Source organism: Staurois parvus, unplaced genomic scaffold (genome assembly GCF_062004578.1).
Source record: "Staurois parvus isolate SC_StPar_1 unplaced genomic scaffold, SC_StPar_1.0 ptg001630l, whole genome shotgun sequence".
In the NCBI taxonomy this organism is placed as follows: Eukaryota; Metazoa; Chordata; class Amphibia; order Anura; family Ranidae; genus Staurois; species Staurois parvus.
The window spans coordinates 50,080-122,168 of record NW_028319426.1 but is presented as its reverse complement, the minus strand read 5'-3'; the positions used below and the strand labels follow the sequence as shown (position 1 = coordinate 122,168).

The 72,089-nt window shown below is 47.5% G+C and overlaps 1 protein-coding gene across 1 annotated transcript; it reads right to left on the bottom strand.

Moving 5' to 3' along the window:
* Positions 1 to 16,611: 16,611 nt before the first annotated feature.
* TBX22 (T-box transcription factor 22) lies at positions 16,612 to 52,590 on the bottom strand. The gene is made up of 8 exons (XM_089663122.1): positions 52,493 to 52,590; positions 52,199 to 52,330; positions 30,275 to 30,376; positions 26,619 to 26,793; positions 19,919 to 20,083; positions 19,435 to 19,499; positions 19,285 to 19,367; positions 16,612 to 17,724 (listed from the first exon to the last, which is right to left on the bottom strand). Exons 1-8 carry the CDS (start codon positions 52,582 to 52,584, stop codon positions 17,159 to 17,161), a joined length of 1,380 nt encoding a protein of 459 aa, XP_089519248.1. The 5' UTR covers positions 52,585 to 52,590; the 3' UTR covers positions 16,612 to 17,158.
* Between the last annotated feature and the right edge of the window lie 19,499 nt (positions 52,591 to 72,089).

The window sequence follows — 72,089 nt, the reverse complement described above, 5'->3', positions numbered from 1 at the left end:
TTGGCATTTTTTTTATTAGCCAGGAGATAAAAATATCATCTGTTTCATCATTTGCTGTTGTTCAGTTTTCTCACCCGCTGCGTCTTCTTCCCGCCGTTCTCTGCCTTGTTCTCCGCAGACACGAGTGACGAGGATACGGCGCGTTTTGTAGCAGCAGCCGCCATTACGTCATATTTCCTTCGGGAAAACAAAAGAGTTCGGTGCGGAGATACTGCATCCGTCGGATCATCTCCTACTGAGAGAAGAAAGGCTACTTATGGGTCATGTACAGTGACCTACGGCCCATGAAGACACATTTCGGGATGTCCATAAAAAGTTAGTTCAAATTCTAATATTTTTAAATAATATTGTTATTATTATTTTTTTATTGTTTTCTTATCATGGCCACTAATTCCCCCTTTTATTTGCACAGTTTTATTTATTTATTAATATTATTTCTTTATTATGTATTTATTCTGAATTTTTTTATTTAGTTAATATTTATATATTTATTATTATAATTTGTTTTTTTTATTATTATTATTATTTCAGGTATTTATATAGTGCCATCAATTTATGCAGCGCTTTGCACATATATATTGTACATTCACATCAGTCCCTGACCCTCAAGGGGCGTACAATCTAAGGTCCCTAACTCACATTCATATACATATTAGGGCCAATTTAGACAGGAACCACTTCACCTCCCAGCATGTCTCTGGAGTGTGGGAGGAAACCGGAGTTCCCGGAGGAAACCCATGCAGGCACAGGGAGAACATGCAAACTCCAGGCAGGTGGTGCCGTGGCTGGGATTCGAACCAACGACCCGAGTACTGCCAGGGGGAAGTGCTAACCATTTAGCAACTGTGCTGCCCATTTAAATATTTTGTTATTATTATTATTTATTTTTAGAATAATAATTATTATTATTATTATTACTATTATTATTAATATTTAGATTTGTTTATTTTATTTATTATGAATATTTATTATTTTTCTTTATTATTAATTATTATTTGTATTATAATTAATATTCAAATTTATTATTATTATTTAGATTTGTTTATTTTATTTATTATAAATTTGTATTTTTAATTTAGTTATTATTTATTTATTATTTTTATTTATATTATTATTATTACCATCATTAATATTTAGATTTATTTATTATGAATATTTATTATTTTTTCTTTAGTTATTATTTATTATTATTATTATTATTATTATTATTATTAAAACCATCTGAATCAGACTTGCCCGTCCTGCAGCTATGAACGCGGCCCAACACAAAACAGTAAACTTACAGGAAAATGTAGATTTTTTTCGTTTTGTGAGGAGTAATATTTTTTGTAAAAATGCGTTTACACTCGGCAGACACGAGCGGCCAAAGAAGGACATGAGCGGGACTGTGCTGGACTGTTATACGTTTCATCTTCTCAGTCGCTCATCGGCATGTTTCCGCAGAACCTGTTTGTGAGCAACTATTTTCAAGGATGCAGCGGTGTCACTGAGGTTGGTGTCACTGAGGTTGGTGTCACTGGGGTTGGTGTCACTGAGGTTGGTGTCACTGAGGTTGGTGTCACTGGGGTTGGTGTCACTGAGGTTGGTGTCACTGAGGTTGGTGTCACTGGGGTTGGTGTCACTGAGGTTGGTGTGTCCCTCCCAACGCTGGAGCCGTCACAAAGGCCTGCAGGCAGTATTAGGGTCAGACAGTTCCTGATGGCTCAGTCCCTAGGAGCTGTAATGGATGATGGGTCCTCTCCTTCCTTCTTACCCCCCCTCATCCCCCTCTCAGTCCCTTCTCACCCCCCCCCACTCTCCCCTCACAGTCCCTTCTCACCCCCCTCTCAGTCCCTTCTCACCTCACCCCCCTCCCCTCAGTCCCTTCGCACCCCCCCCCCCACTCTCCCCTCACAGTTCCTTCTCACCCCCCCACTCTCCCCTCTCAGTCCCTTCTCATCCCCCCCACCCCCCCCTCAGTCCCTTCGCACCCCCCCCCCACTCTCCCCTCACAGTTCCTTCTCACCCCCGTCACTCTCCCCTCTCAGTCCCTTCTCACCCCCCCCCCTCAGTCCCTTCTCACCCCCCACTCACCCCCCTCTCAGTCCCTTCTCACCCCCCCCCAGTCCCTTCTCACCCCCCACTCACCCCCCTCTCAGTCCCTTCTCACCCCCCCCCAGTCCCTTCTCACCCCCCTCTCAGTCCCTTCTCACCCCACCCACTCTCCCCTCTCAGTCCCTTGTCACCCCCCCCCCCATTCTCCCCTCTCAGTCCCTTCTCACCCCCCCACTCTCCCCTCTCAGTCCCTTCTCACCCCCCCCCCCACTCACCCCCCTCTCAGTCCCTTCTCACCCCTCCCCCACTCACCCCCCTCTCAGTCCCTTCTCACCCCCCTACTCACCCCCCTCTCAGTCCCCCCCACAAAAGATAAACACACCCATGTATACACCTCCGGTGCGGTCCGGCTATTCCCTGTGTGATCCGGTGGTGGCTGCAGGGGAGAGGAGGGAGCGCCAACAACTGATGGGACCTGAGAACCTCCGAGAGACGTCACCACTCCGGGCTTTACCAGCCATTGCCAAGCGCTGTCTTCTCTCACCTGCAGCTGACTGACACGGGATCATGTGACCAGACCGGAGCGAGCTGAGAAGTCCATTCTTCCAGAAGCACATTTGTCAGGTCAGACACTGGTGTCGGGGGAGGGGCACTGATGTCGGGGGAGGGGCACTGGTGTCGGGGGAGGGGGCCTGGCTCGCAGTCTCCGCTCTAATTCATCCCAAAGGTGTTCTATGGGGTTGAGGTCAGGACTCTGTGCAGGACAGTCAAGTTCCTCCACCCCAAACTGGCTCCTCCATGTCTTTATGGACCTTGCTTTGTGCACTGGGGGGCAGTCATGTTGGAACAGGAAGGGGCCATCCCCAAACTCCTCCCACAAAGTTGGGAGCAGGAAATTGTCCAAAATGTCGCCTGAAGAGTTCCCTTCACTGGAACTAGAGGGCCAAGCCCAACCCCTGAGGAACACCCCCTCACCATAATCCCCCCTCCACCAAACTCTACACTTGGCACAATGCAGTCAGGCAAGTACCGTTCTCCTGGCCACCACCAAACCCAGACACGTCCATCGGATGGCCAGACAGAGAAGTGTGATTGGTCCCTCCACAGAACATGCCTCCTCTGCTCTAGAGTCCAGTGGCGGCGTGCTTTACACCACGGCATCCGACGCTTTGCATTGCACTTGGTGATGGAAGGCTTGGATGCAGCTGCTCGGCCATGGAAACCCATTCCATGAAGCTCTCTACACACTGTTGTTGGGCTCATCTGAAGGCCACACCAAGTTTGGAGGTCTTTAGCTATTGACTCTGCAGACAGTTGGTGACTTCTGCGCACTGTGCGCTTCAGCATGCGCTGACCCCGCCCTGTCATGTGACGTGGCCTACCACTTGGTGGCTGAGTGGCTGTTGTTCCCAGTGGCTTCCACTTTGTTATAATCCCACTAACAGTTGAGCGTGGAATATTTAGTAGCCAGGAAATGTCCTGGATGGACTTATTGCCCAGGTGGCCACCTATCACAGGACCACGCTTGGAGTCACTGAGCTCCTGAGAGCGACCCATTCTTTCACCAATGTTTGTAGTGTGCATGTCTAGGGGATGGATTGTATACACCTGTGTCCATGGAGGGGATTGGAACACCTGAATCACATGATTGGGAGGGGATTGGAACACCTGAATCACATGATATGGAGGGGATGGAACACCTGAATCACATGATATGGAGGGGATTGGAGCACCTGAATCACATGACATGGAGGGGATTGGAACACCTGAATCACATGATATGGAGGGGATTGGAACACCTTAATCACATGATTGAGAGGGGATTGGAACACCTGAATCACATGATAGGGAGGGGATCGGAACGCCTGAATCACATGATTGGGAGGGGATTGGAACACCTGAATCACATGATATGGAGGGGATTGGAACACCTGAATCACATGATATGGGAGGGGATTGGAACACCTGAATCACATGATTGGGAGGGGATCGGAATACCTGAATCACATGATATGGAGGAGATTGGAACACCTGAATCACATGATTGGGAGGGGATTGGAACACCGGAATCACATGATATGGAGTGGATTGGAACACTTGGATCACATGATTGGGAGGGGATTGGAACACCTGAATCACATGGTTTGGAGGGCGGGGACAATACTTGGGGCAGTACAGTGTATGTAGTACTTCGAGGCGCTGTTCACATTTGGGGGTAGCAGGAACGCAGACAGAATGGAGTATTTCTGCAAATGAATGTACAATGTGCTAAAATGCAGAACACGCTTGCAGGCCGTTATGTTCCGCCGTAGGTGCAGGTGGCAGCCACACGTTATTCCTGCAGAATATTCACACATAACACGCAAAACACACATAACACGCTTGGCTCGTGTGCAAAGTTTGGTACACAAAGTTCTTTAAATCTTTATTAATATTCAAACATTTTGCAAAGCCAAGGTACATAACCCCCAACATTGGTGTCAGTGGATCCAATAATAACCCCCAGCATTGGTGTCAATGGATGCAATAACAACCCCCAACATTGGTGTCAGTGGATGCAATAATAACCCCCAACATTGGTGTCAGTGGATGCAATAACAACCCCCAACATTGGTGTCAGTGGATGCAATAACAACCCCCAACATTGGTGTCAGTGGATGCAATAACAACCCCCAACATTGGTGTCAGTGGATGCAATAACAACCCCCAACATTGGTGTCAGTGGATCCAATAATAACCCCCAACATTGGTGTCAGTGGATGCAATAACAACCCCCAACATTGGTGTCAGTGGATGCAATAATAACCCCCAACATTGGTGTCAGTGGATGCAATAATAACCCCCAGCATTGGTGTCAGTGGATCCAATAATAACCCCCAGCATTGGTGTCAGTGGATGCAATAATAACCCCCAGCATTGGTGTCAGTGGATGCAATAATAACCCCCAGCATTGGTGTCAGTGGATGCAATAATAACCCCCAGCATTGGTGTCAGTGGATGCAATAATAACCCCCAGCATTGGTGTCGGGATGCAAGAATAACCCCCAGCATTGGTGTCAGTGGATCCAATAATAACCCCCAGCATTGGTGTCGGGATGCAAGAATAACCCCCAACATTGGTGTCAGTGGATGCAATAATAACCCCCAACATTGGTGTCAGTGGATGCAATAATAACCCCCAGCATTGGTGTCAGCGGATGCAATAATAACCCCCAGCATTGGTGTCGGGATCCAATAATAACCCCCAGCATTGGTGTCAGTGGATCCAATAATAACCCCCAACATTGGTGTCAGCGGATGCAATAATAACCCCCAGCATTGGTGTCGGGATGCAATAATAACATACATTGCAGGTCGGGGGTGTTCTGCTATGTAAACCCCCTTCATTGGAAGCCCCTTAACCTTTTTGCATTGGTGGTCAGTGGCCCTTCAGGGTGCAGCATGGAGGAGCAAAAAAAACTGTCAGTGGCCCCTGGTGCAGTTCTGTACAGACGAATAGTTCACCCCTTGTGGCAGTGAGGGGGTTCACTAACATTGGCACTAGCCAGCAAAGGGGTTAATACATTTGTGTTCAACAACCTACCTCCATCCCGCTGAGCTCCGCCCACTAAACACCATTCACCTGAACAGCCAATGGTGTGCCAGGACCAGTCAGTTCACATTTCTCTCCCACGTGATTGGGTATTGGAAGTGAATCCTGTCACCTTATTCACTAACATTCACCCCGGAATGTGAACAGCCCCTCCCCCCTTAGTAAATCACCCCCCCCCCCACATTCTGATTTCATGTTACAGTATATAGGACTGTCTGTGTTCCCAAAGTGTGGGGTCACCGAGGATGAAGTGCGGGGTCACCGGGGATAGAGTGTGGGATCACCGGAGACGGAGTGCGGGATCACCGGAGACGGAGTGCGGGGTCACCGGGGATGGAGTGCGGGGTCACCGGGGATGGAGAGCGGGGTCACCGGGGATGGAGAGCGGGGTCACCGGGGATGGAGAGAGGGGTCACCGGGGATGGAGAGCGGGGTCACCGGGGATGGAGTGCGGGGCCACCGGGGATGGAGTGCGGGGCCACCGGGGATGGAGTGCGGGGTCATCGGGGATGGAGTGTGGGATCACCGGGGATGGAGTGTGGGGTCACCGAGGATGGAGTGTGGGGTCACCGGGGATGGAGTGAGGAGTCACCGGGGATGGAGTGAGGAGTCACCGGGGATGGAGTGCGGGGCCACCGGGGATGGAGTGCGGGGTTACCGGGGATGGAGTGCGGGGTCACCGGGGATGGAGTGCGGGGTCACCGGGGATGGAGTGTGGGGTCACCGGGGATGGAGTGTGGGGTCACCGGGGATGGAGTGCGGGGTCACCGGGGATGGAGTGTGGGGTCATCGGGGATGGAGTGCGGGGTCACCGGGGATGGAGAGCGGGGTCACTGAGGACGGAGTGAGGAGTCACCGGAGACGGAGTGCGGGGTCACCGGGGATGGAGTGCGGGGTCACCGGGGATGGAGTGCGGGGTCACCGGGGATGGAGAGCGGGGTCACCGGGGATGGAGAGCGGGGTCACCGGGGATGGAGTGCGGGGTCACCGGGGATGGAGTGCGGGGTCACCAGCTCCTTGCCGGAGAACATTCCCACCAATGCGAGGAAATATACAAACACGTGTGCGTCACTCCTCCTGCAGGGCGTGCGTTCCATGACCAGGCTGACCGCAAGTGGGGCGATTCCTTGTCCAATCACATTCATCCATTCATGTTCTGTATGAAACCTCAAACAATCGATAAACTGGAAAAATATCCGAGACGGAAATCCCTCCCCCACAGGTGATCAATACCCGGAGATGTCTGTATGAGGCGGGGGGGGGATCCGCCCTGCTGCGTCACATGACACCCATGGCCGCAACGCATTTCGAGGAGCGGGGAGCACCTTTGGCACTTCAAGAACGGCAATTCATTGTTACAATTGGATAAAACGATGGAGCGCTGTCAGTGTGAAGGTTCCAGAAAAAATCTCACTTCAATGGAAACAATGTATACAAAGTGTCTCGGCCGGTGACACCGTCATGCCGAAACACCTCCAGTGACACCATTTATAAGCACCCAATCCACCGCTAACTGAGAATCTCTCCACCCACCATGGAAAACACTCCCGCCGCCCCCCTCCACACGCCCGCCGCCCCCCTCCACGCTCCCTCCACCCCCCTCCACGCGCCCGCCGCCCCCCTCCACGCGCCCACCGCCCCCCCCTCCACATGCCCTCCGCTCCCTCCACACGCCCACCACCCCCCTACACACACCTTCCGCCCCCTCCACACTCCCACCGCCCCCCTCCACGCGCCCTCTGCCCCCTCCACACTTCCACCGCTGCCCTCCACACGCTCACCGCCCCCTCCACACTCCCTCCGCCCCCCTCCACACACCCACCGCCCCCTCCACACTCCCTCCGCCCCCTCCACACTCCCTCCGCCCCCCTCCACACGCCCACCGCCCCCTCCACACTCCCTCCGCCCCCTCCACACTCCCTCCGCCCCCTTCCACGCGCCCTCCTCCACGCGCCCTCCGCCCCCCTCCACACTCCCACCACTGCCCTCCACACGCGCACCGCCCCCTACACATGCTCACCGCCCCCCTCCACACTCCCTCCGCCCCCCTCCACGCGCCCTCTGCCCCCCTCCACACTCCTTCCGCCCCCCTCCACACTCCCTCCGCCCCCCTCCACGCACCCTCCGCCCCCCTCCACACTCCTTCCGCCCCCCTCCACACTCCCTCCGCCCCCCTCCACGCGCCCTCCGCCCTCCTCCACACTCCCTCCGCCCCCCTCCACGCGCCCTCCGCCCCCCTCCACACTCCTTCCGTCCCCCTCCATGCGCCCTCCGCCCCCCTCCACACTACCTCCGCCCCCCTCCACGCGCCCACCGCCCCCCTCGCCTTTCTAATTATGGAGCGTCTCGTGTGTATAGCTCCTCCCACTGCGGATCTTCCCCGTGTGGGCGATATTCCAAGAATTCTTCCCCCGCTGCGTTTTCCGCCTCCATTCAGTCCTCTACATCATGTGATAGAAAATAGAAGAACCGCATATAGTCCAGAATGCTCCAAATCGTTTGAAACTCCGCCCATCAATGACATCACCAAGGATTTTGCCGACGCGTTTCTTTGACAAGGCCGGCTTGGACGAAAAAGCATTCAGACGGATCCTGGGTGACATCATCGATGGGCGGAGCTTCTGATATATCGATTGTGATGTACTTTAGGGACTAGCGGTGGAGAGCCAAATCGTTTGAAACTCCGCCCATCAATGACATCACCAAGGATCTCGCCGACGCGTTTCAAATCTTTGACAAGGCCGGATTGGACAAAACACAGACGGATCCTGCGTGACATCATCAATGGGCGGAGCTTCTGATATCTCGATTGCGATGTACTTTAGGGACTAGAGCGGGAACCGCCCCCACCCCTCCCCCCCATGTGTATCATAGCGCGGTGGGGAGTATTCTATGTTCTTGTGATGATTTTCGTTTTCTTGACCCCTCAACACCAAGAGCCAATCACAGCAATCCCGAGATACAGACGCCGCGGCACCTCCCGGGTATGAAAGCCCGCCCTAACCCTAAGGACCGCCCTCGCGGAATGTACTGCGGATGGGCCCAGCGATGTACCTGAGCATCACTGGCCTCCTCTGGGCGCATGCGCCCCTCCTCGCCGACTCCCGCTGTGTCAGCAGGTCCCGACCAATGATTCGTGGCTGAGACCTGCTGACCAGCCGTGTCCAATTACAGCCCAGAGCCAATGGGGTATCTTAGTTACCTGCCGCCCTAGGCAAGAGTAAGATTTGGGGCCCCTCCCCATCCAGATTGGAGCCAGTGATGGAAGAGAAAGAGACCCGCTTCTCCTTCCTTTGTCACCCCCAGGGGCGGACTGACCATTCGGGCAACTCGGGCACTGCTCAAGGGCCCGGGGTCAGTGGGGGGCCCCATGAGATGCCCCTGTTACCTTTGATAGGCTTTTTTGGGTGTGGTTTGAGTGTGGGCGAGCACACAGGGGCCCCATAATCCCTTATTGCCCGGGGCCCCATGCGTTGTCAGTCTGCCCCTGGTCCCCCCCGAAAAATGCCACCCAAGGCAAACGCCTTGTTTGCCTCGTGGTAGAAACGCCCCTTCCTGGAGCTCTGTGCTGACCGTCAACACAGAGCTCTGCACAGAGGGAGCGATCTCTCTGCTTCTTCTCCCTGCGGAGGGCGATAAAACAAAGAGATTTTTAGTAATCAGCCGCACATCGAACACAAATGTCACACTCGTCGTACACAGTCAACCCTTTGATTGCCCCGAGACGTTAACCCCTTCCCGGCCGGAGTCATTCATACAGAGACAGTGTACAGGATTATCACTGAATTGGTGTCACTGGGGGTGTCAGCAGCAGTCAGTTCCCCCTCCCCCCTTCCCCAGCGTCAGTCAGTGCAGGATTGCCCGCCGCCTTCCCGCTATAATTCGCAGCCTCCAGTCTATAGACCGCCATTTGTAGGTGAGAACATTCACCATCCAATCAATAGACACGTCGTGGGAGTTACTTCTACAAATGACGCGGAGAAGAATACGGCCTAAATTTAGGAAGACATTCGATTGTTTTTTTTGGAAATGTTTTGTAGCAGAAATGGAAATATTGGTTATTTTTCAAAACTTTTGGTTTTTTTGTTCATTTATATGATTAAAAAAAAACAGTATGTTCGAATACACAAAAGAAAGTTCTGTTGATGTGGGGGGGGGGGAAATGATTTACATTTCATTTGTGTCCAGCGTTGCATGACCGCGCGATTACCAGTTAAAGTGGCACAGTGCCGAATAGCAGAAAAAAAAAATGTCTGGTCATTGGGGGGGGGGCGCCTTCTGAAGTGGTTAAGGGATTTTCTTTTACAAATGACTCGGAGCAGAATACATTTTGTCCTAAATTTAGGAAGACATTTGATTTTGATTTTTTTTTTTTGGGGGGGGGGGGGGGGATATGTTTTGTAGCAGAGATTTAAAAAAATTGGTTATTTTTCAAAACTTTTTTTTCATTTATTTAATAATAATAAAAAAAATAGTATTGATCAAATACACAATAGAAAGATCTGTTGGTGTGGGGGGGGGGATGATTTACATTTAGTTTGGGTGCATCGTTGCATGACCACATGATAACCAGTTAAAGTAGCCACAGTGCCGAATAGCAGGTAAAAAAAACACCATGGGGGGGGGGGCTTGCAAAGTGGTTAAGGGATTTTCGTTTACAAATGACTCGGAGCAGAATACATTTTGTCCTAAATTTAGGAAGAAATTAGATTTTCTTTGGGGGGGAAATTAGATTTTTTTTTGCAGAAATTTAAAAAAATATTGGTTATTTTTCAAAACTTTTTTTTTTTATATAATAAAAAAACCAGTATTGATCAAACACACAATAGAAAGTTCTGTTGATGTGGGGGGGGGGGATGATATACATTTTGTTTGGGTGCAGCGTTGCAGGACCGCGCAATTATCAGTTAGAGTAGCACAGTGCCGAATAGCAAAAAAAAAACAAAAAACGCTCAGTCATGAAGGGAGGGGGGGGGAACCTTCCGGAAGTAGTTAAGGGATTTTCTTTTACAAATGACGCAGAGCAGAATACATTTTGGCCTAAATTTAGGAAGACATTATATTTTTTTGGGGGGGGGGAAATGTTTTGTAGCAGAAATGAAGAAATATTGGTTATTTTCAAAACTTTTTTTTTTTCATTGTATAATAAAAAAAAAATTAAACCCAGTATTGATCAAACACACAACAGAAAGCTCTGTTGATGTGGGGGGGGGGGGAGGATGATATCAATTTTGTTTGGGTGCGGCGTTGCATGATCGCACGATTACCAGTTAAAGTAGCACAGTGCTGAATAGCAGAAAAAATGCTCCTGTCATGGGGGGGGGGCTTCCAAAGTAGTTAAGGGATTTTCTTTTACAAATGACGCGGAGCAGAATATATTTTGACCTAAATTTAGGAAGACATTAGATTTTTTTTTTTTTTGGGGGGGGGGGGGGGAGGGATATGTTATGTAGCAGAAATGAAGAATATTGGTTATTTTTCAAAACTTTTGTTTGTTTTTTTCATTTATATAATAAAAAAATTAAAAACAAAATTGATCAAATACACAATAGAAAGTTCTGTTGATGTGGGGGGGGGCGAAATTATATAAATTTGTTTGGGTGCAGCGTCGCATGACCGCACAATTACCAGTTGAAGTAGCACAGTGCCGAAGTGGTTAAGGGACTTTCTTTTACGAATGACGCGGAGCAGAATACATTTTGGCCTAAATTTAGGAAGACATTTGATTTTTGATTATTTTTTTTGGGGGGGGGGGGGATATGTTTTGTATCAGAAATAAAGAAATATCGGTTATTTATAAATACTTTTCTATTTTTTTTTATTTATATAATAAAAAAACATATTAAACCCCCAGTATTGATCAAATACACAATAGGAAAGCTGTGTTGATATGGGGGGGGGAAGTTCTATAAATTTTGTTTGGGTGCAGTGTGGCATGACCGTGCAATTATAGTTAGAGTAGCACAGTGCCAAATAGCAAAAAAAAAAAAAAAGGGGGGGGGAGGGAAACCTTCCGAAGTGGTTAAGGAATCTTCTGTTACAAATGACGCGGAGGAGAATATTTTTGGCCTAAATTTAGGAAGAATTCGATGATTTTTTGTGAAATGTTTTGTAGCAGAAATGAAGAAATATTTGTTATTTTTCAAAACGTTTTTTTTTTTTTTCATTTATATAATAATACAGAAAAAACAGAATCGATCAAATACACAATAGAAAGCTCTGTTGCTGGGGGGGAAAAAAAAAAGATTTACATTTCGTTTGGGTGCAGAGTTGCATGACTGCGCAATTACCAATTAGAGTAGCACAGTGCCGAATAGCAAAAAAAAACACCCGGTCATGAAGGGGGGGGGGACCTTCCGAAGTGGTTAAGGGATTTTCTTTTACAAATGACTCGGAGCAGAATATATTTTGGCCTAAATTTAGGAAGAAATTTGATTTTTTTTTTTTGGGGGGGGGGGGATATTTTGTAGCAGAAATGAAGAAATATTGGTTAATTTTCAAAACTTTTCACTTTTTTTTATTTATATAATAAAACAGTTCTGTTGGTGTGGGGGGGGGGGGATTATATAAATTTTGTTTGGGTGCAGAGTCGCATTACCGCGCATTACCAGTTAAAGTAGCACAGTGCAGAGGAGCAAAAAAAAAAACACCTGGTCATGGGGGGGGGCCTTCCAAGTAGTTAAGGGATTTTCTTTTGCAAATGACTCGGAGCAGAATACATCTCGGCCTAAATTTAGGAAGAAATTAGATTTTTTTTTTTTGGGGGGGGGATATTTTGTAGCAGAAATGAAGAATTATTGGTTATTTTTCAAAACTTTTTTTAATTTAATAATGAAAAAAAAAACAGCTCTGTTGGTGTGTGTGTGTGGGGGGGGGGGGGGGGGATTATATAAATTTTGTTTGTGCATGACTGCGCAATTACTAGTTAAAGTAGCACAGTGCCAAATAGGGGAAAAAAAAAGCCCAGTTCATGAAGGGGGGGGGGGGACCTTACAAAGTGGTGCGTTCCAGGACGGTTCTGTGCAGGAAAAATGCCGCCTGCTCTACTTTTTTTCCTGCATCCGGAACGCACCGGAACTGCGAGCGCTGATGTGAGCGATGACATCGACAACCAGATCACCGACTTTCTGTGCGTTTTGGATGCAGAAAAAAAGCAACTGAACCGCATGGAGTGTGATCGGCCCTTCGTCTAGGTTCACACCGATGCGTTTTCCGTTGCATTTTGCAGAAACGCACAGCAGTCCATTGAACATGATTTCCTATGAGACAGATTCACTCTTCGCCTTTTCCCCCGCTGCGTTTCTTTGGAAAGGGTCGGGACATTTTTAATCACTTCAGAGGATTCCCCCCCCCCACCAGAGGATTCCCCCCCCCACCAGAGGATTCCCCCCCCCCACCAGAGGATTCCCCCACCAGAGGATTCCCCACCCCACCCTTCTTGACCAGGCCATTTTTTGCGATACGGCGCTGCATTATTTTAACGGACAATTGCGCGGTCATGCGACGCCGCACCCAAATTACATTTATGTCTTTCTTTCGGTGGTGTTTGTTCGCCTGTCCATATTTTTTTTGCGCTATAAACCAAAAAAGAGGATTTTGAGAAAAAAAAACTATATTTTTGACTTTTTGCTATAAAATATGTCCAGTAAAAAATTAAAAAATCAAATTTCGTCATAAATTTTGGCCAAAATGTCTCCCGCTCCGTGTCTTCCGTGTCTCCCGCTCCGTGTCTTCTGTGTCTCCCGCTCCGTGTCCTCCGTGTCTCCCGCTCCGTGTCTTCCGTGTCTCCCGCTCCGTGTCCTCCGTGTCTCCCGCTCCGTGTCCTCCGTGTCTCCCGCTATGTGTCCTCCGTGTCTCCCGCTCCGTGTCTTCCGTGTCTCCCGCTCCGTGTCCTCCGTGTCTCCCGCTCCGTGTCCTCCGTGTCTCCCGCTCCGTGTCCTCCGTGTCTCCCGCTCCGTGTCCTCCGTGGTCTCCCGCTCCGTGTCTTTCCGTGTCTCCCGCTCCGTGTCCTCCGTGTCTCCCGCTCCGTGTCCTCCGTGTCTCCCGCTCCGTGTCTTCCGTGTCTCCCGCTCCCGTGTCCTCCGTGTCTCCCGCTCCGTGTCTTCCGTGTCTCCCGCTCCGTGTCTTTGCTAAAAAAATCCCGATACGTGGAAATGTATTGGTTTACGTGAAAGTTATCGCGTCTACAAATGGCGGGATAGATACTGGGATATTTTTTTCTTACTAGTAATCAGCAACTTATTGCGGGACTGCGGCAGCATTCTGACACTGAGGGGGGAGGGGGAACTGACTAACTGCCACTGACATCCCCAGTGACACCAATACAGTGATCAGCGATAATAAAAAGCCCCGACACTGTACTAATGGCACTGGGCAGGAAGGGGTTAACATCTGGGGGGTCAAAGGGTTACCTGTGTGCTGTGTGTGTTTCACTGTGAGCATGCTGCTATGCAGAGCCATACAAAGCAGTGTGCCGGAGCTGACAGGGGAGAGCTCCGTGTTGTTTATACACAGGTCTCTCCCCCATTGGAGATACTCGGCGATCACTGGGTGCCGGAGAGTAATCACCAACTGGGGACTCAATGATTGACATCTGAGGCCGCGAATGGCGGCATGGGTAGGGCGTGTGTACACCCCCTACCCAGAAATGCAAATCACACAAATATATATATATATATATATATATATATATATATATACAGTTGTGTCCAAAATTATTCAACCCCCAATGCTGTAAAGGGGTTTAGGGACTATAGTGTACATTTGGAATTGTATTCAGAATCAAATCCTACAAGGACGTTGTAACTACCCAAATGCAACTAAAATGACATCAATTGTTTATGTAATACAGTAGTAAATGGTTCTTATGTGGTTTCTTCATTGCCACAATTATTCAACCCCTTAAAGACTACCACTCTGAAGAACAGAGGTTCATACAGGTGCTTTCCATCAGGTATTGAAAACACCTGTGGATGTCACCGAGCAGCAATCAAGCATAATAAGCACCAATTAGGCAGCTTTAAAATGACTGTGATACTCAGCTCCTTCTAGACATTTACTGGTGTGGTTACAAACATGGTGAAGGCAAGAGAATGGTCCAGGAAGACAAGAGAAGAGGTGATTTCTCTTCACAGGAAGGGCAATGGCTATAAGAAGATTGCAAAGATGTTAAACATACCAAGAGACACCTTAGGAAGCATCATTCGCAAATTCAAGGCAAAGGGCACTGTTGAAACGCTACCTGGTCGTGGCAGAAAGAAGATGCTGACTTCGACTGCTGTGCGCTACCTGAAGCGTAGAGTGGAGAGAAGTCCCCGTGTGACTGCTGAGGAACTGAGAAAAGATTTGTCAGATGTGGGTACAGAAGTTTCAGCCCAGACAATAAGACGCACACTGCGTAATGAAGGCCTCCGTGCCAGAACTCCCAGGCGTACCCCCTTGCTGTCTCCAAAGAATAAGAAGAGTCGACTGCAGTATGCCAAAAGCCATGTGGACAAACCACAAAAGTTGTGGGATAGTGTTCTGTGGACTGATGAAACAAAATTAGAACTGTTTGGGCCCATGGATCAACGCTATGTTTGGAGGAGGAAGAACAAGGCCTATGATGAAAAGAACACCTTGCCTACTGTGAAGCATGGTGGAGGGTCAATCATGCTTTGGGGCTGTTTTGCTTCTGCAGGTACAGGGAAGCTTCAGCGTGTGCAAGGTACCATGAATTCTCTTCAGTACCAGGAGATATTGGATGGAAACGTGATGCAGTCCGTCACACACCTGAGGCTTGGGAGACGTTGGACCTTTCAACAGGACAATGATCCCAAGCATACCTCCAAGTCCACTAGAGCATGGTTGCAGAGGAAAGGCTGGAACATTTTGGAGTGGCCATCGCAGTCACCAGACTTAAATCCGATTGAGAACCTCTGGTGGGACTTAAAGAAAGCAGTTGCAGTGCGCAAGCCTAAGAATGTGACTGAACTGGAGGCCTTTGCCCATGAAGAATGGGCGAAGATACCCGTAGATCGCTGCAAGACACTTGTGTCAAGCTATGCTTCACGTTTAAAAGCTGTTATAACTGTAAAAGGATGCTGTACTAAGTACTAAGATTGAATGTCACTTGGGGGTTGAATAAAACTGATAATGCTGTGAGCACAGAAAAGACATTTGTGGTTATTTCATTATAACTGTTATGTTATATTTGTCTGACCTACAAGTGCCTCTTTAATGTAAATGTAAGCAAGATGACTGAATGATCAAAAGCAATGTCAAACTGGCCAAAACACTCAATTTCAGTGGGGGTTGAATAATTTTGGACACAACTGTATATATAAATATAATTTTTTTTATATATAATTTTTATATATATATATATAAATATAAAAATATAATTTTTTTAATTATATATATAATTTTTTTTATTTTATATATATATATATATATATATATATATATATAAACATTTATTTTATTTATATATATATATATATATATATAATAAAAAAATTATATATATAATAAAAAAAATTATATTTTTATATTTATATATATATATATAAAAATTATATATAAAAAAAATTATATTTATATATATATATGTGTGTGTGTGTGATTTTGCGCACCGTGTCGCCCCGTATCCGTATTTCTGCTATAGGTATGTGATTGGATGTTAGCAGCTCCTCCACATATATATTTTTTATCATAGGTAGAAGCGCAGGAGGTTCTCACCATTATTTCTGATAAAGAGCAACGGGGAAGCAGTGAAACGCAAAACGTTGCGTTTTTGGTTCAATAGACTTCAATGGAGACGCTGCAGGAATGCATGTAGTGCGTTTTTTATGCGTTTTTTTTATGCGTTTTGCATTTTAATCTGCCCAGCAACAAGTTGGGAAACAAAAGCGCATAACTGTTTAAAAACACATCAAAAAGCAGCGCAGAAACGGATCAAACGCAAACTGCGTAGGTGTGACCCCGAGCCGGCGGGAAGACTCTGCTTTGTGTACATTGTATTATTATTATTTGTATCTCATTTAGTTACATTGTTACGTTGTTACATAGTTAGTCTGGCTGAAAAAAGACAAAAGTCCATCCGGTTCAACCAATGAAAACCCCAATATTAGCGCACATGCAGCGCGCTGCGTTCTTTCATTTCATTGTCGTATTTCTGTAGTTGCTGAATTTCGCGGTCGCGGTCGTTGGCTTCCATGGCGCGGAGCCTTTTAGTCATTGCTATCCGTTTTTTACAATCCCAAGTTTTCAGCCAAAATCTTCAGATCGGACAAGGAATCCTCCTGTCTGCGTCCCGCCTGTCAGTAATCTGCAGAATTCTGCACATGTGTGTATAGCCGTGTAAATGGCGGCAACTTGTCCCATGACTTTATTACATGAGATACAATCGGCTCTTGCGCTCTGGAGCCGGTCAGATAAAAGTCGGGAACGGTTTTCGGAATCTACAGTCCTTCTGCGATTAATCCGGCGACAGAAGTCCGTCCAGACCGGTAATGAAGTATCCGACGTTACATAATTTCGGCCATTCTCCCTTCACAGGCAATGGTTGAGCGGCGACGGCCAGCAGAAACTGTTGGGTCGGCCGTCTCGGTGTGACGCGGTTAGAGTGTCCGCCATCTTGAAATGGTTGGCGGTGATGAAATGAGGCGGCACCGCGAAGTTGACCAAACCGTAGGAAGGTTGTAAGGAACAATGGAGGGTTTCCCGGGAGGGGAGAACGTTCCCAGAGGCGGGGAGTCCGTACAACATCTGGGCCGGGGGGGAGAAGGTCTGGACGCACGGGCCCTTGGCGTTTTCCAGTTTGCTGGATTTGGAGATGCCGAAGGCCGATAAGAACGGGACGTCCAGCACTAATGGCGAGAGGAGCGGCCCTGCCGGACAGGCCTGTTTATCCTGGCTGGGGAAGAGGACGGACCGCGGCCTCAGGACGCTGGTGGGACAGATCCGGTAGCACAGCGGGAGGTTTATATTGTGCAAATAGTTCTCCGAATACGGAATGCCGAGATTGCCGGCGGGAAGGTGGAAGGTGGGGGGTGAGGAGGATGGAGAGAGGAGAGGAGATGGCGCTCCGCCGCTGGAGGGGATCGGAGATGAGCCGCCTGCAGAGGACAGAATAACAATTATCATCATCATATTCTGCATCTTATCCTGGGTGATGGAAGAGACTAAATATACAATATATACTTCTCTACAGCGCCTGGCTCCTCCCCAACGCTGAGAACAGCGCCGCATTCACGGCTGCAGTCTGTATTTCCGGTTAATCAAGAAACATAATTCATATTTACACCATGTTTTCAGCATCCGTCACATGTGATGGATGTTGTTCTACAGAGGCAAGCAGGGGATCAGCAGAGCTGGGGGATACTACTGAGTGGGGGATCAGCAGAGCTGGGGGTTACTACTGAGTGGGGGATTAGCAGAGCTGGGGGTTACTACTGAGTGGGGGATTAGCAGAGCTGGGGGATACTACTGAGTGGGGGATGAGCAGAGCTGGGGGATACTACTGAGTGGGAGATCAGCAGAGCTGGGGGTTACTACTGAGTGGGGGATTAGCAGAGCTAAGGGTTACTGCAGAGCAGGGGATCAGCAGAGCTGGGGGTTACTACTGAGTGGGGGATCAGCAAAGCTGAGGGTTACTACTGAGTGGGGGATCAGCAAAGCTGGGGGTTACTACTGAGTGGGGGATCAGCAGAGCTGGGGGTTACTGCAGAGCAGGGGATCATCAGAGCTGGGGGTTACTACTAAGCAGGGGGATCAGCAGAGCTGGGGATCACTGCTGATCTGAGGGTCAGCAGACTTGGAAGTTATTAGTGAGTGAGGAATCAGCAGAACTGGGGGTTACTAGTGAGTGGGGGATCAGAAGAGCTGGGGGTTACTACTGAGTGAGGAATCAGCAGAGCTGGGGGTTACTACTGAGTGAGGAATCAGCAGAGCTGGGGGTTACTAGTGAGTGGGGGATCAGAAGAGCTGGGAATTACTACTGAGAGGGGGATCAGCAGAGCTGGGAATTACTACTGAGAGGGGGATCAGCAGAGCTGGGGGTTACTACTAAGCAGGGGGATCAGCAGAGCTGGGAATTACTACTGAGAGGGGGATCAGCAGAGCTGGGGGTTACTACTGAGAGGGGGATCAGCAGAGCTGGGGGTTACTACTAAGCAGGGGGATCAGCAGAGCTGGGGGTCACTGTTGATCTGAGGGTCAGCAGACTTGGGGGTTATTAGTGAGTGGGGGATCAGCAGAGCTGGGGGTTACTACTGAGTGGGGGATCATCAGAGCTGGGGGTTACTAGTGAGTGGGGGATCATCAGAGCTGGCGGTTACTACTGAGTGGGGGATCATCAGAGCTGGGGGTTACTACTGAGTGGGGGATCATCAGAGCTGGCGGTTACTACTGAGTGGGGGATCAGCAGAGCTGGGGGTTACTACTAAGCAGGGGGATCAGCAGAGCTGGGGATCACTGCTGATCTGAGGGTCAGCAGACTTGGGGGTTACTACTGAGTGGGGGATCAGCAGAGCTGGGGGTTACTACTGAGTAGGGGATGAGGCGTCAGAATGACGATTATTTCCCCCATTTTCTATCTCTTCTCTCCCTCCCTGTGATTGGCCAACCCCCCCGTGATGATGTCATCACCTCGCTATGACCCGGTAGACCCCTCTTACCCGCCGTCTCTGTCAATGCCTTGAAGTCTATGGCCAGCGCCGGTCTCCAGGGGTAACTCTCCAGCAGGCCGTCCAGCACTCCTCTGTAACACATGAACAGCGTCAGCGTCCTGCACCCCTCACCGGGAAACCACAAGAGCTGACACTCACCTGTTCCTCCCGGGGTCTCTGAAGCCTTTGGCGAACGGATTCCGGTCTATCTTCAGCTTTGTTATCTGAGGAGGAAAACGGTGCAAATAAGAGGGAGGAAATTCTGCCGCGACCGCAGAGGCTGCCGCTTGTCACCGCGGCAACAGGACTGTTCCAGCACGCTGGGCATTTTTCTGGCGGTTGATTGAATAGTTTGGGGTTTTTTTGCCGCATTATTTACCCGACAAAAAGATTTGCGATTCTGTTCAGCCGGTCTTGCGATTCATCCCCGCCGCAAAGCACGGCCGGCACCCCTGCAGCAGCTACACCAAGACCGCACCCACCGATGGTGCTGGGGATGACAGGAAGCTGATACGAGGACAGATCCGGGGACTCGCACTAGCTGCCCGTTTTGTGTTTGTGGTGTTTTTACCTCTCCCCGTCCGGTTTGACGATTCCCGATTTAGGCGGGTCTGAGGAATGCTGGCACAGAACGGGGGCTCACCTGCTGGTTCTGATAGGCCGTCACCGTGGTGAACTCCGTCTCCTTGAACGAGAAGGTTTTGACCCCTTCGGCCGGCAGGGACTGGATCTGCGACAAGTCGAACCGGCAGTCCTGGACGATGAGATGGACCCGCGGCTTGTATTTGTGCATCGACTGCAGAATGATCTACAAACCAAGCAGACATTCCCGTCACTCCCACCCCAGGAGGGAAATCAGGACTTAATAGGGGAAAAAAACATTTTGGGTTTCCGAGTAATTGGGGTGCCGCAGCCTTGCAGAGCCGGGGACCTGGGTGCAAGATCCGCATGGAGTATGTACCCCACTCCTCGCACACGGCGCACCATTCCCCAGGGCAGGGAGTCCTGCAACAAGACGGCGTCTGAAGAGAAAGAGAAGAGAGGAGAGAAAAGAGAAGAGGAGGAGAGAGGAGAGAGAGGAGTGAAGAGGAGGAGAGAGGAGAGAGAGGAGTGAAGAGGAGGAGAGAGGAGAGGAGAGTGAAGAGAGGAGAGAAAGGGGTGAAGAGGAGGAGAGAGGAGAGAGAGGAGTGAAGAGGAGGAGAGAGGAGAGAGAGGAGTGAAGAGGAGGAGAGAGAAGAGAGAGGAGTGAAGAGGAGGAGAGAGGAGAGGAGAGTGAAGAGAGGAGAGAAAAGAGAGAAGAAGAGAAAAGAGATGAGAGAGGAGAGAGAGGAGAGAAGAGAAGAGATGATAGAGGAGAGAGGCAAGAGAAGAGAAAAGAGAAGAGGAGAGGAAGAGAGGAGAGAAAAGAGAGAAGAAGAGAAAAGAGATGAGAGAGGAGAGAAGAGAGGAGAGAGAAGAGGAGGAGAGAGAGGAGAGCAGAGAGAAGAGAGGAGAGAGAAGAAGAGAAAAGAGATGAGAGAGGAGAGAGAAGAGAGGAGGACAGAGGAGAGAGAGGATAGAGAAGAGAGGAGGAGAGAGGAGAGAGAGGAAAGAGGGGAGAGAAGAGAGGAGAGGATAGAGAAGAGAGGAGAGAGAAGAGAAGAGGAGGAGAGAGAAGAGAGAAGAGGAGGAGAGAGAAGAGGAGGAGAGAGGAGGGGAGAGTGGAGAGGAGAGAGAAGAGAGGAGGGAGAGGAAAGAGAAGAGAGAAGAGAGGATAGAAAAGAGAGAAGAGGAGGAGAGAGGGGAGAGAGGAGAGCAGAGAGAAGAGAGGAGAGAGAAGAGAGGAGAGAGAAGAGAGGAGAGAGGAGAGAGGAGAGAGAGGATAGAGAAGAGAGGAGGAGAGAGGAGAGAGAGGAAAGAGGAGAGAGAAGAGAGGATAGAAAAGAGAGAAGAGGAGGAGAGAGGAGAGGAGAGAAGAGAAGAGGAGAGAGGATAGAGAAGAGGAGGAGAGGATAGAAAAGAGAGGAGAGAGAAGAAAGAGGAGAGAGAGGAGAAAAGAAGAAATCTGGTGAAATATCCGTTGTTGGAGAAGCTGCACATTTATTTTCCCTGAGATACGGATCTGCGACTCTGAATGGGACGTTTCTGCGCACTGAGCCTCCCTTCATTCCGCCGACAATTCCGCGTTTTATTCCGAGCGTCCTAAATCAACACAACGGCCGCATTGGCTGCTGCGCCGCTCAGAAGGTGTAATTGAGTTAGACGGCGAGTTCCGGCCGCCCGGCTTCTGTTACAATGCAGAAAATGTATTTATGGGGCATTGTGCGGATGGCGGGAAAACACGGCGCGACTACATGGCGGTGCAGGAGGGCGACCAATCGTGTGCCGGGAAGATCCTGTTTCCTCCCACGATTGGGTAAACACAGCACCTCCTTACTTGCCATCAGTCCCCTGACACTTAGCCACCGGTCACTCCGCTGCGATTTCAGGTGCGATTTGGGAATTGAAATCGCATCTAATGAATGTGAATGTCGGCGTCTTAACTCATGCGATTTGCAGCGGCGCAATTTCTAAAGTAGTTCTTGCGTGACTTTTTCTGCAGTTCGCTGCGATTTCACAGACATAGACTACAGTAGAAATCATACAATGCAATAGAAAACGCAACAAATTGTTGGGAAATCTTCAAATCACAAACAAAACGTGTGATTTTAAATCGCATCCAGTGTGACCCGAGCCTTAGTCACCGGTCACTCCGCTGCGATTTCAGGGGCAATTTATGACTTTATTGCGACTTGTGAAGGTTTTCAACAATGTCTCGCAATTTGCGGTGCGATTTCCATTCTATTCTATGTTTGTGAAATCGCAACAAAACTGCAGAAAAAGTCACGCAAGAACTACTTTAAAAATTGCGCCGCAGCAAATCGCACGTGTTAGGACGCCGACCTTCACATTCATTGGATGCAATTTCAGATGCGATTTCAATTCCAAAATTGCTCCTGAAATTTCACACTGAGGAGTTTTTGAAGCGTTTTTTAGTTACAAAAAGCATCTGAAAAGCTCAAGAAAAATGCTTCCCGGTGTGTCTATGTATGTTTTCACACTGCGGTGCTGCGCTTCCATTGTGGTGTAAAAACTCCCGCTTGCAGCTTCTTTGGAGCATTTTTATTCAGTTAAAAAGAAAATGAACCAAAAACGCCTTTTCCTATTGAAATCAGTGGAAAACGTCTGAAAAAAGCCCCCAAAACTCCTCTTCCTAATGAAATCAGTGGAAAACGTCTGAAAAAGCCCCCAAAATGCCTCTTCCTATTGAAATCAGTGGAAAACGTCTGAAAAAGCCCCCAAAATGCCTCTTCCTATTGAAATCAGTCGAAAACGTCTGAAAAAGCCCCCAAAATGCCTCTTCCTATTGAAATCAGTCGAAAACGTCTGAAAAAGCCCCCAAAATGCCTCTTCCTAATGAAATCAGTGGAAAACGTCTGAAAAAGCCCCCAAAATGCCTCTTCCTATTGAAATCAGTGGAAAACGTCTGAAAAAGCCCCCAAAATGCCTCTTCCTATTGAAATCAGTGGAAAACGTCTGAAAAAGCCCCCAAAATGCCTCTTCCTAATGAAATCAGTGGAAAACGTCTGAAAAAAGCCCCCAAAACTCCTCTTCCTAATGAAATCAGTGGAAAACGTCTGAAAAAGCCCCCAAAACGCCTCTTCCTATTGAAATCAGTGGAAAACGTCTGAAAAAGCCCCCAAAACGCCTCTTCCTAATGAAATCAGTGGAAAACGTCTGAAAAAAGCCCCCAAAACTCCTCTTCCTAATGAAATCAGTGGAAAACGTCTGAAAAAGCCCCCAAAATGCCTCTTCCTATTGAAATCAGTCGAAAACGTCTGAAAAAAGCCCCCAAAACTCCTCTTCCTATTGAAATCAGTGGAAAACGTCTGAAAAAGCCCCCAAAACGCCTCTTCCTAATGAAATCAGTGGAAAACGTCTGAAAAAGCCCCCAAAACGCCTCTTCCTATTGAAATCAGTGGAAAACGTCTGAAAAAGCCCCCAAAACGCCTCTTCCTATTGAAATCAGTCGAAAACGTCTGAAAAAAGCCCCCAAAACTCCTCTTCCTAATGAAATCAGTGGAAAACGTCTGAAAAAAGCCCCCAAAACTCCTCTTCCTAATGAAATCAGTGGAAAACGTCTTAAAAAAGCCCCCAAAACTCCTCTTGCTAATGAAATCAGTGGAAAACGTCTGAAAAAGCCCCCAAAACGCCTCTTCCTATTGAAATCAGTGGAAAACGTCTGAAAAAAGCCCCCAAAACTCCTCTTCCTATTGAAATCAGTCGAAAACGTCTTAAAAAAGCCCCCAAAACTCCTCTTGCTAATGAAATCAGTGGAAAACGTCTGAAAAAAGCCCCCAAAACTCCTCTTCCTAATGAAATCAGTGGAAAACGTCTTAAAAAAGCCCCCAAAACTCCTCTTGCTAATGAAATCAGTGGAAAACGTCTGAAAAAGCCCCCAAAACGCCTCTTCCTATTGAAATCAGTGGAAAACGTCTGAAAAAAGCCCCCAAAACTCCTCTTCCTATTGAAATCAGTCGAAAACGTCTTAAAAAAGCCCCCAAAACTCCTCTTGCTAATGAAATCAGTGGAAAACGTCTGAAAAAGCCCCCAAAATGCCTCTTCCTATTGAAATCAGTCGAAAACGTCTGAAAAAAGCCCCCAAAACTCCTCTTCCTATTGAAATCAGTGGAAAACGTCTGAAAAAGCCCCCAAAACGCCTCTTCCTATTGAAATCAGTCGAAAACGTCTGAAAAAAGCCCCCAAAACTCCTCTTCCTAATGAAATCAGTGGAAAACGTCTGAAAAAGCCCCCAAAATGCCTCTTCCTATTGAAATCAGTGGAAAACGTCTGAAAAAAGCCCCCAAAACGCATCTTCCTATTGAAATCAGTAGAAAACGCCTGAAAAACGCCTCTGAGAAGCATTTTTGGTGCAGTTTTTAAGTCACGTGCTCAGAAAGCGCAGCAAAAGCGCTGTAAAAACACATATGCCTTTGCATTTTGTTGTGTTTTTGCGGCAGATCAGCGTGAACGTAGCCACACATTGACCCCGGGTTCACACTATGCAGCGCGGGACTCCGCACGTAATGCGCACAAGAATCGCACCGCTTTCCCGTGCGCATTACAGGCAAATGTCTGTGCGGTGCGACATGAGACTATGAGACATACACTAAAATCGCATCACATCTGCACCAAGGCGCAGGAAACTTTATTAAATCCACACCTGAACCGCATCGCATGGGTGTGATGGGATATCTGGCCGAGCGCATTGCGTTTTGCGATGTTTTGGGGCGTCGTTCATTTATCATTGACACCTTCACCTGGTCGCATGAATGCGATGAGATTTAAATGCAGTGCGGGAAATACACGGGATTTGCAGCATTTCCAGCACCACATCAGCGTGAACCCGGGCTTAACCATTTCATTGAATGTAACAAAAGGAGAGGAGAAGAGAAGAAAAGAGGAGAGAGAAGAGGAGAGGAAAGGAGAGTAGAGAAGAAAAGAAAAGAGGAGAGAGAAGAGAGGAGAGAGAAGGGAGAGGAAAAGAGAGAAGATAAAAGAGAAGAGAAACGGAGAGGAGAGAAGAAAAGAGAAGAGGAGAGGAGATGAGAGAGAAGAAAGAAGAGAGAACAGAGGAAAGAGGAGAGAAGCGAAGAGGAGAGAAGAGAGGAGAAAGAAGAGAGAAGAGAAGAGAGGAGAGAAGAGGAGAAAAGAGGAGAAGAGAGAAGAGGAGAGGTGAGGAGATGAGAGGAGAGAAGAGGAGAGGAGAAGGAGAGAAGAGAGGCGGAGAGGGGAGAGAAGAGAGGCGGAGAGGAGAGAGGAGAGAAGGGAAGAAGAGAAAATAGAGAAGACAGGAGAGAGGAGAGAAGAGAGGAGGGGAGAAAAGAAGAGAGAAGAAAAGAGAAGAGGAGAGGAGAAGAGAAGAGAAGAAAAGAGGAGAGAGGAGAGGAGAGAGAAGAGAGGAGAGAGAAGAGAGATGAGAGAAGAGGAGGGGAGAGAGAAGAGAGGAGAGGAGAAGAGAAGAAAAGAGAAGAGAGGAGAGAGAAGAAGAGAGGAGAGAGAAGAGAGATGAGAGGAGAGAGAATAGGAGAGAAGAGAAAAGAGAGGAGAGAGAAGAGAAGAGGAGAAGAGAGGTGGAGAGGAGAGATGAAAGAAGAGGAAAAGAGAGAAGAAGAGAGGAGAGAGAAGATAAAAGAGAAGAGAAACGGAGAGGAGAGAAGAAAAGAGAAGAGGAGAGGAGATGAGAGAGAAAAGAGGAGAGAGAAGAGAGGAGAGAGAAGAAAGAAGAGAGGACAGAGAAGAGAGGAGAGAAGCGAAGAGGAGAGAAGAGGGGAGAAAGAAGAGAGAAGAGGAGAGAAGAGAGGAGAGGAGAGAAGAGGAGAAAAGAGAAGAGAAGTGGAGAGGAGAGGAGAAGAGAAGAGAAGAAAAGAGGAGAGAAGAGAGGATAGAGAAGAGAGATGAGAGGAGAGAAGAGGAGAGAAGAGAGAAGAGGAGAGAAGAGAGGAGAGGAGAGAAAAGAGGAGAAGAGAGGAGAGAGTAGAGGAGAGAAGAGAAGAGATTAGGAGAGGCAAGGAGATGAGAGGAGAGAAAAGAAAGAGGAGAGGAGAAGGAGAGAGGAGAGAAGAGAGGCGAAGAGGAGAGAGGAGAGAAGAGTAGAGCAGAGGATAAGGGAGAAGAAGAGAGGAGAGGAGGAGAGAGGAGAGGAGAGAAAGGAACAGAATAGAATAGAAAAAAATATAACAGCAAGATTTTGAATAGCAGAACCAGCAATTCTGCACAATTTGGATCAATTCGATATTTCAAAGGAACATTTCTCGGGGAGAGGGATATGGAACTCCAAGGATGGAGAGGAGGATATTTCTGGGATATAATGGGGGAGGGGGGTGACGCTCGGGGGGGGGTTACCCTGGGGGGGGTGGCCCTCGGGGGGTGACCCTGGGGGGGGGGTGACCCTAGGGGGGGTGGCAATGACCCTGGGGGTGGCAATGACCCTGGGGGGGTGACCCTGGGGGGGGTGGCGAAGACCCTGGGGAGGGGTGGCGATGACCCTGGGGGGGTGACCCTGGGGGGGGTGGCGATGACCCTGGGGGGGGTGGCGATGACCCTGGGGGGGGAGTGACCCTCGGGGAGTGACCCGGGGGGGTAGCAATGACCCTGGGGGGGGGTGACCCTGGGGGGGGAGTGACCCTCGGGGGGTGACCCTAGGGGGGGTGGCGATGACCCTGGGGGGGGGTGACCCTGGGGGAGGTGGCAATGACCCTGGGGGGGGTGACCCTGGGGGGGCCCTCTTACTGGGATGAGAAGACGGAATGGCGCACACCTACATGTCCTTTGTCGTCCATCTCGTTGTTGGTCAGCTTGACGCGGTCGAAGCTGATGATTTGCCTCATCCAGGTCTCCCCGGAGCAGGGCGAGTCGGGGTGTATGTAGAGTCGGGGGGTGATGCAGGAGTGGTCAGTGTTCCCGGCAACCATCCACTGCGAGCTGTGATAGACGTACCTGCCGAGATCAGGGAATACTCACATTAATACCCCATGGGGGGGGGGCACAGCCTGCCTACAGGGGGGAGGGAGATACAGGGGCTCAGTCTGTCTATGTGAGGGAAGGGTGAGAGGGGTACAGCCTGTCTATACAGGGGGCTACAAGGGCTACCCTACCTATATGGGGTCACATGATCGCATCCTTCCTATAGGGGGTGACAGGGTCTCATCCTTCCTATATGGGGGTGACAGGTCTCATCCTTCCTATATGGGGGTGACAGGGTCTCATCCTTCCTATATGGGGTGACAGGGTCTCATCCTTCCTATAGGGGGTGACAGGTCTCATCCTTCCTATATGGGGGTGACAGAATCTCATCCTTCCTATATGGGGGTGACAGGGTCTCATACTTCCTATAGGGGGTGACAGGGTCTCATCCTTCCTATAGGGGGTGACAGGTCTCATCCTTCCTATAGGGGGTGACAGGGTCTCATCCTTCCTATATGGGGGTGACAGGGTCTCATCCTTCCTATATGGGGTGACAGGGTCTCATCCTTCCTATATGGGGTGACAGGGTCTCATCCTTCCTATAGGGGGGTGACAGGGTCTCATCCTTCCTATATGGGGGTGACAGGTCTCATCCTTCCTATATGGGGGTGACAGGTCTCATCCTTCCTATATGGGGTGACAGGTCTCATCCTTCCTATATGGGGGTGACAGGTCTCATCCTTCCTATATGGGGTGACAGGTCTCATCCTTCCTATATGGGGTGACAGGTCTCATCCTTCCTATATGGGGTGACAGGGTCTCATCCTTCCTATATGGGGTGACAGGTTCTCATCCTACCTACATGCAGGAGGGTGGCTACAGGGACTGCCTGTATGGGGGAAGGGTGAGAGGGGTACAGCTGCCTACATGGGGGTTACAGGGACTCGTCCTGCCTGTATGGGGGGTGGGGGGTGACAGGGGTTCAGGATGGAGTGCCTATGGGTGGAGCTACAGAGGGATTAAGCTACCTGTATAGTGGGGTGATAGGGGCTCAGCCTGCCTATATAGTGGGGTGATAGGGGCTCCGCCTGCCTATATAGTGGGGTGATAGGACCTCAGCCTGCCTATATAGTGGGGTGATAGGGGCTCCGCCTGCCTATATAGTGGGGTGATAGGACCTCAGCCTGCCTATATAGTGGGGTGATAGGGGCTCAGCCTGCCTATATAGTGGGGTGATAGGACCTCAGCCTGCCTATATAGTGGGGTGATAGGGGCTCAGCCTGTCTATATAGTGGGGTGATAGGGGCTCAGCCTGTCTATATAGTGGGGTGATAGGGGCTCAGCATGCCTATATAGTGGGGTGATAGGACCTCAGCCTGCCTTTATAGTGGGGTGATAGGGGCTCAGCCTGACTATATAGTGGGGTGATAGGGGCTTCGCCTGCCTATATAGTGGGGTGATAGGACCTCAGCCTGCCTTTATAGTGGGGTGATAGGGGCTCAGGATGCCCATTAGGGGGTGATAGGGGCTCAGCCTGTCTATATAGTGGGGTGATAGGGGCTCAGTCTGCCTATATAGTGGGGTGATAGGGGCTCAGCCTGCCTATATAGTGGGGTGATAGGGGCTCAGCCTGACTATATAGTGGGGTGATAGGGGCTCAGCCTGACTATATAGTGGGGTGATAGGGGCTCAGCCTGTCTATATAGTGGGGTGATAGGGCCTCAGCCTGACTATATAGTGGGGTGATAGGGGCTCAGCCTGCCAATATAGTGGGGTGATAGTAGCTCAGCCTGGCTATATAGTGGGGTGATAGGGGCTCAGCCTGCCTATATAGTGGGGTGATAGGGGCTCAGTCTGCCTATATAGTGGGGTGATAGGGGCTCAGTCTGCCTATATAGTGAGGTGATAGGGGCTCAGCCTGTCTATATAGTGGGGTGATAGGGGCTCAGTCTGCCTATATAGTGGGGTGATAGGGGCTCAGTCTGCCTATATAGTGGGGTGATAGGGGCTCAGCCTGGCTATATAGTGGGGTGATAGGGGCTCAGCATGCCCATTAGGGGGTGATAGGGGCTCAGTCTGCCTATATAGTGGGGTAGGGGGCTCAGCCAGTCTATATAGTGGGGTGATAGGGGCTCAGTCTGCCTATATAGTGGGGTGATAGGGGCTCAGCCTGCCTATTGGGGGGTGATAGGGGCTCAGTCTGCCTATATAGTGGGGTGATAGGGGCTCAGCCTGCCTATTGGGGGGTGATAGGGGCTCCGCCTGCCTATATAGTGGGGTGATAGGGGCTCAGCCTGCCTATATAGTGGGGTGATAGTAGCTCAGCCTGTCTATATAGTGGGGTGATAGGGGCTCAGTCTGCCTATATAGTGGGGTGATAGGGGCTCAGTCTGCCTATATAGTGGGGTGATAGGGGCTCAGTCTGCCTATATAGTGGGGTGATAGGGGCTCAGCCTGGCTATATAGTGGGGTGATAGGGGCTCAGCATGCCCATTAGGAGGTGACAGGGGCTCAGTCTGCCTATATAGTGGGGTGATAGGGGGCTCAGTCTGCCTATATAGTGGGGTGATAGGGGCTCAGCCTGGCTATATAGTGGGGTGATAGGGGCTCAGCATGCCCATTAGGGGGTGATAGGGGCTCAGTCTGCCTATATAGTGGGGTGATAGGGGGCTCAGCCTGTCTATATAGTGGGGTGATAGGGGCTCAGCCTGTCTATATAGTGGGGTGATAGGGGCTCAGCCTGTCTATATAGTGGGGTGATAGGGGCTCAGTCTGCCTATATAGTGGGGTGATAGGGGCTCAGCCTGCCTATATAGTGGGGTGATAGGGGCTCAGCCTGCCTATTGGGGGGTGATAGGGGCTCAGTCTGCCTATATAGTGGGGTGATAGGGGCTCAGCCTGCCTATTGGGGGGTGATAGGGGCTCAGTCTGCCTATATAGTGGGGTGATAGGGGCTCAGCCTGCCTATTGTGGGGTGATAGGGGCTCCGTCTGCCTGTATAGTGGGGTGATAGGGGCTCAGCCTGCCTATTGGGGGGTGATAGGGGCTCCACCTGCCTATATAGTGGGGTGATAGGGGCTCAGCCTGCCTATTGGGGGGTGATAGGGGCTCCGTCTGCCTGTATAGTGGGGTGATAGGGGCTCAGCCTGCCCATTGGGGGGTGATAGGGGCTCAGCCTGCCTGTATAGTGGGGTGATAGGGGCTCAGCCTGCCCATTGGGGGGTGATAGGGGCTCAGCCTGCCCATTGGGGGGTGATAGGGGCTCAGCCTGCCCATTGGGGGGTGATAGGGGCTCAGCCTGCCCATTGGGGGGTGATAGGAGCCGCTATACTTGCCGAATGATTTCTCATTCTGCTAAGCCGGTCCCGTGACTCACACACGGCCATGGGGGGTGACACCACTGCTCTGAGCTCGCAGCTCTGCAGCATCCTGTGACCCTGCTGGATCATTGGACCCAGCCTGCTGATCTATCATCCAATGAGGGCACAGGAGGCGGGGGAAGGTGGGGTCAGACCTGTATCTCTTGGAGTCCACGGGGATGATGTCCATGGCGATGTAGTACTGCTGGGCCGGGTCCAGTCCCTTCACCTTCACCCGGACAGACGGGAACATCCGCCTACAACCAAGAAACTCATTATACCGCAGCCACCCAATCACATCCTAACATACAACTCCGACGGTGGGGGCTCCTCCCACCTCACTGCAGTCTCTAATGACAGCAAACCCCACAACTGTGCTCCCAATAATGGGACACGGTCCCCCTGGCACTGCGCCCTATTGGATCATGTGACTGAAAGGGAAACTCCGGGAAGAATCAAACGTCATAAAGGATTCAGTCTGTCCATGAAATCCTCCCTCTGCCCCGCCCCTTCAGACTTTCACAGGTGTACCAGCTCCTCCCCTTCAGTCTTGCACAGGTGTACCGGCTCCTCCCCTCCAGTCTTGCACAGGTGTACCAGCTCCTCCCCTTCAGTCTTGCACAGGTGTACTGGCTCCTCCCCTCCAGTCTTGCACAGGTGTACCAGCTCCTCACCAGTCTTGCCCAGGTGTACAGGCTCCTCCCCTTCAGTCTTGCACAGGTGTACCAGCTCCTCCCCACCAGTCTTACACAGGTGTACTGGCTCCTCCCCTTCAGTCTTGCAGAGGCGTACCAGCTCCTCCCTTTCAGTCTTGCACAGGTGTACCGGCTCCTCCCTTTCAGTCTTGCACAGGTGTACCGACTCCTCCCCTGGATTGGAATGGCTTCCTCAGATTTCACTGCACACTGTGAGCACTGATGTGAAGAGCTTCATAGATGAGAATGGTAACTTATCTTGCACTGTAAGTGAATACAAAGCTCACCAGGATCCAGGTAAAAACCCAAAAATGTGTTAAAGTGATCACATGAAATGTTCTGCCCAACCTCAATGTACAGCTAGACACAGCCGTTGTTGTGTCCACATTGTATTCATGGAACCTCTACAGGAGGAAGAATAAATGAACACCTCATAAAAAAGTGATGACTTCAAGTGCTGTGTATTGAGGGTGTGCAGGACCTCTTCACCAGACATGGACACCTTCATCAGACATGGACACCTTCATCAGACTTGGACACCTTCATCAGACTTGGACACCTTCATCAGACTTGGACACCTTCATCAGACATGGACACCTTCATCAGACATGGACACCTTCTTTAGGCTTGGACCCCTCATCAAACATGGACACCTTCACCAGACTTGGACACCTTCATCAGACATGGACACCTTCTTTAGGCTTGGACCCCTCATCAAACATGGACACCTTCATCAGACATGGACACCTTCATCAGACATGGACACCTTCATCAGACATGGACACTTTTCTCAGACATGAATACCTTCCCGAGGGAAGGGTCAACAACTGCCCGAGGGCCCAGGGTCAGTAGGGGGCCCCATGAGATGCCCCTGGTACCTTTCATAGGCTTTTTTTGGGTGTGGTTTGAGTGTGGGTGAGGACACAGGGGCCCCATGATCCCCTATTGCCTGGGGGCCCCATGTGTTGTCAGTCTGCTCCTGCTTGGACCCCTTTATCAGTCATGGACACCTTCTTCAGGCATGGACACCTTCTTCAAGCTTGGACCTCTTCATCAGTAATGGACACCTTCATCAGACACAAACACCTTGACCAGACATGGACAGCTTGATCATGAATGGACAGCTTGATCAGGAATGGACACCTTCATCAGGAATGGACACCTTCATAAGGAATGGACACCTTCATCAGGAATGGACACCTTCATCAAACATGGACATCTTCATCAGGAATGGACACCTTCATCAAACATGGACATCTTCATCAGGAATGGACACCTTCATCAGACATGGACACCTTCATAAGGAATGGACATCTTCATCAGGAATGGACACCTTCATCAAACACAGACACCTTGATCAGACATGGACACCCTGATCAGGAATGAACACCTTAATCAGAGATGGACCCCTTCATCAGACATGGACAGTTTTGTCAGACATGAACACCTTCATCAAAAATGGACACCATCAGGCGTGGACCCCCTCACCAGGCATGGACACCTTCATCAGACTTGGACACCTTCATCAGACATAGACACTTTCGTCAGGTATGGATACCTTCTTCAGGCTTAGACCCCTTTATCAGACATAGACAGCTTCATTAGGCGTAGACCCCCTCAACAGGCATGGACACTGTCATCAGACATGGACACTTTCTTCATGCATGGACACCTTTTCGGGCTTGTACCCCTTCATCAGTCATGGGCACCTTCATCAGGAATGGACGTCTTCATCAGACATGGACACTTTGGTCATACATGAACACCTTCATCAGACATGGACACCTTCATAAAACATGGACAATACAATATCCCTACAACCTTCATCAGACTTGGATACCTTCATCAGACATGGACACCTTCATCAGGCTTGACACCTTCATCAGGCATGGGCACCTTCAACAGGTTAGACACCTTCATCAGGCTTGACACCTTCATCAGGCTTGACACCTTCATCAGACATGGGCACCTTCAACAGGTTAGACACCTTCATCAGGCTTGACACCTTCATCAGGCTTGACACCTTCATCAGACATGGACACCTTCATCAGGCGTAGACACCTTCATCAGACATGGACACCTTCATCAGGCGTAGACACCTTCATCAGACATGGACACCTTCATCAGGCGTAGACATCTTCATCAGACATGGACACCTTCATCAGACATGGACACCTTCATCAGACATGGACATCTTGGTCAGGCGTTGACACCTTCATGCGGTGCGGTATATCCAGGGGCGGACTGACAACTTATGGGGCCCCTGGGCAAAAAGGGATCATGGGGCCCCTGTGTCCTCGCCCACACTCAAAACACACCCAAAAAACCCTATAAAAGGTACCAGGGGCATTTCATGGGGCCCCCTACTGACCCCGGGCCCTTGGGCAGTGCCCGAGTGCTCCAATGGTCAGTCCGCCCCTGGGTACATCGCATGTGATTCGCACAGGAACTGCACCGCATTCCCTGCGATCACGTGATTGGGCGCGGTGCGATCGGAGACGTACATTTTGGCTCTAATCGCACCGCACCAAAAACACGCAGGACCCTTTTTTGGGTCCACACTAGAATCGGATCGCACGGGAATTCACACCTATGGCATCCGATTCTGCACGTCGCACCGCGCTTTGAGGACCGATTTCGGGGCGTTGGTAACTTAACATGCACACCCGCAGCGGTTCGCAGGGACGGGGTGCGATTCTGATGCGGTGCGGAATTCGCACAGAAGCCGCAGCGCATCACTGTGATCCCGGGCTCAGGGTCCGTTCACACCAGAAATTGCGCGTTTGATCACCGTTCCCACCGCTGCGATTTCACAATTTGTGTGCGATTTCTGAAGACATAGACTACGGTAGAAATCGCACAACGCAAGGGAAAATGCAAGAAATCGTTAGGAAATCTTCACAAGTTGCAAACAAATCTTCACTGTAAGTCGCACGATTTCACAGTCGGCCTGATGTGACTGGGGGGTGGGGGGGGGGTAAAAAAACAACAAGAACGCAAGAAAAAATGCAGAAAACACTCAAAAATGTGTCAAAAACACATCAAAAACGCACTCCATGCATTCCTGCAGCGTCTCCATTGAAGTCTATAGAACCAAGAATGCAACATTTTGTATTTTAAAAAGTCCCTGAACCCTTCGCGCAATTGTCAGTTAAAATAACGCAGCGCCGTATCGCAAAAAATGGCCCGGTCAAGACGGGGGGGGGGGAATCCTTTGGTGGGGGGGGAATCCTCTGGTGGGGGGGGATCCTCTGGTGGGGGGGGAATCCTCTGGAGGGATTAAAAAAGTCCCCGCCCCTTTCCAAAAAAAAAAACGCAGCGGGGGAAAAGGTGAAGATGTGAATCTGTCCCATAGGAAATCATGTTCAATGGACTGCTGTGCGTTTCTGCAAAACGCAACGGAAAACGCATCGGTGTGAACCTAGACGAAGGGCCGATCACACTCCATGCGGTTCAGTTGCTTTTTTTCTACATCCAAAACGCACAGAAAGTCGGTGATCTGGTTGTCGGTGTCATCGCTCACATCAGCGCTTGTGTTCCGGATTCAGGAAAAAAAAAAGTAGAACAGGCTGCGTTTTTTCCTGCACAGAACTGCGCTGGAAGGCACCAAAACGCATCATAAACGCACTGGAACGCGCAAAAATGCACCAAAAACGCACATGTCTCTGTTTAAGTTGAAGAAAAAGAGGAAAAAATTAACCGGAACGCATCAAAAACGCACCGGAAGTAGGTGATAGGGTTGTCGGTGTCATCATTCACATCAGCGCTCGCAGTTCCGGTGCGTTCCGGTTGCAGGAAAAACAAAAAGTAGAACAGGCTGCGTTTTGCCTGCACAGAACTGCACTGGAAGACATAAAAACTCATCAAAAACGCACTGCAACGCACAAAAACGCATCAAAAACACACTGGAATGCACATTTCCCTAAGGATTGAAGAAAAAAAGAGGGAGGAAAAAACAAACCGGAACGCATCAAAAACGCACCGGAAGTAGGTGATAGGGTTGTCGGTGTCATCATTCACATCAGCGCTCGAAGTTCTGGTGCGTTCCGGTTGCAGGAAAAAAAAGTAGAACAGGCTGCGTTTTTCCTGCACTGAACTGTACTGGAAGACATCAAAACTCATCAAAAACACACTGCAACGCACAAAAACGCATCAAAACACTGCAACGCACAAAAACGCATCAAAACACTGCAACGCACAAAAACGCATCAAAAACACACTGCAACGCACAAAAACGCATGAAAACACTGCAACGCACAAAAACGCATCAAAACACTGCAATGCACAAAAACGCATCAAAACACTGCAACGCACAAAAACGCATCAAAAACACACTGCAACGCACAAAAACGCATCAAAAACACACTGCAATGCACAAAAACGCACAGAAAGTCGGGGTCTGGTTGTCATCGTTCACATCAGCGCTCGCAGTTCCGGATGCAGGAAAAAAAAAAGAACAGGCGGCATTTTTCCTGCACAGAACTGTACTGGAAGGCACCAAAACGCACAAAAAACACAGCGGAATGCAATAAAACGCACTGGAACGCACATGTCCCTATTTAAATTGAAGATCATCTCCCACACAGAGCGATCGTCTCCCACACAGAGCGATCATCTCCCACACAGAGCGATCGTCTCCCACACAGAGCGATCATCTCCCACACAGAGCGATCGTCTCCCACACAGAGCGATCATCTCCCACACAGAGCGATCATCTCCCACACAGAGCAATCGTCTCCCACACAGAGCGATCATCTCCCACACAGAGCGATCATCTCCCACACCGCGCGATCATCTCCCACACAGAGCGATCATCTCCCACACAGAGCGATCATCTCCCACACAGAGCGATCATCTCCCACACAGAGCGATCATCTCCCACACAGAGCGATCATCTCCCACACCGCGCGATCATCTCCCACACAGAGCGATCATCTCCCACACAGAGCGATCATCTCCCACACAGAGCGATCATCTCCCACACAGAGCGATCATCTCCCACACCGCGCGATCATCTCCCACACAGAGCGATCATCTCCCACACAGAGCGATCGTCTCCCACACAGAGCGATCATCTCCCACACAGAGCGATCGTCTCCCACACCGCGAGATCGTCTCCCACACCGCGAGATCGTCTCCCACACAGAGCGATCGTCCCCCACACCCCGCGATCGTCTCCCACACCCCGCGATCGTCTCCCACACCGCGCGATCATCTCCCTCACAGAGCGATCATCTCCCACACAGAGCGATCATCTCCCACACCGCGCGATCATCTCCCACACAGAGCGATCGTCTCCCACACAGAGCGATCGTCTCCCACACAGAGCGATCGTCTCCCACACAGAGCGATCATCTCCCACACAGAGCGATCATCTCCCACACCGCGAGATCGTCTCCCACACCGCGCGATCGTCTCCCACACCGCGCGATCGTCACCCACACCGCGCGATCGTCTCCCACACCGCGCGATCGTCTCCCACACCGCGCGATCGTCTCCCACACCGCGCGATCGTCACCCACACCGCGCGATCGTCTCCCACACCGCGCGATCGTCTCCCACACCGCGCGATCGTCTCCCACACCGCGCGATCCTCACCCACACAGAGCGATCGTCTCCCACACCGCGCGATCCTCACCCACACCGCGCGATCGTCTCCCACACCGCGCGATCGTCCCCCACACAGAGCGATCGTCGCCCACACAGCGCGATCGTCTCCCACACCGCGCGATCGTCTCCCACACAGCGCGATCGTCTCCCACACAGAGCGATCGTCTCCCACACAGCGCGATCGTCTCCCACACAGCGCGATCGTCTCCCACACAGCGCGCGATCGTCTCCCACACCGCGCGATCGTCCCCCACACAGAGCGATCGTCCCCCACACAGCGCGATCGTCTCCCACACCGCGCGATCGTCCCCCACACAGAGCGATCGTCCCCCACACAGAGCGATCGTCCCCCACACAGCGCGATCGTCTCCCACACCGCGCGATCGTCCCCCACACAGAGCGATCGTCTCCCACACAGAGCGATCGTCTCCCACACAGAGCGATCGTCCCCCACACAGAGCGATCGTCCCCCACACAGCGCGATTGTCTCCCACACCGCGCGATCGTCTCCCACACAGAGCGATCGTCTCCCACACCGCGTGATCGTCCCCCACACCGCGCGATCGTCCCCCACACCGCGCGATCGTCTCCCACACCGAGCGATCCTCACCCACACCGCGCGATCGTCTCCCACACAGCGCGTTCGTCTCCCACACAGAGCGATCGTCTCCCACACAGAGCGATCGTCTCCCACACCGCGCGATCGTCACCCACACCGCGCGATCGTCACCCACATCGCGCGATCGTCACCCACACCGCGCGATCGTCGCCCACACAGAGCGATCGTCGCCCACACAGCGCGATCGTCTCCCACACCGCGCGATCGTCCCCCACACAGAGCGATCGTCCCCCACACAGAGCGATCGTCCCCCACACAGAGCGATCGTCTCCCACACCGCGCAATCGTCTCCCACACAGAGCGATCGTCTCCCACACAGAGCGATCGTCCCCCACACAGAGCGATCGTCTCCCACACAGAGCGATCGTCCCCCACACAGCGCGATCGTCTCCCACACAGAGCGATCGTCTCCCACACAGCGCGATCGTCTCCCACACAGAGCGATCGTCCCCCACACAGCGCGATCGTCTCCCACACCGAGCGATCGTCTCCCACACAGCGCGATCGTCCCCCACACCGAGCGATCGTCTCCCACACAGAGCGATCGTCTCCCACACAGAGCGATCGTATCCCACACAGCGCGATCGTCCCCCACACAGAGCGATCGTCCCCCACACAGAGTGATCGTCTCCCACACCGCGCGATCGTCTCCCACACCGCGCGATCGTCCCCCACACCGCGCGATCGTCCCCCACACCGCGCGATCGTCTCCCACACCGAGCGATCCTCACCCACACCGCGCGATCGTCTCCCACACCGCGCGATCGTCTCCCACACAGCGCGATCGTCTCCCACACAGAGCGATCGTCTCCCACACCGCGCGATCGTCTCCCACACCGCGCGATCGTCACCCACACCGCGCGATCGTCTCCCACACCGCGCGATCGTCACCCACACAGAGCGATCGTCGCCCACACAGCGCGATCGTCTCCCACACCGCGCGATCGTCCCCCACACAGAGCGATCGTCCCCCACACAGAGCGATCGTCCCCCACACCGCGCGATCGTCCCCCACACCGCGCGATCGTCCCCCACACCGCGCGATCGTCCCCCACACCGCGCGATCGTCCCCCACACCGAGCGATCGTCCCCCACACAGAGCGATCGTCTCCCACACCGCGCAATCGTCCCCCACACAGCGCGATCGTCCCCCACACAGAGCTATCGTCTCCCACACAGAGCGATCGTCTCCCACACCGAGCGATCGTCCCCCACACAGAGCTATCGTCTCCCACACAGAGCGATCGTCTCCCACACCGCGCGATCGTCTCCCACACAGAGCGATCGTCCCCCACACAGAGCGATCGTCTCCCACACCGCGCGATCGTCCCCCACACCGCGCGATCGTCCCCCACACAGCGCGATCGTCTCCCACACAGAGCGATCGTCTCCCACACCGCGTGATCGTCTCCCACACAGAGCGATCGTCCCCCACACAGAGCTATCGTCTCCCACACCGCGCGATCGTCTCCCACACCGCGCGATCGTCTCCCACACAGAGCGATCGTCTCCCACACAGAGCGATCGTCCCCCACACAGAGCGATCGTCTCCCACACAGCGCGATCGTCTCCCACACCGAGCGATCGTCCCCCACACAGAGCGATCGTCTCCCACACCGCGCAATCGTCCCCCACACAGCGCGATCGTCCCCCACACAGAGCTATCGTCTCCCACACAGAGCGATCGTCTCCCACACCGAGCGATCGTCCCCCACACAGAGCTATCGTCTCCCACACAGAGCGATCGTCTCCCACACCGCGCGATCGTCTCCAACACAGAGCGATCGTCTCCCACACCGCGCGATCGTCTCCCACACAGAGCGATCGTCCCCCACACAGAGCGATCGTCTCCCACACCGCGCGATCGTCCCCCACACAGCGCGATCGTCTCCCACACAGAGCGATCGTCTCCCACACCGCGTGATCGTCTCCCACACAGAGCGATCGTCCCCCACACAGAGCTATCGTCTCCCACACCGCGCGATCGTCTCCCACACCGCGCGATCGTCTCCCACACCGCGCGATCGTCTCCCACACAGAGCGATCGTCTCCCACACAGAGCGATCGTCCCCCACACAGAGCGATCGTCTCCCACACAGCGCGATCGTCTCCCACACAGAGCGATCGTCTCCCACACAGCGCGATCGTCTCCCACACAGAGCGATCGTCCCCCACACAGCGAGATCGTCTCCCACACAGCGCGATCGTCTCCCACACAGAGCGATCGTCCCCCACACAGCGAGATCGTCTCCCACACAGAGCGATCGTCTCCCACACAGAGCGATCGTCCCCCACACAGCGAGATCGTCTCCCACACAGCGCGATCGTCTCCCACACCGCGCGATCGTCTCCCACACAGCGCGATCGTCTCCCACACAGAGCGATCGTCCCCCACACAGCGAGATCGTCTCCCACACAGCGCGATCGTCTCCCACACCGCGCGATCGTCTCCCACACCGCGCGATCGTCTCCCACACAGCGCGATCGTCTCCCACACAGAGCGATCGTCCCCCACACAGCGAGATCGTCTCCCACACAGAGCGATCGTCCCCCACACAGCGAGATCGTCTCCCACACAGCGCGATCGTCTCCCACACAGAGCGATCGTCTCCCACACAGAGCGATCGTCTCCCACACAGCGCGATCGTCTCCCACACAGAGCGATCGTCCCCCACACCGCGCGGTCGTCCCCCACACCGAGCGATCGTCCCCCACACAGCGCGATCGTCCCCCACACAGAGCGATCGTCCCCCACACCGAGCGATCGTCCCCCACACAGCGCGATCGTCCCCCACACCGAGCGATCGTCCCCCACACAGCGCGATCGTCCCCCACACAGAGTGATCGTCTCCCACACAGAGCGATCGTCCCCCACACACAACTCTGCACACTAATCCTTGTAAGTACAATATTTGTGGAATGTCCTTGTATGAGATACAGCTGACACCCTGCCTGGATGTATATACCGAGTATACAATGTGGGGGAGGGGAGGGTGACAAATACAGGATGACATCACCAGTCTGTGTATATATATATATTACTGATTGCAGAGTGGAGGGACAATAAGAGGTAATACAACCGGAGACACCAATATACATCGGGGGGCTCCACATCGTCCTCTGTACAGATGGGGGGATTAGATATGAAAGATGTATATATATATATATAGAGAGAAGAGATAATAATAAGGTGTGGTGGAGGAGGGGACGGCGGATCCATCGGAGGAGACATAAAGGTGTCATTGCTGCATCCTCCCTGCAAATTGTTATTGTTGGACCTTCAATGATCAGCCGGGTGACGTGTCTGATGTCATCATAGTGTCCTGCCGTGCTACATGTGATCAATAACTAATATCGATGTTTTCTGATCAATAACTCCAAATAATAATAATAATAATAATTAGTACGAGGAGATTTCTGGCACAGCGTCCTATAATTATTACAATTGTCTTGCAGAGATATATATATATATAGTGTGTGTGGATATACTGTAGGTGTATATATATATATATATAGTGTGTGGATATACTGTAGGTGTATATATATATATATAGTGTGTGGATATACTGTAGGTGTATATATATATATATAGTGTGTGTGGATATACTGTAGGTGTATATATATATATATAGTGTGTGGATATACTGTAGGTGTATATATATATATATATAGTGTGTGGATATACTGTAGGTGTATATATATATATATATAGTGTGTGTGGATATACTGTAGGTGTATATATATATATATATATAGTGTGTAGATATACTGTAGGTGTATATATATATATATATATATAGTGTGTAGATATACTGTAGGTGTATATATATATATATATATAGTGTGTAGATATACTGTAGGTGTATATATATATATATATATATAGTGTGTAGATATACTGTAGGTGTATATATATATATATATTTTTTTTTATTTTTTTTTTGTATGTGTGTATATATATATTTTTTTCTTTATTATTATATTTTAATTATTATTATTTATTTGTAATGCCGGATAGCATTATATCCTAACAGTAGAGGCAATATTTATTTAACTGCAAATAACAATAATAATAATTAGTACAATTATCTTGCAAAGTAATTATATGCATTTAGAGAGAGGTATATATATATATATAGTGTGTGTGGATATACTGTAGGTGTATATATATATATATAGTGTGTGTGGATATACTGTAGGTGTATATATATATATATATATGTTTTATTTTTTTGTAATGCTGGATAGCATTATATTCATTATACATTATATATATATAACAGTACAGACAATATTTATTTAACTGCAAATAACAATAATTACCATAAATAGATTTGTTCCACAGCTTTCTATAATAATTACAATTATCTAATTATATGCATTTAGACAGAGGTATATATATATTTAGTGTGTGTATATATATATATATTTATTTATTTATTAATATTATTATTAATTTATTTATTTATTTATTTTTTATTATTATTATTATTATTATATTTTATTTATTATGCTGCATAGCATTATATTCTAACAGTAGAGACAATATTTATTTAACTGCAAATAATAATAATAATTAGTACAATTAGATTTCTTACACAGCTTCCTATAATTATTACAATTGTCTTGCAAAGTAATTATATGCAATTAGAGGTATATATATATATATAGTGTGTGTGTATATATATGTGTATGTATGTGTGTGTATATATATGTGTATGTATGTGTGTGTATATATATGTGTATGTATGTGTGTGAATATTTATAGATATATCTTTTCTTTATTAATATTTTTGATTATTATTATTATTTATTTGTAATGCCGGATAGCATTATATCCTAACAATAGAGACAATATTTATTTAACTGCAAATAACAATAATAACAATAATTAGCACAAATAGATCTGTTAGAGTTTCGCTGATTATTACATTTATCATTCACAATAATAGAAATATTTTATCAATAGATAGACATTCATAGAACGCTATATACACTGAGTATACAAAGAATATAACAGAATATGCAAAAAGGAAATAAAAGCCGCAAAAATTGAAAACGAACGACAGATTGCAAAAGATAGCAGCACCAACCCCCCCCCCCCCCCCCATAAAAAAAAATGCTTCAAATATATATATATATAATTTATGTTCTAACAGAAGAGGAAATATTTCTTAACTGCAAATAGTAATAATTAGTACAAATAGATGTTAGATTTCACTGATTATTACAATCATCAAGCAAAGTAATACAAATATTTCAGTAGATCTCCATCACAGGAAGCTGTATATCGGGAGAATACAAAGAATGGAACAGATTTGTTTATTCCGGATATCTTATTATATATTATTTTCTAACAGTAGAGGAAAAAATCCTATTTTTCCCGTTTTGGAATATTTACATTACACTTTATTTTGCAGTGTTAAGATTTTCTGTAGACACACAAATATTTATATCAAAATCAATAGAAAGATAGAAAGAGAGATATACGTTTAGGTGTCCGTTTATGAGCCAGCGGTAAGTGATCACTGCTCAGTTCTCCTGTGAATGCCGTTTATGAAGGGAGAACGGTCTACAAACGCTGAAAAATGGGCTACAAACGATGGAGAACGGTCTACAAACGCTGGAGAACGGTCTACAAACGCTGGAGAACGGTCTACAAACGCTGAAAAATGGGCTACAAACGATGGAGAACGGTCTACAAACGCTGGAGAACGGTCTACAAACGCTGGAGAACGGTCTACAAACGCTGGAGAACGGTCTACAAACGCTGGAGAACGGTCTACAAACGCTGAAAAATGGGCTACAAACGATGGAGAACGGTCTACAAACGCTGGAGAACGGTCTACAAACGCTGGAGAACGGTCTACAAACGCTGAAGAACGGTCTACAAACGCTGGAGAACGGTCTACAAATGCTGGAGAACGGTCTACAAACGCTGGAGAACGGTCTACAAATGATGGAGAATGGTCTACAAACGCCGGACAACTGTCTACAAACGCTGGAGAACGGTCTACAAATAATTGAGAACGGTCTACAAACGCTGGAGAACTGTCTACAAACGCTGGAGAACGGTCTACAAACGCCGAAGAACGGTCTACAAACGATGGAGAACGGTCTACAAACGCTGGAGAACGGTCTACAAAGGCTGGAGAACTGTCTACAAACGCTGGAGAACGGTCTACAAACGCCGGAGAACGGTCTACAAACGCTGGAGAACAGTCTACAAACGCCAGAGAACGGTCTACAAACGATGGAGAATGGTCTACAAACGATGGAGAATGGTCTACAAACGCTGGAGAACGGTCTACAAACGCCGGAGAACGGTCTACAAACGCCAGAGAACTGTCTACAAACACCAGAGAACGGTCTAAAAGATCAGTTTACTAAGCGGAGGTAAATTATCGCTGCTTTAGGTGTCCATTTATGACACAGAGAAGAGCTGTGACTCAGAGGATTCCGAGGATCTCAGCTACTTTCTGGTCATTCACAGTTTATGACACTCAGGAGATCAGCGGAGATCATGTTCAGCCCTTCACCGGAGATCTGTGTTCTCCCTCCAGATTCCAGAGCCCAGAGCTGGAGAATCAGAGGAACCGCAAACTAAGGTGTCGGTTTATGAACCAGCGGTAATAAATCGCTGCTCAGTTCTCCTGTGAATGCCGTTTATGAAGCAGTTCTCCGAACGAAGGGAGAACGGTCTACAAATGCTGGAGAACGGTCTACAAACGATGGAGAACGGTCTACAAATGCTGGAGAACTGTCTACAAACGATGGAGGACTGTCTACAAACGCTGGAGAACTGTCTACAAACTCTGGAGAACGGTCTACAAATGCTGGAGAACGGTCTACAAATGCTGGAGAACTGTCTACAAACGATGGAGAACTGTCTACAAACGCTGGAGAACTGTCTACAAACGATGGAGAATGGTCTACAAATGCTGGAGAACTGTCTACAAACGCTGGAGAATGGTCTACAAATGCTGGAGAACGGTCTACAAACGATGGAGAACTGTCTACAAATGCTGAAGAACGGTCTACAAACGATGGAGAACTGTCTACAAACGCTGGAGAACTGTCTACAAACGATGGAGAATGGTCTACAAATGCTGGAGAACTGTCTACAAACGATGGAGAACTGTCTACAAACGCTGGAGAACTGTCTACAAACGATGGAGAACTGTCTACAAACGCTGGAGAACTGTCTACAAACGATGGAGAATGGTCTACAAATGCTGGAGAACTGTCTACAAACGATGGAGAATGGTCTACAAACGCTGGAGAATGGTCTACAAATGCTGGAGAACGGTCTACAAACGATGGAGAACGGTCTACAAATGCTGGAGAACTGTCTACAAACGATGGAGAACTGTCTACAAACGCTGGAGAATGGTCTACAAACGCTGGAGAATGGTCTACAAACGCTGGAGAACTGTCTACAAATGCTGGAGAATGGTCTACAAACGCTGGAGAACGGTCTACAAACGCTGGAGAATGGTCTACAAATGCTGGAGAACGGTCTACAAACGCTGGAGAATGGTCTACAAATGCTGGAGAACGGTCTACAAACGCTGGAAAACGGCTGATTTTACTATAAGCTCACGAGATTACAGTAAAAGATCAGTTTACTAAACAGAGGTAAATTATCTCTCCTTAGTTTGCGGTTCCTCTGATTCTCCAGCTCTGGGCTCTGGAATCTGGAGGGAGAACACAGATCTCCAGTGAAGGGCTGAACATGATCTCCGCTGATCTCCTGAGTGTCATAAACTGTGAATGACCAGAGAGTAGCTGAGATCCTCGGAATCCTCTGAGTCGCAGCTCTTCTCTGCGTCATAGACGGACACCATAGAGAGCTCTGTATACTCTGGCTGTAGATTTAGATATATTTATTTTAATTTTTTAAAGCCGGATAGCATTATGGTGTCCATTTATGACACACAGAATAGCTGAGATTCAGAGGATTCAGAGGATTCAGAGGATCTCAGCTATTCTCTGGTCATTTACAGTTTATGACACTCAGGAGAACAAGTTCAGCTCTTCACTGGAGATCTGTGTCCTCCCTCCAGATTCCAGAGCCCAGAGCTGGAGAATCGGAGGAACCGCAAACTAAGCAGAGATAATTTACCTCCGTTTAGTAAACTGATCTTTTACTGTAATGTTGCGAGATTATAGTAAAATCATCCGTTGTCCAGCGTTTGTAGACCGTTCTCCAGCGTTTGTAGACCGTTCTCCAGCGTTTGTAGACCGTTCTCCAGCATTTGTAGACCATTCTCCAGCGTTTGTAGACCGTTGTCCAGCGTTTGTAGACCGTTCTCCAGCGTTTGTAGACCGTTCTCCAGCGTTTGTAGACCGTTCTCCAGCGTTTGTAGACCGTTCTCCAGCGTTTGTAGACCGTTCTCCAGCGTTTGTAGACCGTTCTCCAGCGTTTGTAGACCGTTCTCCAGCGTTTGTAGACCGTTGTCCCTTCGTTTGGAGAACTGATCTACATATGCTTCATAAACGGCATTCACAGGAGAACTGAGCAGCGATCACTTACCGCGGGTTCATAAACCGACACCTATATTCTAACAGCAGATTCAATATTTAACTGCAAATAACAAGAAAAATAATTATTATAAACAGATTCGTTATATACAGCTCACTGATTATTAATTATCGAGTAATACAAATATTTAATTATGATGGATATCATTAGATCCCAATTCTAACCGCAGAGGAAATATTTCGATGTTTTCAATTGCAGAATATTTATACTTCACTTTCCTTCACAAACATGTTTAGGATTTTCTCCACAGGGGAGCATTATTTTTATTAATTTGTTTTTTTATTTTACATGACGCTTTCCTTAGGAATGAACTTTAAAGGACAGCTGAACATTATTAGCATATATATGTAATTTAATTTTTTAATTGTTTTATATATATATATAATTTTTTTTTTTACATGACCCTTTCTTTAGGAAACGACATTGAAGAATTTTCTCTGGACAGTTGAGCATTATTAGCTACATATATATATAATTTCATTTTTTAATTTATATATATATATTTAATTAGTTATTCTTGTTTATTTTTATTTTTTTACATGACACTTTCCTTAGGAAAGAACGTTGAAGTATTTTCTCTGGACGGTGGAGCATTATTAGCTATATATATATAATTTCACTTTTTAATTTATATATATATATAATTATTACTATTTATTTTTTTACATGACACTTTCTTTAGGAATGAACTTTAAAGGACAGTTGAACATTATTAGCATATATATGTAATTTAATTTTTTAATTGTTTTATATATATATATATATATATATATATATATATATATAATTTTTTTTTTACATGACACTTTCTTTAGGAAAGGACATTGAAGAATTTTCTCTGGACAGTTGAGCATTATTAGCTACATATATATAATTTCATTTTTTAATTTATATATATATATATATATATATATATATATATATATATATATATATTTAATTAGTTATTCTTGTTTATTTTTATTTTTTTACATGACACTTTCCTTAGGAAAGGACATTGAAGAATTTTCTCTGGACAGTTGAGCATTATTAGCTATATATATATAATTTCACTTTTTAATTTATATATATATATATATATATATATATATATATATATATATATATATATATATAATTATTACTATTTATTTTTTTACATGACACTTTCCTTAGGAATGAACGTTAAAGGACAGTTCAACATTATTAGCATATATATGTAATTTAATTTTTTAATTGTTTTATATATATATATATTTTTTTTTTTTTTTTTTTTTTACATGACACTTTCCTTAGGAAAAGACATTGAAGAATTTTCTCTGGACAGTTGAGCATTATTAGCATATATATATATAGTTATATATATATATATATATATATATATATATATATATATATTTATTTATTTATTTAATTATCATTATTATTTATTTTTATTTTTTTACATGACACTTTCCTTAGGAGAGAACGTTAAAGGACAGTTGAACATTATTAGCATATATATATATATATAGAGCATAAAAAAATATATATATTTTTTTATTTTTTTATTTTTTTACATGACACTTTCCTTAGGAAAGGACGTTGAAGGATTTTCTCCGGACGGTTGAGCATTATTAGCTATATATATATAATTTCATTTTTTAATTTATATATATTTAATCAATTATTCTTGCTTGTTTGTATTTTTTCCATGACTCTCCTCGGGACAGAACTATATATATATATATTTATGTAATTATTATTTATTTGTATGTTTTCCATGACTCTCCTCGGGGCGGAACATTGAAGGATTTTCTCCGGACGGTTCAGCATTTTTTGTTACTCATCAGATGTTGGATTTGGGTCTCTGATATTATTTATTAGGACTTTGTATATTTGTAGATATATTTTATACAGTTTTTGGATTGTTTTTTGCTATTAATGTGATTATTTGTTGCCTCTTTTTATGTCAGACATTACAGGAAATATTCCTCTGATTTGTAGCCAATCCCTGACCAGCTCTCCATCCGTCATATACTGTATATATATATATACTCATCATGTATATATTCTCCTGTTTATTTCTATCAAATCAGATTGAACCCGGATCAGGGATTAACATATTAGTGACGTCACATGTCTGCATCCACCAGACTCGGCCTCAGGATCCTGCAGAGCCTCTGACGTCACGGGACTGTAATACACCAAGCAGGTGACCCGGATATAGGATGATATGACATCATCGCGGTGATATACAGACAGTGGCTGCTATATACTGTGATCTGTGTTCTGCTGTGACGGTGAATCGGATTCTATGGATGTCACACTATGATGGCATGGTCAGAGGTGTGACGTCACAATCCGGACATTCTGTGTATAGCTGTGAGGGAGTTCTAGTTTTATTTCTGTTCCCTCGGACAGTTCATATTTCAGGATTTCCTTGTCATGCTGTGTACTATAGGAGGAGAGGGACCCCGGACCTGAAATATGGACTGTCTGTGAATACCAAGGACCATCCAGAACCGAACTGTTATATATCAGACAGGAGACTTCACAGCCCGAATAACTGGGGTGATGTCAGGATTGGGGTGATGTCTGTGTGGGGCGATGCCAGGATTGGGGTGATGTCAGGATTGGGGTGATGTCAGGATTGGGGCGATGCCAGGTTTGGGGTGATATCTGTGTGGGGTGATGTCAGGATTGGGGTGAAATCTGAGTGGGGTGGTGTCATGATTGGGGTGATATCTATCTGTGTGGCCTGATGTCGGGCTTGGGATGATATCTCTGTGGGGTGAGGTCGGGATCGGGGCGGGATGTAGTCTGTTTAGTTTGTTTCTCCAGCAGGTCAGAGAAGTTTGTCGGAAATATTCGGAGATTCTCCGCCGGACAGCAAATGGCGAATTACCAGCCGGAGCCATGAGGGGTGTTCAATGTACAGGGACTGTGTGCGGGACGATGTGCGGGATGCGGGGACGATATAGACGCTGGGACGATGTGCGGGACGATGTATATTAACAATAATGCTGAGAATACAATGTACCGGAAACGTTTATATATAAATATCTGTTCAATATAATATATCATTACGGGGACGATGTATACACGGTGTATGGGGAGATTGGATGCACAAACACGGCCTGTACAATCTATGAGATACATTATAATTGTGGGAACAATGTATACACAGGAATGTCTATAAAGGATCCCTGTATATAACATATACCGTGTGATAGTATATAGGAGGATTCAAAGGGACACTGTATATATATACAGGGATGTGACGTATTGCTGCACAGGTATATTGTATATATATATATATATAGGGATGTGACGTATTACTGCACAGGTATATTGTATATATATATATATATAGGGATGTGACGTATTACAGCACAGGTATATTGTATATATATATATATATATATATAGGGATGTGACGTATTACAGCACAGGTATATTGTATATATATATATATATAGGGATGTGACGTATTACTGCACAGGTATATTGTATATATATATATATATATATATAGGGATGTGACGTATTACAGCACAGGTATATTGTATATATATATATATATAGGGATGTGACGTATTACTGCACAGGTATATTGTATATATATATATATATATAGGGATGTGACGTATTACAGCACAGGTATATTGTATATATATATATATATATAGGGATGTGACGTATTACTGCACAGGTATATTGTATATATATATATATAGGGATGTGACGTATTACAGCACAGGTATATTGTATATATATATATATATATATAGGGATGTGACGTATTACTGCACAGGTATATTGTATATATATATATATACAGGGATGTGACGTATTGCTGCACAGGTATATTGTATATATATATATATATAGGGATGTGACGTATTACAGCACAGGTATATTGTATATATATATATATATATAGGGATGTGACGTATTACTGCACAGGTATATTGTATATATATATATATATATAGGGATGTGACGTATTACTGCACAGGTATATTGTATATATATATATATATATAGGGATGTGACGTATTACTGCACAGGTATATTGTATATATATATATATATATAGGGATGTGACGTATTGCTGTACAGGTATATTGTATATATATATATACATAGGGATGTGACGTATTACAGCACAGGTATATTGTATATATATATATATATAGGGATGTGACGTATTACAGCACAGGTATATTGTATATATATATATATATACAGGGATGTGACGTATTACTGCACAGGTATATTGTATATATATATATATATACAGGGATGTGACGTATTACTGCACAGGTATATTGTATATACAATATTCGGGGACAGTATATATATACATTTACAATCTATAGAAGGCTGGATATGAAGACTGATTACATCGGGATATTATATTTGGTTGTATAAGGATGATGTATACACCATAATATATGACTGTATATATATATATATTCTGTATACTCGGTATATACAATGTAGCAAACACTATACTGTACAGGAATATTCTATACTCAGCATACCCGGATGATGATATGAGATATATATGATGGAAATCTCCGGGTGTACAGAGAATATTATCGGCCGAGGTTCCCAGAAAATCAAATTTTTGCACCAAAAAGACCCAAAATCCGCCCAGAAGTGAACCCAAAAAAGAATTATATTAGGGGGGGGTGTCTATGACAGCCCGGGTGTATATACGGGGGAGGGGTCTATGACAGCCCGGGTGTATATACGGGGGAGGGGGTCTATGACAGCCCGGGTGTATATACGGGGGAGGGGGTCTATGACAGCCCGGGTGTATATACAGGATGGCGGGGGGGTCTATGACAGCCCGGGTGTATATACAGGGGGGGGGGGTCTATGACAGCCCGGGTGTATAAACAGGGGGGGGGGGTCTATGACAGCCCGGGTGTATATACAGGATGGGGGGGGTCTATGACAGCCCGGGTGTATATACAGGATGGCGGGGGGGTCTATGACAGCCCGGGTGTATATACAGGGGGGGGGTCTATGACAGCCCGGGTGTATAAACAGGGGGGGGGGGTCTATGACAGCCCGGGTGTATAAACAGGGGGGGGGGGTCTATGACAGCCCGGGTGTATATACATCCCTGTATATATATACAATATACCTGTGCAGTAATACGTCACATCCCTGTATATATACTAATCAGAATATATATAAAATACCTATACCCCCCCGTATAGGTATTTTATATATATTCTGATTAGTTGCAATCATTTTGGAATCGCACATCATATATACAGTATACAACAGGCGGTATATACGGCACTTTGTACAGACTATATACTGTATATTGGGCGGAATGAGCCCTCTCTTTATTTATTGAAATATATTGTATATACGGTGCTCGGTGAAGACTATGGATGTAATAATCGGTATCACGGATACGGTGCTCGGTACAGAATATATATATTATATGGTATATAAGTTACTCGGTGAAGACTGATATATATTGTCGGTATATACGGTACTTTGTACAGACTATACATAACAGGCAGTATATAGGGGGTGCTCACTGCAGAATATATATATATAATAGATGGCATACATAATAAACGGTATATAGGATCTGTAGTTCCCATTGACATACATGACACATAGTATATGAGGGAGGAGGAATACAGGACACATAGTATATGAGGGTGGAGGAATACAGGACACATAGTATATGAGGGAGGAGGAGTACAGGACACATAGTATATGAGGGAGGAGAAGTACAGGACACATAGTATATGAGGGAGGAGGAGTACAGGACACATAGTATATGAGGGAGGAGGAGTACATACACATAGTATATGAGGGAGGAGGACATACACATAGTATATGAGGGAGGAGGAGGACATGACACATAGTATATGAGGGAGGAGGACATACACATAGTATATGAGGGAGGAGGAGGACATGACACATGGTATATGAGGTAGGAGGACATACACATAGTATATGAGGGAGGAGGACATACATGACACATAGTATATGAGGGAGGAGGAGGACATACACATAGTATATGAGGGAGGAGGAGGACATACACATAGTATATGAGGGAGGAGGAATACAGGACACATAGTATATGAGGGTGGAGGAGTACAGGACACATAGTATATGAGGGAGGAGGAGTACAGGACACATAGTATATGAGGGAGGAGGAATACAGGACACATAGTATATGAGGGAGGAGGAGTACAGGACACATAGTATATGAGGGAGGAGGACATACATGACACATAGTATATGAGGGAGGAGGAGGACATACACATAGTATATGAGGGAGGAGGAGGACATACACATAGTATATGAGGGTGGAGGAGTACAGGACACATAGTATATGAGGGAGGAGGAATACAGGACACATAGTATATGAGGGAGGAGGAGTACAGGACACATAGTATATGAGGGAGGAGGAATACAGGACACATAGTATATGAGGGTGGAGGAGTACAGGACACATAGTATATGAGGGAGGAGGAATACAGGACACATAGTATATGAGGGAGGAGGAATACAGGACACATAGTATATGAGGGTGGAGGAATACAGGACACATAGTATATGAGGGTGGAGGAATACAGGACACATAGTATATGAGGGTGGAGGTTACCTGCCCGCCTTGGTGATGATCATCTCGGTGCCGATATCATGGAATCTCCTCCACAGATCTCCTCCCTGCAGCTCCGCCTGGACCGGAGGGCGCTCCGCACAGGCGGGGGAAAGGGGCGCCGCGGATTTGGATCTCTTTTCTGCGGGGACACAACGGGGGTACAGAGTGTGAGCGGTCCCCGTATTATGTAGCGGGGGGGGAAGGGAATAGGACCGGGGTGTCCTATAGTTGGGGTTCCCATTGTATTCCTCTCACTAACCCGGCTCTTCCTCAGTCCCGGGGCCCCTTAGGTGCTCCTTGTCCACTGTGGCCCCTGGTTCCTCCAGCTTCCTTTTCCCTACCAGGGCCTCCACAGAGAAAGATCGGGCCCGGGTGCTCAGCGCCATCCTGCCCCTCCAGGGGCCCCGATCAGATCTGCTGAGATCGGTGACCGAAGGAGGAATGAGTCCCAATTCTCCTCCTCACAGCTGCCCAGTGCAGGGGCCCCAGGGGACCCTCCGCCCACCAATCACTGAGGAGGGGAGGAGAGAGACCCCCAACCTGTGTATTCAGAGGAGAGATCTCCAACCTGTGTATAGAGACTGCAAAGAGAGGAGAGAGACCCCCAATCAGAGGAGAAGAGAGACCCTCAACCTGTGTATCCAGAGGAGAGACCCCCAACCTGTGTATCCAGAGGAGAGACCCCCAACCTGTGTATCCAGAGGAGAGACCCCCAACCTGTGTATCCAGAGGAGAGACCCCCAACCTGTGTATCCAGAGGAGAGACCCTCAACCTGTGTATCCAGAGGAGAGAACCCCAACCTGTGTATCCAGAGGAGAGACCCCCTACCTGTGTATCCAGAGGAGAGACCCCCAACCTGTGTATCCAGAGGAGAGACCCCCCAATCTGTGTATGGAGACTGCAAAGAGAGGAGAGAGACCCCCAATCAGAGGAGAAGAGAGACCCTCAACCTGTGTATCCAGAGGAGAGACCCTCAACCTGTGTATCCAGAGGAGAGAACCCAACCTGTATATCCAGAGGAGAGACCCCCCAACCTGTGTATGGAGAGGAGAGACCCCCAACCTGTGTATGGAGAGGAGAGACCCCCAACCTGTGTATGGAGAGGAGAGACCCCCAACCTGTGTATCCAGAGGAGAGACTCCCTACCTGTGTATCCAGAAGAGAGAACCCCAACCTGTGTACAGAGACTGCAAAGAGATGAGAGACCCCCAACCTGTGTACGGAGAGGAGAGACCCCCAACCTGTGTATGGAGAGGAGAGACCCCCAACCTGTGTATGGAGAGGAGAGACCCCCAACCTGTGTATGGAGAGGAGAGACCCCCAACCTGTGTATCCAGAGGAGAGACCCCCCAATCTGTGTATGGAGACTGCAAAGAGAGGAGAGAGACCCCCAATCAGAGGAGAAGAGAGACCCTCAACCTGTGTATCCAGAGGAGAGAACCCCAACCTGTGTATCCAGAGGAGAGACCCCCAACCTGTGTATGGAGAGGAGAGACCCCCAACCTGTGTATCCAGAGGAGAGACCCCCAACCTGTGTATGGAGAGGAGAGACCCCCAACCTGTGTATCCAGAGGAGAGACCCCCAACCTGTGTATCCAGAGGAGAGACTCCCTACCTGTGTATTCAGAAGAGAGAACCCCAACCTGTGTACAGAGACTGCAAAGAGATGAGAGACCCCCAACCTGTGTATGGAGAAGAGAGACCCCCAACCTGTGTATGGAGAGGAGAGACCCCCAACCTGTGTATCCAGAGGAGAGAACCCCAACCTGTGTATCAAGAAGAGAGAACCCCAACCTGTGTACAGAGACTGCAAAGAGAGGAGAGAGACCCCCAATCAGAGGAGAAGAGAGACCCTCAACATGTGTATCCAGAGGAGAGACTCCCAATCTGTGTATCCAGAGGAGAGACCCAGAATCTGTATCCAGAGGAGAGACCCCCAATCTGTGTATCCAGAGGAGAGACCCCCATCTGTGTATCTAGAGGAGAGATCCCCAACCTGTGTATGGAGAGGAGAGACCACCAATCAGAGGAGAAGAGACAGCAAAATTAGAGACCCCCAACCTGTGTACAGAGAGACTGCAAAGACAGAAGAGAGACCCCCAATCAGAGGAGAAGATAGCCCCCCAACCTGTGTATCCAGAGGAGAGATCCCCCAACTTGTGTATAGAGAGACTGCAAAGAGAGGAGAGAGACCCCCAATCAGAGGAGAAGAGAGACCCCCAACCTGTGTATCCAGAGGAGAGACCCCAACCTGTGTATAGAGAGACTGCAAAGACCCCCAATGAGGGGAACAGAGAGACCACCAATGAGAGGAGGGAGACCCCCTACCTATATATGAAAAAGGGAAACCACAATCAGAGGAGAAGAGACAGCAAAATTAGAGACCCCCCGACCTGAACACTGAGAGGAGAACCCCCCCCCCCCCCAACCTGTGTATAGAGAGACTGCAAAGAGAGAAAAGAGACTTCCAATGAGGGGAGAAAAGAGACCCCCAGTGAGGGGAGAAGAGAGACCTCCAGTGAGGGGAGAAGAGAGACCCTCAACCTGAATGGAGATACTTAAAAAGGGGGGAGACCCCCGACCTGAACACTGAGAGGAGAGACCCCCAACCTGTGTATAGAGAGACTGCAAAGAGAGAAAAGAGACTTCCAATGAGGGGAGAAAAGAGACCCCCAGTGAGGGGAGAAGAGAGACCTCCAATGAAAGGGAGTCCGTGAGAGAAAAGAGATCCCCAACCTGTGTACAGAGAGACTGCAAAGAGAGGAGAGAGACCCCCAATCAGAGAAGAGAGACCCCCAACCTGTGTATGAAGAAGAGAGATCCCCAATCAGAGGTGAAGAGACTGCAAAATGAGAGACCCCCAACCTGTATGGAGAGACTGAAAAGAAGGGAGAGAGACCCCCGACCTGTATACTGAGAGGAGAGACCCCCAACCTGTGTACAGAGAGACTGCAAAGAGAAAAGAGAGACCCCCGATGAGTGGAGAAAACACAGTGAGGGAAGAGACCCCCAGAGTGTACAGAGAAGTGTGACCCCCTATCAGAAGAGGAAAGAGACCCCCAACCTCTGTATAGAGAGGAGAGAGATACCCAAAATATGTATGGAGAGGAGAGACCCCCAACCTGTGTATGGAGAGGAGAGACCCCCAACCTGTGTATGGACAGGAGAGACCTCCAACCTCTGTATAGAGAGGAGAGAGACCCCCAAAATATGTATGGAGAGGAGAGACCCCCAACCAAAGGGGAAGAGACGAAGAAAGACCCCCAACCTGTATATGGAGAAGAAAAAAAGACCCCAACCTGTGTACAGAAAGAAGAGACCCCCAATGAGAGGAGAAGAGACAGAGGGTAATGAGAGACCCTCAACCTGTGTACAGAGAGGAGGGAGACTGTTATCTATAGGGACCCCAATATAGGGAGAGATCCCACCTGTAGAGACTATATATATATATATATATGTCCCTTTTATAGGTACCCCAATATTTAGTGACACCCCCGTCTATAGAGACCCCCACATCTATAAATACTCAAATACGCATTGAGACCCCCACATCTATAGAGACCCCCCAATAGGTGGTGAGATCCCCTTCTATAGAGAGACCCCAACTTCTATAGGGACTCCCCAATATGTAGTGAGTCCCCCATGTATGTAGAGACCCCCGGAGTCCTAGGGACCCTGGTGGGGGTGGTCTGTACTGCACTTCCCTTCACATGCATGTTTGTCGGGGCGGCGCAGGACACACATCGGCGTGAATGGGCTGCGATACATCTGTGCGACAAACATGCCGAAGTCTTTGTTGCCTCAGCAGGAAATCTGAATTGTACTGTTTAGGTGACATTTATATATGGGGGGGGGGGGGGGGGGGTGAGTGTGGGGGGGGGTGGAAGGTGTGTGGGGGGGAAGGTGGGGGGGGGGGGGGGGGGGGGTTCTGGGCAATTAATTTAATCGAACGTTCTGTGTGTTGTCTTATATATATATTTTGTGTTTTCATTTCTTTTGTTTTTCGGTTAAATAAAAAATAACAAAGTAAAATGATGAGGGGGGGGGAGATGGGGGGGGGGAGAGGGCAGATGGGGGGGGGGAGAGGGCAGAATCCGGAGCAGCTCTGCACGGGAGCCAATCAGCTTCTAGCTTCACATTGTTCAATGAAGCTTTGTAAGTAAAACCTGGAAGCTGATTGGCTCCCGGCGCAGTTTGCAGAGGCGGGAAATAGAAGTCCTTTCCTACAATGTGTGGGGGTGTCGGATCGATGAGGAATTTATTGTACGAAGATCTCTCGGATGTCATTAAAGGGATATAGAAAAATATCAATGAAAAAATAAATACAAATTTAACAGCGAGCTGTGATTGGTCGGATATTATACACTGCAGGCATGAGTGTTCTATAGTGCCCTCTGTGGGGGGGGGGGGGGGGGAGGGGGGGTATTATTATTATTACTGTCCTGGTCTCTCATGGTGTGTAGGAGGCTGAGAGCTGCATCGGGTGTTCTGCTTGTTTTATACAGATGGAGATGAGGTGGAATAGGAGAGGATCGGGAGCTCGAGACAAACATTACAGGGAGGTAGAAAAACAGTAAGAAACAATTTTGTGAAGAATGGATCATTATTGGAGGATCATTATTGGAGGATCATTATTGGAGGATTATTGGAGGATCATTATTGGAGGATCATTATTGGAGGATCATTATTGGAGGATTATTGGAGGATCATTATTGGAGGATTATTATTGGAGGATTATTATTGGAGGATCATTATTGGAGGATCATTATTGGAGGATTATTGGAGGATTATTATTGGAGGATTATTGGAGGATCATTATTGGAGGATTATTGGAGGATTATTATTGGAGGATCATTATTGGAGGATCATTATTGGAGGATTATTGGAGGATTATTATTGGAGGATTATTATTGGAGGATCATTATTGGAGGATTATTGGAGGATTATTATTGGAGGATCATTATTGGAGGATCATTACTGGAGGATTATTACAGGAGGATTATTACTGGAGGATTATTATTGGAGGATCATTATTGGACGATCATTATTGGAGGATCATTATTGGAGGATCATTATTGGAGGATGATTATTGGAGGATCATTATTGGAGGATTATTATTGGAGGATCATTATTGGAGGATTATAGGAGGATTATTATTGGAGGATTATTGGAGGATCATTATTGGAGGATCATTATTGGAGGATTATTGGAGGATTATTATTGGAGGATTATTGGAGGATTATTGGAGGATTATTATTGGAGGATCATTATTGGAGGATCATTACTGGAGGATTATTACAGGAGGATTATTACTGGAGGATTATTATTGGAGGATCATTATTGGAGGATTATTGGAGGATTATTATTGGAGGATCATTATTGGAGGATCATTACTGGAGGATTATTACAGGAGGATTATTACTGGAGGATTATTATTGGAGGATCATTATTGGACGATCATTCTTGGAGGATCACTATTGGAGGATAATTATTGGAGGATCATTATTGGAGGATCATTCTTGGAGGATCATTATTGGAGGATAATTATTGGAGGATCATTATTGGAGGATCATTATTGGAGGATCATTATTGGAGGATCATTATTGGAGGATGATTATTGGAGGATCATTATTGGAGGATTATTGGAGGATTATTATTGGAGGATTATTATTGGAGGATCATTATTGGAGGATTATTGGAGGATTATTATTGGAGGATTATTATTGGAGGATTATTATTGGAGGATCATTATTGGAGGATTATTATTGGAGGATTATTGGAGGATCATTATTGGAGGATTATTGGAGGATTATTATTGGAGGATTATTATTGCAGGATTATTATTGGACGATCATTATTGGAGGATAATTATTGGAGGATCATTCTTGGAGGATCATTATTGGAGGATAATTATTGGAGGATCATTATTGGAGGATTATTGGAGGATTATTATTGGAGGATCATTATTGGAGGATTATTGGAGGATTATTATTGGAGGATTATTATTGCAGGATCATTATTGGACGATCATTATTGGAGGATAATTATTGGAGGATAATTATTGGAGGATCATTATTGGAGGATTATTGGAGGATGATTATTGGAGGATGATTATTGGAGGATTATTGGAGGATGATTATTGGAGGATTATTATTGGAGGATTATTATTGGAGGATCATTATTGGAGGATTATTATTGGAGGATCATTATTGGAGGATCATTATTGGAGGATCATTCTTGGAGGATTATTGGAGGATCATTATTGGAGGATTATTATTGGAGGATCATTATTGGAGGATTATTATTGGAGGATTATTATTGGAGGATCATTATTGGAGGATCATTATTGGAGGATCATTCTTGGAGGATCATTATTGGAGGATAATTATTGGAGGATTATTGGAGGATGATTATTGGAGGATGATTATTGGAGGATGATTATTGGAGGATGATTATTGGAGGATTATTGGAGGATGATTATTGGAGGATTATTATTGGAGGATTATTATTGGAGGATCATTATTGGAGGATTATTGGAGGATCATTATTGGAGGATCATTATTGGAGAATTATTATTGGAGGATAATTATTGGAGGATCATTCTTGGAGGATCATTATTGGAGGATAATTATTGGAGGATCATTATTGGAGGATTATTGGAGGATGATTATTGGAGGATGATTATTGGAGGATTATTATTGGAGGATTATTATTAGAGGATCATTATTGGAGGATTATTATTGGAGGATCATTATTGGAGGATCATTATTGGAGGATTATTATTGGAGGATATCATTGGTGTCACTGGAAGGTTTCTGTTATTGATGATTATTTGTAGCAGAACTTCTGGGATTGGTTGGAGAGGACACAATCCGCTTTCAGGTTTTATGGTCAAAGCGTCATTGAACAGTCTGAAGGTAGAAGCTGATTGGCTCCCACAGCTGCACCGGATTCTGCACTTTCCCCCAATGTGCTCAGAGGTGATCCATTGTTATTAGGGAGAGTTAGCAGCATGGAGTTTGCATTCTATAGTTTGTTTATAGGGATATGTAGCAGACGGAAGGGAGGAGACCAGAGATGATGATGATGATGGTTCTGGTTCCTATACAGTTTATTAGTGACGTCAGATACAATCACATCGCGTCCTGCGGGGGCCCCATGGGGGCAACAAGGGAAGATTTATTAAAGTAGAACTCCAGGCAAAACTTTGTGTGCTGTGGATGGAGTAATGGGGGGTTATAACCCCTGTCAGTTTGTTGCCCCATAGACAAACAGGAAATCCCTGCTTGTCACCAGAACTAGGGTCCCCCATTGGAAGATTTCCCCCCTATTACTTTTCTGGGGACAACCCAAAATTTGGGGGTTTCTTTAACTTTCACTCTAGGGGATAATGGTAAACAGGACACATTGGGGGGGGGGGGGGGAATCTCCCTAATGGGGGGGGGGGGGGGAAAGACAGCAAGAAAAACTGACAGTGGTCCCTCCCCTCCCTCTCCATCCAACACTAAAAAAAAAAGTTTTGTCTGTAGTTATTCTAAGTAAAAACAAAACTAAGGCAGGCGCTCGCCACCACTCAATGATTTAAAAAATTATATATATATATATCCTATGTATATATCTCCTATATATATATATTTTTTCCATTACTGCACGGAATTAGTCGCGGTGAGCGCCTGCCTTAGTTTTGGTTTTGCATGTTGTGTTGGTTTGCAGTTAAAGGGGCAGCCGCCTGATTTAGTGGATGTCGGTTTTCGCACTGATATAGGACGGCGCTTGTCCGAGTATAAATATCATTCAGTTGTACTTTGAGCCGGCAGTGAGGATCCGACATCTGGGTGTGATCAGCCAATCCGCCTCCCCGGGGGGGTCAGTATGGACACAAGATCACCACAAGACTTTACTTCCCTTTTCATTTACTCGCCATAATATGTCTAATACTTTCCCTTTTAGTTGCCTTTCTGTCCATATTTCTTCTCTATCTTCTATATGTCCGCCTCTTTCTCTATGCCCCCCCCACCCCCCCATACTGGTTGCTGCCCTCATCCTATAAGGAGTTCTATATGTTTCTTGTTGAGTTACATAGTTACATTGTTACATTGTTACATATAGATACATTATTACATATAGATACATAGTTACATTATTACATAGTTACATATAGATACATTATTACATAGTTACATATAGATACATTATTACATTATTACATAGTTACATATAGTTACATTATTACATATAGATACATAGTTACATTATTACATAGTTACATTGTTACATAGTTACATATAGATACATTATTACATAGTTACATATAGATACATTATTACATTGTTACATTATTACATTATTACATAGTTACATTATTACATAGTTACATTATTACATTGTTACATAGTTACATTATTACATTATTACATAGTTACATTGTTACATAGTTACATATAGTTACATTATTACATTATTACATTATTACATAGTTACATAGTTACATAGTTACATATAGTTACATATAGTTACATTTAGTTACATTATTACATAGTTATATAGTTACATATAGTTACATAGTTACATTGTTACATAGTTACATTGTTACATATAGTTACATTATTACATTGTTACATAGTTACATATAGTTACATTATTACATAGTTACATTATTACATTATTACATAGTTATATAGTTACATATAGTTACATTGTTACATTATTACATATAGTTATAGTATTACATTATTACATAGTTACATATAGTTACATTATTACATAGTTACATTGTTACATATAGTTACATTGTTACATTATTACATATAGTTATAGTATTACATTATTACATAGTTATATAGTTACATGTAGTTACATTATTACTTATTTCCATAGTTAGTCTGGCTGATAAAAGACAAAAGTCCATTCAGTTCAACCAATAAAAAAAAAAAAAGGAAAAAAGTTATAATCCTCCACCCACAGCTGATCCAGAGGAAGGCACTTGAAATGGGAAACAATGTAACAAACCCCCCAGGACATGGAGCAGCCCCCCCAATATAATAATCAACATCGATTCTCTGTATACATTATATAACTGCATATATGACACTGCAAAGCCTTCTGCTGCTTATCAGGAAGAAAGAAATTATCATTTTAGTTCCATTCAACCAGAAAGTGTCAATGAGGAGAATTCTATTTATATTACACTTCACAGAAGATGTTACGTATATCCATCGATCCATTGTTCATAGTATATAGTATGGAGAGCGAATGATTGCATGTGTGATGTCATCTCCATACATTGTGTCTGATCTGTTTATATATACATATAAATATATACACACAGCCCCATATATATATATATACAGATATATACACACAGCCCCATATATATATATATATATATATATATACAGATATATACACACAGCCCCATACATATATATATATATATATACAGATATATACACAGCCCCATATATATATATATATACAGATATACACACAGCCCCATACATATATATATATATATATATATACAGATATATACACACAGCCCCATATATATATATATATATATATACAGATATATACACACAGCCCCATACATATATATATATATATATATATACAGATATATACACACAGCCCCATATATATATATATATATATATACAGATATATACACACAGCCCCATACATATATATATATATACAGATATATACACACAGCCCCATACATATATATATATACAGATATATACACACAGCCCCATACATATATATATATATATATACAGATATATACACACAGCCCCATATATATATATATATATACAGATATATACACACAGCCCCATATATATATATATATATATACAGATATATACACACAGCCCCATACATATATATATATATATACAGATATATACACACAGCCCCATACATATATATATATACAGATATATACACACAGCCCCATATATATATATATATATATATATATATATATATACAGATATATACACACAGCCCCATATATATATATATATATACAGATATATACACACAGCCCCATACATATATATATATACACAGATATATACACACAGCCCCATATATATATATATACAGATATATACAGATATATACACACAGCCCCATACATATATATATATACAGATATATACACACAGCCCCATATATATATATATATACAGATATATACACACAGCCCCATATATATATATATATATATATATACAGATATATACACACAGCCCCATACATATATATATATATATATATATACAGATATATACACACAGCCCCATATATATATATATATATATATATATATACAGTTGCAAGAAAAAGTATGTGAACCCCTTGGGATTCCGTGGAGTTTTGCATGAATTGGGCATAAAATGTGCTCTGAACATCATCTAAGTCACAACAATAGAAGAACACAGTCTGCTGAACATAATACTACACAAACATTAGATGTTGCCATGGTTTAATAGCACATAACATGTAAACATTCACAGTGCAGGGAGGAAAAAGTATGTGAACCTTTGGACTTAATAACTGGTTGACCCTCCTTTGGCAGCAATAACCTCAACCAAACGTTTCCTGTAGTTGCAGATCAGACCTGCACAACGATCTGGAGTCATTTTGGACCACTCCTCTTCACAAAACTGTTTCAGTGTAGCAATATTCTTGGGATGTCTCGTGTGAATCGCTCTCTTAAGGTCATGCCACAGCATTTCAATGGGGTTGAGGTCAGGACTCTGACTGGGCCACTCCAGAAGGCGTATTCTGTGCTGTTGCAGCCATTGTTTTGTTGAATGACTTGTATGCTTTGGGTCATTGTCCTGTTGCATCACCCATCCTCTGCGGAGCTTCAGTTGGCAGACAGATGGTCGTACGTTTTCCTGCAAAATGTCTTGATAAACTCTGGAATTCATTTTCCCATCAATGACAACAATCCGTCCAGCCCTGAGGCAGCAAAGCAGCCCCAAACCATGATGCTCCCTCCGCCATGTTTCACAGTGGGGATGAGGTTTTGATGTTGGTGTGCTGGGCCTTTTTTTCTCCACACATAGTGTTGTGTGTTCTTCCCAAACAACTCAATCTTGGTTTCATCTGTCCACAGTATATTCTGCCAGTAGTGCTGTGGAACATCCAGGTGCTCTTTTGCAAACTTCAAACGTGCTGCAATCTTCTTTTTGGACAGCAATGGCTTCCTCCGTGGTGTCCTCCCATGTACTCCATTCTTGTTTCATGTTTTCCTGATTGTAGATGTGTCAACAAAAATGTTAGCATGTGCCAGAGATTTCTGTAGGTCTTTAGCTGACACTCTGGGATTCTTCTTTACCTCATGCAGCATTCTGCGCTGGGCTCTTGCAGTCATTTTTACAGGACGACCACGCCTAGGGAGAGTAGCAACAGTGCTAAACTTTCTCCATTTGTAGACAGTCTGTCTTACCGTGGACACAGGAACATCAAGGCTCAAGGAGATACTTTTGTAACCCTTTCCAGCTTCATGCAAGTCAACAATTCTTGATCGTAGGTCTTCTGAGAGCTCTTTTCTGCGAGGCATGGTTCACATCAGACAGTGCTTCTTGAAACCAGTAAACCCAAAACAGGTGTCAGCAACACATCCAATATCATCCCACTGATTGGAGTCAATGTTGGCTCACTCCTGGCTCCAATTAGCTCTGGGAGAAGTCATTAAGCTAGGGCCTCACATACTTTTTCCTCCCTGCACTGTGAATGTTTACATGTTATGTGCTATTAAACCATGGCAACATCTAATGTTTGTGTAGTATTATGTTCAGCAGACTGTGTTCTTCTATTGTTGTGACTTAGATGACGTTCAGAGCACATTTTATGCCCAATTCATGCAAAACTCCACTAAATCCCAAGAGGTTCACATACTTTTTCTTGCAACTATATATACAGATATATACACACAGCCCCATACATATATATATACAGTGGGGATGGAAAGTTTGGGCCCCCTGCAGAGTTAATATCTTGTACTGCCCCCTTTGGCAAGTATCACGGCTTGTAAACGCTTTTTGTAGCCAGCCAAGAGTCTTTCAGTTCTTGTTTGAGGTATCTTTGCCCATTCTTCCTTACAAAAGTCTTCCAGTTCTTTGAGATTTCTGGGCTGTCTGTCACGCACGGCTCTTTTAAGGTCTATCCATAGATTTTCAATGATGTTGAGGTCAGGAGATTGTGAAGGCCATGGCAAAACCTTCAGTTTACGCCTCTTGATGTAATCCCCCGTGGATTTCGAGGTGTGTTTAGGATCATTATCCATTTGTAGAAGCCATCCTCTCTTTAACTTCAGCTTTTTCACAGATGGCATCAAGTTACCATCCAAAATTTGCTGAAATTTTATTGAATCCATTTCTCCTTCTACTCGTGAGATGTTCCCTGTGCCACTGGCTGCAACACAACCCCAAAGCATGATTGATCCAACCCCATGCTTCACAGTTGGACAGAGGTTCTTTTCATTCAATTCTGTGCCCCTTCTTCTCCAAACGTACCTTTGCTCATTCCGGCCAAAAAGTTCCATTTTAACCTCATCGTTCCACAGAACTTGTTTCCAAAATGCATCAGGCTTGTCTATATGTTCATTTGCAAAGTTCAAACGATGATTTTTGTGGTGAGGACGTAGAAGAGGTTTTCTTCTGATGACTCTTCCATGAAGACCATATTTGTACAAGTATCTCTTTATAGTGGAATAGTGACCACAACTCCAGTGTCTGCCAGATCTTTCTGGAGGGATCGTGCCGTCAAACGTGGGTTTTGAATTGTTTTTCTCACAATCCTGCAAGCTGTTCTGTCTGATATTTTTCTTGGTCTTCCAGATCTTGCTTTAACTTCCACTGTTCCTGATGACTGCCATTTCTTAATGACATTCCGAACAGAGGATATTGTCATCTGAAAACGCTTTGCTATCTTCTTATAGCCTTCTCCAGCTTTGTGAGCGTCAACTATTTTCAGTTTCAGTTTTCTAGATAACTGCTTAGAAGAAGCCATGGTGCTGATTGTTGGGGCAAGGTCAGATGAGTCGGGGCATTTAAAACCTTTGAGATTGACATCACCTGGTCTTCCCAGACGATGATTGAGAACAATCCATGACACTGGCAGGTCTCAGCTTGGAAAAGGGGGCAGTGCATGCTATAAATTCTGCAGGGGGCCCAAACTTTTGCAGACGCCATTTTTTTGTTTTCTGTTATTTTGAAAGTGTAAATGATGGAAATAAAATCTAACTTTTGTTGACATATTATAAGAATGTCTAATCTGTAATTTGATGCCTTTTGGAGATTTTTCCATCTTTCCTTGGCTTCTTTATGCACATTAATACACATTTTTAGCTGGGGGGCCCAAACTTTCCATCCCCACTGTGTGTATATATACATATATACACACGCACATACATACACACACACATATATATATATATATATATACACACACGCACACATATATACACGCACACATACATACACGCACACATATATACACACACATATACATACACGCACACATACATACACGCACACATATATACACACACATATACATACATACACACACACATATATACACGCACACATATACATACATACACACACACATATATACACGCACACATACATACACACACACATATATACACGCACACATACATACACGCACACATATATACACACACATATACATACATACACACACACATATATACACGCACACATATACATACATACACACACACATATATACACGCACACATACATACACACATACATATATACACACACATATACATACATACACACACACATATATACACGCACACATATATACACACACATATACATACATACACACACACATATATACACGCACACATACATACACGCACACATATACATACATACACACATATATATATATACACGCACATACACACGCACACATATACATACATACACACATATATATATATACACACATATATACACACACACATATATATATATACACGCACATACACACGCACACACGGTTGGGCCCTTCCCCCCCCCCCCCGCAGATCTGATTCTGTATTTCTCGCTCTCTCGCACACGGACGCGCACAGCTCCAATCGGGGCCTTGTATCTCTGGCGCGGTCAGGCGGCGTATATTCCTTCACACATGGAAGATGTTTGGCGCTCCCCGGGGTCAGAGGGAAATGTGGACATAAAACGCCCCGTTCTGGATAATCATTACCCCGCAGATAGCCGGCTGGGGAGCCACAAGCCGCGGTGATGGCGGAGCGCACAATAGTCTGCAATGTGCTTTTCACATCACACGTTATATCTGGGGGCGGAGCTCCGCGTTTGCTGATATTCCCCGCCGATGTTTCCTGTCCTCGTCTGACCAGCTCTGGGGACGCCATGTCTGAGGTTACCATGGGCAACTGTCCCGTCACCCTCTGGGCCTCATCCTCATCATTTGGCAACTGACTAAAACACCGGCTCAGCCAATCGCGAGCCATTAACAATATATCAGAATTGTCCTGGGGGGGGGGGGGGGCAGAACCGATCCGATCTTCCATGGTGGCCACACCCACCATAGGGCACCATCTATCATATATTATTCGGAGCTTTCACCGAATGTCTGTCCAAACCCAGATATTACCTTGTAAAAGTAACCGCGACATCATCACTGTGCTGTACACAGCCTATGGAGAGAGCAGAGCTGTGGGAGGGGCCCAGCAGGCTCCACCCACTACAGAAAATAATGCAGGAGGGGGGCAGAGACAAGACCAGTCACCCTGCACAAGGAGAGAGAGCAGCTGTGGGAGGAGCCTGGCAGACTCCACCCACCACAGAAAATGACAGGAGGGGGCGGAGGCAAGACCAGTCACCCTGAACAAGGAGAGAGAGCAGCTGTGGGAGGAGCCTGACAGACTCCACCCACCACAGAAAATGACAGGAGGGGGCGGAGACAAGACCAGTCCCCCTGCACAAGGACAGGGAGCGGCAGTGGGCGGTCTTTGTTCCAGGAAGTCTCACCTTGGATGACGGCGCAGATCTGGGAGAAATACATTTCTTCCTCCCTCATCAACAAGCCGATGTCATTTTTATTTACATTTTTTTATTTATTTTCATTCTTCATTTTGGACCTAGTGATGGTATTGCTGGGTCTCTGTACTTCTCTATGCAATGCAGGCAGATCATGGCCTCCTGAACACATCTCAGCCCCCTGATCCAGTACTCCTCCCAGGAGCCCTCAGTCCTGATGCAAGCAGTGGGAGGAGTTATGCAAATATCCAGATGCATTGATGGGTGTCAGCCTGGAGGAGTGGGCGTTCCTAAGCAGACTATTTGCATAGGTAACGCCCACATGTGATGCATGATTGAAAGAACTGAAATCCAGTTAGTGAAAGGGGCGGGGCCAGGGACAGTCATGCTGGGGAGGAAAGAACTAGATGATGCTGGATGTCCTCCAGCCAGGAAAATGAGGGGGGCTCCTATGAATGACATGGGGCAGGGGCTCTAGCTTCGAGTGCACATTGTGTGAAGTTCAGGATGAGGATGACCCCCGCTGTTCTCCTTATCTGTACGCTGACAGGTCCGCTTTTCTATTACGTGTCATTTCGGGGTCCCTCCTGACAGTCTATGGAGGACCCCCGAAGGACCCCCAACCCCCCCAATCTCCGTCCCAACAATGACACGAGTGACTGAAATCTGGTTCTCATTTCCAGAATCGATGTCCTGCCTTGTAAGGAAGCAATTTCCCCAATCCGCAGAACGGCGAGGCTGGGGGGGGGCGGGGTCACACAACGGCGAGGCTGGGGGGCGGGGTCACACAACGGTGAGGCTGGGGGGCGGGGTCACACAACGGCGAGGCTGGGGGGGCGGGGTCACACAATGGCGAGGCTGGGGGGCGGGGTCACACAACGGCGAGGCTGGGGGGCGGGTTCACACAACGGCGAGGCTGGGGGGGCGGGGTCACACAACGGCGAGGCTGGGGGGCGGGGTCAGACAACTGCGAGGCTGGGGGGGTGGGGTCACACAATGGCGAGGCTGGGGGGCGGGGTCAGACAACTGCGAGGCTGGGGGGGCGGGGTCACACAATGGCGAGGCTGGGGGGCGGGGTCACACAACGGCGAGGCTGGGGGGCGGGTTCACACAACGGCGAGGCTGGGGGGGCGGGGTCACACAACGGTGAGGCTGGGGGGCGGGGTCACACAACGGCGAGGCTGGGGGGGCGGGGTCACACAATGGCGAGGCTGGGGGGCGGGGTCACACAACGGCGAGGCTGGGGGGCGGGTTCACACAACGGCGAGGCTGGGGGGGCGGGGTCACACAACGGCGAGGCTGGGGGGCGGGGTCACACAACGGCGAGGTTGGGGGGCGGGGTCAGACAACTGCGAGGCTGGGGGGCGGGTTCACACAACGGTGAGCCTGGGGGGCGGGGTCACAGAACGGCGAGGCTGGGGGGCGGGGTCACAAAATGGCGAGGCTGGGGGGGCGGGGTCACACAACGGCGAGGCTGGGGGGGCGGGGTCACACAATGGCGAGGCTGGGGGGCGGGGTCACACAATGGCGAGGTTGTGGGGGGCGGGGTCACACAACGGCGAGGCTGGGGGGGCGGGGTCACACAACGGCGAGGCTGGGGGGGTGGGGTCACACAATGGCGAGGCTGGGGGGGCGGGGTCACACAATGGCGAGGCTAGGGGGGCGGGTCACAGCGCTCGGGTTGTAAAAAAGCCACAAATACATCTTTATGGGGTGAATAATGGCCCGGAAAATGCTTGGCGGATTCTGACCTCTGACCCCGAGAGATCCCCGTAATCCCAACGCTTGACCCCTGACCCTGAACGAGTCTGAATGTCGGTGAGGATAAATCCTGACATGCGGAGAATGTTCCCCGTCTTCGATCGATGGCGGAGTCTGCGAAAGAAATTACTACTTTCTACCGCCGCTCCGCAGTGTGCGCTGAATGCCGTCACGGGTCCTCGCCGCCGCTCCGCAGTGTGTGCTGAATGATGTCCTCACCGCCGCTCCACAGTGTGCGCTGAATGGCGTCCTCACCGCCGCGGCCGGGCTGGGCATGGAGAACAGCGCATGACTAGAGTCCGTCTGACTGAGGCAGGAATTACTGAGGCGACGATTCTCACTGCAAGAAGAAGGGGAAAATTTGCAAAAATTGTGCGCAAAAAAGTGTGCGAAACGCGCGTTCATGAGATGATAGGTAAGTACAGGGCATGCCGACCGTCCATGGGTTAGGGGTCACAATACTTGCCTTGCCCCAGGTCAGGTGTCCATGTCCTGCGTTCACCCCTCACGTACAATCTGCGGTCAGGGGTCCATGTCCTGCGTTCACCCCTCACGTACAATCTGCGGTCAGGGGTCCATGTCCTGCGTTCACCCCTCGTGTACAATCTGCGGTCAGGCGTCCATGTCCTGCGTTCACCCCTCACGTACAATCTGCGGTCAGGGGTCCATGTCCTGCGTTCACCCCTCACGTACAATCTGCGGTCAGGGGTCCATGTCCTGCGTTCACCCCTCGTGTACAATCTGCGGTCAGGCGTCCATGTCCTGCGTTCACCCCTCGTGTACAATCTGCGGTCAGGCGTCCATGTCCTGCGTTCACCCCTCACGTACAATCTGCGGTCAGGCGTCCATGTCCTGCGTTCACCCCTCGTGTACAATCTGCGGTCAGGCGTCCATGTCCTGCGTTCACCCCTCGTGTACAATCTGCGGTCAGGGGTCCATGTCCTGCGTTCACCCCTCGTGTACAATCTGCGGTCAGGGGTCCATGTCCTGCGTTCACCCCTCGTGTACAATCTGCGGTCAGGGGTCCATGTCCTGCGTTCACCCCTCGTGTACAATCTGCGGTCAGGTGTCCATGTCCTGCGTTCACCTCACGTACAATCTGCGGTCAGGGGTCCATGTCCTGCGTTCACCCGTCACGTACAATCTGCGGTCAGGTGTCCATGTCTCGGTAGGACTGTACAAGGGGCACGGCTGGCACAGGGGGGCACCGGCTCAGTACGGTGATGGTTTTGGCCGGACGTACAATCGCCGGGACTCCATTCAATGATCTCCCGTTTTTTGTGAACCTCTCAGGTTGTATTATAGAGACAATCAGATCACGTCAAGCTGAGCGACACGCAACATGCAACACGCAACACGTGGAGGGCCGCCGAACGCCACAAATATGGTTCCTATTACCTCCCTGCGGCTGAACCTGTGATGAGAAGACGACTATATTACATCCAATAAATCTCACCGTGTATGTCGGGGATAGAAGAGATTTACTTCTGGGATTATCGAGGACAAGACAACCTCGTCTGCAGGGCGGAGCTAGACCACGGCGGGGGGGGGGGGGATTGTACGATCGACCAACGAGACCAACGCACCTCACTAACAGACAAATCATCTGCAGGACGACCCTAGACCACGGGGGGGGGGGGGGGATTGTACGATCGACCGAGACCAACGCACCTCACTAACAGACAAATCATCTGCAGGACGACCCTAGACCACGGGGGGGGGGGGGGGATTGTACGATCGACCAACGAGACCAACGCACCTCACTAACAGACAAATCATCTGCAGGACGACCCTAGACCACGGGGGGGGGGGGGATTGTACGATCGACCAACGAGACCAACGCACCTCACTAACAGACAAATCATCTGCAGGACGACCCTAGACCACGGCTGGGGGGGGGATTGTACGATCGACCAACGAGACCAACGCACCTCACTAACAGACAAATCATCTGCAGGACGACCCTAGACCACGGCTGGGGGGGGGATTGTACGATCGACCAACGAGACCAACGCACCTCACTAACAGACAAATCATCTGCAGGACGACCCTAGACCACGGGGGGGGGGGGGGATTGTACGATCGACCAACGAGACCAACGCACCTCACTAACAGACAAATCGTCTGCAGGACGACCCTAGACCACGGCTGGGGGGGGGATTGTACGATCGACCAACGAGACCAACGCACCTCACTAACAGACAAATCATCTGCAGGACGACCCTAGACCACGGCTGGGGGGGGGATTGTACGATCGACCAACGAGACCAACGCACCTCACTAACAGACAAATCATCTGCAGGACGACCCTAGACCACGGCTGGGGGGGGGGGGGATTGTACGATCGACCAACGAGACCAACGCACCTCACTAACAGACAAATCATCTGCAGGACGACCCTAGACCACGGGGGGGGGGGGGATTGTACGATCGACCAACGAGACCAACGCACCTCACTAACAGACAAATCGTCTGCAGGACGACCCTAGACCATGGCGGGGGGGGGGGATTGTACGATCGACCAACGAGACCAACGCACCTCACTAACAGACAAATCATCTGCAGGACGACCCTAGACCACGGCTGGGGGGGGGGGGGATTGTACGATCGACCAACGAGACCAACGCACCTCACTAACAGACAAATCGTCTGCAGGACGACCCTAGACCACGGCGGGGGGGGGGGATTGTACGATCGACCAACGAGACCAACGCACCTCACTAACAGACAAATCATCTGCAGGACGACCCTAGACCACGGCTGGGGGGGGGGGGATTGTACGATCGACCAACGAGACCAACGCACCTCACTAACAGACAAATCGTCTGCAGGACGACCCCAGACCACGGCGGGGGGGGGGGGATTGTACGATCGACCAACGAGACCAACGCACCTCACTAACAGACAAATCATCTGCAGGACGACCCTAGACCACGGCGGGGGGGGGGGGGGATTGTATGATCGACCAACGAGACCAACGCACCTCACTAACAGACAAATCATCTGCAGGACGACCCTAGACCACGGCTGGGGGGGGGGGGGATTGTACGATCGACCAATG

Excerpts from the sequence above, each read along its gene's own strand:
- TBX22 (XM_089663122.1), bottom strand. The coding sequence starts at position 52,584 with ATGGCGCTGAGCACCCGGGCCCGATCTTTCTCTGTGGAGGCCCTGGTA. Across the intron at positions 19,500-19,918 it reads CGGCCTATCAGAACCAGCAG|ATAACAAAGCTGAAGATAGA; the intron begins GTGAGCCCCCGT and ends TTTCCTCCTCAG. Across the intron at positions 19,368-19,434 it reads AGAGACCCCGGGAGGAACAG|AGGAGTGCTGGACGGCCTGC; the intron begins GTGAGTGTCAGC and ends CATGTGTTACAG.